This window comes from Excalfactoria chinensis, chromosome 7, assembly GCF_039878825.1.
Source record: "Excalfactoria chinensis isolate bCotChi1 chromosome 7, bCotChi1.hap2, whole genome shotgun sequence".
NCBI lineage: Eukaryota > Metazoa > Chordata > Aves > Galliformes > Phasianidae > Excalfactoria > Excalfactoria chinensis.
Window position 1 is genome coordinate 19,802,852 of NC_092831.1, and position 72,089 is coordinate 19,874,940.

Here is a 72,089-nt window from a genome sequence, read left to right on the forward strand (position 1 = left end):
GCTCATGCCAAAGTCTGTCATTGAATGTGTTTGTTCAGCTGCGTGGCAAAAACATAATACATAGTCATCATTTTTACTTCGTCAACTACTCAATATTTTTCTTCTCTGATTAAATTAACTCATAAATACTGGGCTTTTCATGCCAGAAAAATCTTACTGCATCCTACCAACTAACACACATTTGTACGTTTTAATGTTCTCGAAAATTTTAGGTACTTCAATAATAAGTTCTGAAACAAGAAAAAAAGCCAAATGCTCTAATTTACCTGGGACTCTGGAAACTCTAATCACAACTCAAAAGTAGCGTGTATTCAGGCAAGACTTTCTGCTCAGATAAATTCCATCATTACTCACTATCAGCTACAGAAGGCTGAGTACAAATAAATGAGGAAAATACAAAGATAGTAAAGGAACTGGTAAAAAAAAAAAAAAAAAAAAAAAAAAAGTTTACGACCCATCTGCATCTCAGAGGTGTGAGAATGCCACAGAAATCTGACTGCAGCACAGGTGACAAAGACTAATGTTAGTTTATCATGAGTAAAAACTAAGCAAATCAGTGATGCTGGCTGGAAACTTCAGCCTCTATACCAGTATAGTTTGAATTCAGTGGCTGCCACTACCCATGGAAGGTAAAGCATGGATACTCTCTTGTGCTATAAATATATCTCCTACGTTGGATGGCACAGCAACAACAGCTTTACATGCATTTGACTTTGTCTTTCTGAGAATCAATGGAAAATAAGACACCCCTGGGAGGTCTTTCCCTCCTCTCTGGCCAGGTTTAACTTATGACAGATGTTAAACCCTCTTAAACCCATTCTTAAACACTTCCAGTAATGAAGGCTCAACAACCCCATTAAAAAAAATAATAATAATAATAGAAAAATAAAAATTAAAAAAATAAAAAGCAGCATTTTGCTACCTTAGAGTCAGAAAGCTTTTTCCTAAGGCTGGATTTGAATTTACCAGAGCAAATTTGTTCTATCCACCAGAAGGAATAAATAATTCCTGTAAAAGGCTGTTATAAATAAAATCAAATGCTGCTCTCATAGTCCATCAGTCTTTATTCTAAAGAAAGAAATACAATACGCTTCTAATTTCTCAGATATGTCATACCTGTGACCTGTTCTTCCGCTCTGGACTCACTAATTTATTTGTGTCTTTTGTGTCCCAAAACTTGACGTAGTATGCCAGTTCAGGCGTGTTAATTTCACAGCACAGTTTGGCTGTATTGAGAAGATTGTTCAAAACTGTGTCATACAAACAAAGTATCAGACAGATAGAATATCTATTACCTTACACTCCTATTTATTTGTGCCAGTTACCCTGTTTAAGAGAAATGAAATAGATTCGACATGATAAGCTCTTGAAAAAATCCTATTTGCCAAGTGGATTAATTTCCCAAATTCATATTGACTGTTACTTCTTGGTCATCTGTTTCTAAAAAATTCATTATGAAATGTGGAAAAAATCTTTGGATAATAATGCATGTGGTTGATCAGAATTCATTTGCTCCTCTTTTTCCTTTCTGAAAGAACTGGGATTACATTTGACATTTTACAGTTTTTCTCATTGATGGTTCCTGTTTCCTCCAAAACAGTTACTGGCAAATCTGAGGTGGCCATGATGCACTTCATTCTGGGACAATAAAGAAGTGTGTGGGGGAGGAAAAAAAAATGTATTAAAAGATTTGTGCTGCCCTTAACTTATTTTAAGCCGAGCTTTTACCCTTCTTCTAGCTGGTGTTAATTACACCAGCCAGCTGCTGCAGTTGATGCATTTAGTAGAGTCCACTCCAATAAAAGGTGCAAAATATTTCAGCCAGCACAGCACCCTATTTCCTTTTCTATGGAGCTTACTTTACAATTGCCTACATTCAGAAAAGTTTTTTCTCCCGAAAGAGTATTCTGCTTTTTCTCCTTTTACCTTCCTCTCTTCATCTGCATTGTCAGTTCTGCCACAGTCATATCACTCAAGAGAAGTTGCCCCTGATGCTCTGCAAAGTTCTGCAAAGTGCCATTTGCTCTGTTTCTTTCAATGCCCATGAAAGTCAGGAAACAAGCATTACTTGACTGAGCAGAACAGGACATTACAGATACTCAGCGTCAACTGCCTGCCAGCGAAGTCCATCCTTTGTCTCTCTGAGCCACTGCATCTTTCAAGATTTTAAAAAGTCAAGGCACAGTCACACTGTGACACTGTGCATCCAGCATCACAGAGCATTCATCACAGAGAAGATGAATTCCCTGCTATCTCTGCTGTTCGTTCTTCAAGCAAAGCGCAGATATCATTGGATCACAGAGGATGCTTGGGACCTGCTCAGTAAATACAAAAGCCTCTGAAGCGTACTTTAGGCCAAGGGAAAGCCGGTAAGTGAATATCTGAAGAATCCTCTTAAAAATTAGAAAACAGCCTTCAGGGGAAAAAAAGAATAGAAAAAAAGAAAGAAATGAAGGAAAAAAAAAAAAAAGTCATGTGGAACATTGATTCACTTCAACTCATGTCAACAAAAAATATGCTGCCCAGTGTTCCACAATATTGCTTTCTCAACAGTTGGATAGCTAAATCCCATGGAGTACAGGACCTTAGAAGATTCTGCTACGTATAAGAAACTTTCTTCACTTTATCTTCCAGATTTAAAGCTTTGTAGCAGACCCTAATTGGGAGGTTGCTCATGTCTGTTTCTTCTTCATCATCATGCATATGCTTTGAGTTCCATTTTAGACAGCAGAACGCAGAACATACTTCCTTGCTTTTACCCTGCCTGTCCTTCCTGAACAATCTGTATCCTTTATACTAATATTCCAGCCACATGAATTCCCCCATCAAGTCTCTGTCATGCCAGTTCTTTTATAATCATTATTAATTATTAAAATTTTCAGGTTTTCGTGTTTAGTCATTATACCTTTTCCATTAATATGAATGTTAATATATTCATGAATAACTTATTGTGTTGTTTCACTGCAAACTACAAATAAACACCTTGGCCATTACTTGCAGTTTTTTAATCCTTGTGCAAGCTGATGGTGTTTATTTTTGTGTACTGGGTTTTGCCAGCTCAGTTCCTAACTCTTATGCTAAAACTGCTCTATACAGGTCAGCAAATGACCATTCAAAGATGATTTTTTTTTTCTTTTTCCTTAAGCTCAGTGTTTGTTCAGCAACTCAAAATATCACTAACAGTCGTGGTAAATTAATATCCTATAATGTCAAGAATATAGCAACACATCCATGTTCAGACTCCAGCTTGACTTTCAAATGTGAGGATTCACAGTAGTCCCACTTTAGTTTCTAATCTCTATATCTGCGCCCCCTATCTGCAGATCTTTTCATCTGCCCAGCATTACTTCCAGCAGCATCTTTGTGAGGAAAGAGGATGATGCAATAGAGATCAATGAGGCAGATGAGTTGCAGAAATACCTTAGTAACACATTGACCCAGATTTCTGGGAAGCAGTACGTCTTTAGGGACAGTCAAGAGATGTTAACGCTGCATTGAAAACAATTAGAATTCACTCGCAAGCAGCATTTTCCCTCTTTAGGGAAAAAGGCTGCCTGCCTACCTCACAGGTCTTAACAGATTTTGTCTTTTCCTTCTTTATCACTGAGCATCTCACTTTCACTATGGTGAGTATAAGTAAACTCTCAATGTTAGTATGTAGCTAGCATGGGCCCAGACAGAATCTGCCTATTAAAATGTACTGGACTCGACCTTTCCTCCTTCAGTGCAGTGCAATACCTATGCCAGTTTACCTTGTCTATTTTCTTCAGTGGTGTCTGCATGTATCCTGTCTTACTGTAACAGATGCATCTCTGCCTGACCACTTGCAGCTCTCTTCCCTGCTTCATAAGAGATTTTACTAGCAACCACAATCCAAACCAGATGTCCTTTCCTACCCAGCCTTCTTTGGAAGAGAATGTAGGTCACACTCCCTACAAATCTAATGCAGGACTGGAGCCAAGGCATACAGGATCAGGTCCCCATCTGGGCATAGCATTCAGTTTCCTAATTGCTAGCACAAACCAGGATGTTATATGTATAAAGAATTACATTATTTTCTACACTTCACAAAAGCATAGTAGAAAACCTGTAGTTTCAGGGTGGAAGGGAAAAGGGGGAGGAAGAGCAAGACAGAGGCAGATTTAAACCATTCATGTGCCTCCAGGGGATGCTTCAAGAGTCCAAGTAACTAAGTTATGGCGCACCTTGAGGTGTTAATGGGCTGCCCCAAAGCCAACAGCAACTGAAAATCCACATAATTAGGCAATGGAAACACTCCCTCTAGTCTCAATGTAGCCCTATGCCAGTCAGAAGCATTTTCCTCAGTCAATGAGCTGAAGGAATGTTGCACTGCCTAGACCTATTAAACTTCTACTCAGACTTCTATAGCTGGGGTACAGGAAGCATAGCTCAGGTTAGGATAAGTTGTTTTTTCCCCTCAGAAGACTGACGCTGTCTTTGTAAAAGATCATATAGCCTTTTCTATCACACAGCCATCATCTTGCCATCACATGGTCAAAACACTGGCTGGTGACGTCCCCACCACCTGAGCAGTGCTCATGGCATGTGGCAGCCATGCTTTTGGCCACCTAAGGGAACAAGTTAAGATGAATAGCTTTCTCAGCATTTGGAAGCTGGAAGTGACTACTCAGCTGCCAGAGATAGGGCAGAAAGCTATCAGGGAAAGAACAGGTCCCCCGTACCTTCCACTTTGAAGTTGTATTAACAGCTCAGCTTCCTTCTGAATACTCTGCAGGCTGCACTGAGAGCACTGCATATGAGTGGGCCTCTCTCTGAAGAATGCTAACACACAGGCCCTGAAAAATCTTAGTACATCAGAGCATTCTAGGATCTGCTACATAACCTGAGGCTAGCTTCTGCTAAGTGTTGTGCATTCGGGGAAAGGTAGTTTTTTTTTTAAAGGTTTGACGACTATTGTTTGCCTTGGATTTTGTTTGTTTTCAAAGAGAGGAAAGTAAAATGAATTTAATAACTGGGTTTTGGATTTTTACAAGTTAAGTTGATAGTTTTTGTGCAGCGATTCTCATGTTTTTACATTATAGCATCCATTTTAATTACTGTTAGTCCAGAGTGGTGGAAAACCTGATGAATACATATGGAACCCTTAACTGTCCTCTGCAACTATTTGAAGCATTCAGGAATCCATCGACCAGGAAGGAGAAGCATATTGCAAATACCATCTGGGCATTAAACATGAACTTGTCAAAAGAAGAAAGAATGAACCATTTTTTACATACTTCATGGTTAGTACTTTTTTTTTTTTTTTTTTTTTTTTTTTTTTTTTTTTTTTTTTTTTTTTTTTTTTTTCCCAGTATGTGAATTGTTTCTAACCATGCTTTGTTTTGAAATAATAATTATAAGCCCAGGAAAGATTCAGATTAGTAGAAAACCTCAGTAATGATTACTTAATCTGCTTTCTTGTTGTGTGAAAACACAGTGAGGAAATGTATAAATGCAGTGAATTGTTCCCCACTCTTTCATTCACCTTTCAGCATGTTAGTTCCTTCCCTTGGCATTGATATCATTGGGCATTTGTCAAAGACAGACTGTCACTTTAGAGCTTCTATTATGTGCAAGATTTGGCAGCACATTTTACCTTTGGGATTTCCTTATATCCTTTGCATGTTATTGTACTGCTTTGGCATTCAGTAAATTCAGTACACCCATTTCTTTGATGTTCATTCCAGCCCCTAAATGTGGAAACAATGACTGAAATTTTGGATCAAAGCATCCCATAGATGGATGGCAACATAACCTCATGATAATTCACATGAACAAAAAGAAATCCCAAGGCTAGAATTTAGACCTCTTCTACAATTTATTTACTCTAACATTCAAGAAAAAGGGAAAAAAGGGGGCATTAAGAACAGAGAGGTCCAGCTTAATTTCTTATCGATGTGCAATTTCTTACTACAATTAAAAGAAAACTCTTGTTTCTCATATCAAATGCATGTTCTCATAGAAGCATAAGGATAGAGAGATTAAAGACTGAACTGAACGAGGAAGGACAGGATATGCTCAGAAGTTTTCTAGAACTGAAACCATCTTCCTATCTCCTATTTTTCCTTCAAATACAATACCCAATAGAAATAAAATAACCAAACAAGTTTAATGGAAAATGCTATAAATTACTACAAAAAAAAAAAAAAAAAAAGTTGGGCTTTTTTTTTTTCTTTCTTTCTTTTCTTTTTTTTCTTTTTTTTTTTTTTTTATTTTGTCCTGAGGGAACACAGAAGTGGTAAGACAGCAACTGGGAGGCACTACAATATTAGAATCGCATGCTAACACACAGCTTTTGATGCCTCCTGTCCAGTGGTGTGTGTGCAGCATTACAGTGCTGCTGCTGGCATATTTGGTAATCCCATACTGACAGGTAAACTAAAGTGCCCCAAACCTCATTTTCGGCGTGTGGGCGCTAAGAGGTACGACTTTTACTGTCAGATGCGTGCAACAGTGCCATCCAGTGTCAGCTCAGCCTACTCACACAAATGTATCCCCCGGGATCACAACAAAATTACTGTTTACAATAAAATAAATAAATGCACTTTTTCAGGAATATAGCAATCTGCATTCAGATTAAATGCTAGGTACAGAGCATTGGTTAAACGCAGCTCGAGTTGTTACAGAATTTTCTCACTGTATCCACAGGCAGATTCGACAGCACAAAGCCCCAACCTGCTCTTGTCCGTGTCAGGGCATGCGTGCAGGGGCCGGAGCAGAAACACGCGGAGCTTTTATCAGATTTTCTCTAACGTGCAAAATGAAGCGCCTCTGAAGCAAGACTTTCTGTGATTCAGCTTGGGATCAACTGCAATTTAGGACTGATGACTTAAGACCCTAAAATCCCATCCCTCTTTATCCTGCATGGCACTGACTTTCTTTCAAGTGATAGTAACAGCTGGATTTTTGTGCTAAGATCACACACTCAACTGTCAGATTTAAAACTCTTCTATATATTGCTTATACACAGAAGCACACTCACCTGACCAAAACATGGAACCTGCTCCAAAAGTAATGCCTCCTATTTTTATTATGTTGGCCCACAACACTAGAGGCAGATGTTCATGGTATGGCAGTAGAAATTAAATCTTCCCACACATATTCTGTCCCATTTTGTTGCTATGTGACAGATGGCAGCAGAGGGGCAGTCTAACAGAACAGAGTCTGACGTGGAAATGCAGATGAAGAAAAGATGTGTCATTAAATTCCTCCATGTGGAAAAAATTGCACCCATTGACACACTGACATTCCTCAACACTTTCTGAACGTTCCTGGAGACCAAGCAGTGTACATGCGAACAGTGAGGTGGTGGGTTGTGCATGTCAGCAGTGGTGACAGTGATATAAAAGACAATCTATGTTCTGGACTGATATACATAGCTGTCACACCACAAAATGAAGAGTGTCTTAATCATCTCATCCATGCAAATTTGCAGATTATGACAAAGGAACCATTTACAGAACTGAATATCAGCTTCAATGCATGGGAAACTGTGGTACTGTTGGAACATCACAAGGTTTGTGCTGGATGGTTCCAACAAATGCTTACACAGGAACAGAAAAAAAACAAACTGGATGCCAGTTTGTCAAGACCTATTAAACCAATATGAAACTGAAGGGCTGTTTACTGTATTGCATCATTACTGGTAGTGAGACATGGTGTCACCACCAAAAGCCGGAGTGATGACATGTAAAGCCCCCATTGAAGAAAAAGTTCAAGATCCAGCCCTCAGTGGGTGAAGTGATGTGCAGTGTCATTCAGGATAGGAAAGAGGCGATCCTCGTGGATTTCCTGGAATGCAGATAAATTATCAACTCTGATCACTACATCATCGTGTTTACTCAGCTGAAGACTTCAACTTCCAGAGGCAGGTCAGAGAAGAAGACAACATTACCCTCACAATACAATAACATCAGACTCCATTCCAGTTTGAAGACTGTGGAACATGCTGCCAGTCTTGGCCAGACTGTCCTACCACACCCATCAAGTAGTCCAGATTTGGAGCCTTCTGACTTCTGCTGAACAGACCATTGAAAGATGAACTGCGTGGGCAAATTTCACTAGCAATGTCATCATCACATCAGCTGTAAAACAGCAGGTCACCTCCACCAGTGCACATTTTATTTATTTATTTCCAGTGCAGCATGCAGGTTCATGTTTATCACTGGTGCAAACACATAGCAAATAGTGTTTTGCAGCTAAAAATGTGCTCTATGAGACAGTGTTATTGTGCTCTTTGTATCTGTTTTAATTTTCATGGACGGCATTACTTTAGGAGCAACCTACTTAGATGCATGTATTTTGTACAGGACCATGCAAGATAAAGAGTTGATTTACCTTGGTAAATCATTTGCAAAGAGTATAAAATATTTTTTGTTGCATTACAAAAGGCATATGATGATTCACAACAGAATCAGTTCATCTCTCAGTTCTCAGTCTTTCACAATTTCCTTGTTTTGATACCACTTGCCAAAAGCCTTTAACTATTCAAATACCACATGACAACTCTGAGCAGATGTACCTATTACTTCAATCACTTTGAGGGCAGATAGACTAAAATGCAGAAATTTGAAATGACTTGCCCAACATAATGATGCTAAGCACTGATACAGCCAACAAACAGATACTGCATCTGACCTCTAGTCTCTACCCAAGTTACCAGCCCATGACAGAGGAAGACATGTGGCTTTTTTTAATTCAAACCAAGAAAAAACACTTATTTTAAATGTAAGAGAAATCAGAATGTGTTGTGGGGAAAAAAACCACAAAAACAAATACTGAAGGCTGAGGTATCATCAGCTCAGGGAAATAATTACATAAAACTCCTGTCTGAATTATCTGCCAAGAACAACATAACCCTCTTTCCAAAGACCAGATGCTTTGTACAGCTTGAGCTGATGATTAGCACAGAATGCTTGCTCATTTAGTCTCTAGTCCAGCAAATCTTATTGCAGGTGCGCTGGGTTAGGCTCACAAGCACTGCTTTGGAAGTAGGTAAATAATTATGCCTATGTAATGTTATAACCATATTCAACCATTCTTTTGAAGATTAGCCTAATGATAGATGAATATGAGTATTTTTGGAACCTTCTCAAGAGAGAATAAACTATTCCAGAAACCAGAATCCGGTAATGTGCTCATGGACACCCCAGACCTCCACACAGCATCACATTTCAGCCTCTTCCCTTACAGAGCATGGGAAGGTCCATCCCCAGCACCATGAAGGACTTTTGGCACCCTTTGCTTTCCTCATCTCAGCCTCTCTTCTCTTGCCGGAGTTCAGATACTCCATGTGCGATTGCTGGAGCTGGGTGGAGCCTCATCCACTATCAGCCAGAGATTATGGATTTTGAGGGGCCAGGTTCCCTTCACAGAAGCCTTCCCTAGCACTACTAGGCCCAGGCACTTTAAGAAGCAAGAGACAGACACTAGGAATCAATACTCTTATTTTCCTTACGATATTCCAAAGGCCAGACTTGCTTTGTAAGCTTCTGGTAGGATTTCCAGCATGGTAAATAAAAAGCCAGTCCATAGCAGTCCACATATACATTTGCTAATAACCTTCAGGTAACCATGCATTTTATTATATTGCATAATCTAACACGCTATTACATTTCTTAAATATACCTTACATTTACAAGTAATTGTTTAATGGAATCACACACAGTAAAACTCCTTGACCAAATCAGATTTTAGAATACAGCAGGAAACTGTTTTACGAATGTTCTTCCATTTTTACATGGTCAACTGGTGTTTGTTTTTTTTGTTGTTGTTTGTTTTTTTGTATCTCAGAACATATCAGAATGTCCATAGGAAAATATAAATTCTATGACATGGTAGCAGGGTTTCTGATTTACTGGCAGTTGCTGGCTTGAGTTTTCACAAAAATATTTAGCTATAGGACAGTGTATTAGGCGTATTCTTAAAGGTAAATAACTGCAGCCAATAAAAGTTCAGCCTATAAAGGGTCCCATCTTCTAGGAGTTTTCTGCACAGAGAATTACTACCAGCATAATCATGGCTCCCTGCACACTAATATTTCCTCTGATACAGTATGATCAATGTTGTGGAAAAACATTTATTATATTTCTTCTAGCTACTTAAAGGCATTACTGAATTATGAGCATCGCAAAACGAATCCACTGTGCATTTTTTCTTTATGTGACGTTTTTACAATCTTCATTTTCTGCTTTGCAGCCACTGAGCTATAGTGATCACACTATGTACCCTCTTACAACTGACACAGGGGCCAGGAACTCCTTTCTGCTTTATTACATTTGAAATGCACTTCATATGACAACATTCATTCTCATTCTGCCTCAGACCCTTATTTAAAGAGAGAAGCCATTTTTTACTGGACCTGTACTTACTGGAAGAAATTATGAAAGAAATTAAAATGGGAGAATAGAGTTTAAACAGCTGTTTCAAATATGCCTACTTAACAAATGCAACAAAGTTTTAACTCAAGTTTGAGAAAGACAGGCCAAGAGATATCAGTGTATGGGTTGGCTTTTAAAACGCCAATAATTGCAGAAATGCCAGTTAAGTTTGTTGTATATTACACAGTTCCTCTTCAATGGAATAAGGAATAAGTAAGTAAGGAAGAAATAATTGAAAGCTAAGTCAGAAGTTTCAGCTGCAGCGGTACAAACTTGCAGTGGGCAGTCCACCCACAGACTCTTCACAACCTTGTGGTAAAGAGTCAGTTAAAATAAGATGCAAAGTTTAACAGGTTTATTGGAATTGTATTTTCCTTCAGTAGGAGAAACCAGAATGTCACTCCTCAGAAAATAATCCTAATACGTCACGTGTAAATGTATTCCCTACAAGTATAAAATAATTTGTCACTCTCACTGGCTATCTGCGCAGTGAAAACTTCCATCCAAATCAAGGTATTAATAGAAAGAAAGCATGAGGTAAGAGAGAAATGTATAATCATTTTTTTAGCACTAAGCATCAGTGATTTATGACCTAGAGTTACAGCCAACTTTATTATAAAAATGACTTCACTTATTATAACCCTACCCAGGGCTCTCTGGAGATGGTATGAGGTTGACCAGCATTAGAATACTGAGACTTTCACAAACAGTTCCAGCTCCATTCTAACTTCCATTTGCCCTCTCAACCTTGGTGCATATACATCAGCACCGTGCTCCTCAATATGTAGGAAGATCATGGCTTCACTTTCTCTTCCTGTGGAAACTGGCCTGTCATTTCTCATGAGCTCTGACTGAAAGGTTCCTTTCACATTTGCCTCTCCTCTCCCCTAAAGGACAGCCCAATTCAGTGACCCCTCTGGTAACCCTTGAAACTTGCTAAAAACGATTGGCTCTGCTCTACAATTGATTCTGTTGAACATGTGACCAGAGTCTTCAAAGCTCCACACAACACACCAACTAGCCTTTCATTTTGTGTAACTGTTGCATCAGCAACTGTTTAAATACAAATCCACACATGTTTTATGGCAATTACAGACCCATTTGTATAAATCAAGAATTCCGTTTTTAAGCTATCTAGTGATAATCCTGCATGAGGTAAAGTATGGCCTTAGAAAACGATCACTGTTTCACAGATGCAACCAAAATATAACAGTCTGCAAGAGATAGCTAGGAAAGACAGTTTTTAATTATGGCCTATTAGACAGGAAACTTCAAGTCATCAACAGAGCTGAAATTTTTGCTTGGGTACACAGAGAGAGCAAGTATTGTTCTGAAGATGTTTTTTGTCAGTCATGACAAAGTTTCCTCTGACATGAATGAAAGTAACGCAGAGTGCCCTGCTGTCATTTTGGGGTGATCAGTATTAAGTTTAGGACATGGCCTCTTCAAATATCACAGATTGTTTTCTCTCCAAAATAACAGATCTGAAGTGCTGTTCAGGAGATACAAGATTGGCTATCAGTCATATTTCAAATCATAAATAAGCTAGGATCTCATTTATGTACAATCTTTACAGGCGACAATAATACATATGAGTGACTGCTTTATTTAGGAATGACAGGATGGGCATTATTAATAGCTTAATTGACATTAATGCAATTACCTCTTCCTCATAACACTTTGTAGAATTCCATAGAAAGCAGTGGCTGTGGCCTTATTTTCCCTAGAGCTACCCAAGAATAAGACATTTTCTACCATGCCAAATCTAGTCCTTGACATTAGATACTTAGCTACAGAATCATTTCAGTAAATCATTATAAATGCATTGTAATAAAGATGTTATGAGCTATTGGATATTAACCCTCAGCCCCTGAAGACAGATAAATACACTGTTTGCAAGGTTTCTGCTTTCATTTTGCAATGGAAAAAGGAGGTTGCTTAGAACAAAAGAATTATAAATTGTTATACTGATAAGTTAAAAACCTACTTCACCCTCTCTGGTGGGATCAAAGCTAAACACACTCCAACATAAAAGCTACATTCATAGAATATTAAGAACTAACTTTTTGGTCCGCTCCATTCAAGCTCCTCATTCCATTTTCATTACAGATACAGATTTGTCTGTACGCTATTGGAGACATAGCTATTATCACTGCATATACAGAAGTTTCCATTTCAGCATCTAGTTGCTGTTTCTCATTCTTGGTCTCTCTTCCACATAGAAGTACAAGATCTACCGCTTTCTGATAAAGTAGTACATCAGCTGTAAGTTCCAAGTCCAGGAAGCCAAAATAAACACAAGTTTCAAACTCAGGACTGCCTAATACTAAATTTTCATTAACTTTACAGGAGCCATGGATTAATGCAGTTTCTAGTACAATTTATGACAGCTTGGAGAACTAAGAACTTCATGACCATGCATCAATTAAACCAAAGTAAAATACTGGAGTATTTAGAACTACTGTGCTAAGTAATGTACAGTGAAATGCTCCATTGTTCCCTTCTCAAAGAAGCTACATTGCAATATGGGCGAAGCAAACACAAAGCTGCAGTAAGTTCAGGTCTTCTCTGCTTCATAATACTCAGGTAATGTTTTGTTGTTGTTGTTGTTTTCTTTTAAATATAAAATTCACTGTAACGTATACTAAAATATGTAATTTCTTATGTTTATAAATAGAATTCTTATCTGTATTAGTATGCATACATGTTGGCATGCATATGTGCAGAGGAAAAGTGTGTTCTTTCCCCTTTACTTATTTCCTCCTTCCAGTAAACTGTGGGCACATAGATTATAAACTTTTAAAAGTCATATATTATTGTGGGGCATTCCATTTCTAGCTTGTCTTCTGTGAAAGTGACTGGGAATAAATTCAGCTTGAACTAATGCCTGAAAGATCTGCCTCCAGTATTAGTGACTGCTCAGCTATGGTAGTTTGTCAGTTTTCAGGATTGTCCTGGCTCTGCTCCTGATCACAGCTTAGAATGCCAGTGACAGCAACTCCCATCATAAAGAGCAAATTAATAACAAAGCTTTAGCACCAACTAGGCACTTCTTACCTTGTGAAATCTTAAGTCAGGTATTCCATTATACTCAGCTCTTCTTAAACAAATACACATCAGACATGTGATGAAAACACTTCCTGGGAAGGTTCCTCTATTCTACAGGGAAACTTTAGAGGCAAAGCTACAGGATATAGTTTTAATACAGTTCTGAGTTTGCATCATGCATTACATATTCTCTAGGATATTGCTTAAGTACTTGCCAAATCACAGTGTATTTTTTTTATTTTAAAGCATTTATTTTTGACCAGATGGTGAGTTGTTGAGACTTTTCAGATACAGGGACAAAAAAATCAGCACAATGGTGGATGTCTTGCTTTCTGATTTCTTCAAAACAAAGCTGAAGATCTATCAGAAAGATCCTCTGGTCCAGTAAGAAGCATGAGGCAGTGCCAGGAGAACTGAAACTCCACGTCCTACAGAAATAAACAAATGATCTAATGGCCCTTTTGAGCCTTAAGCTCTGTTTATATAAATAATATGCGCAGCAGGCTTTAGAAGAGAACAGTCTTAGTCTATGTTATTTTCTTCATTATTTAACAACAAAGAGCAGGGAAAGTAAGACAAAAGTACTACTGTAATTAACTGAGTTAAAACACCATCATGAACCTCCATTCTTTAGTCAGACAAGAGAACAGGAGATTCTGCAGCAAGAGAGAGTGCAATAATAGTTTTGCAGCAGTCCACAAGCTGGATGTCAGAATTTTGAATTCTGTCTTAATGCATTTAATTCAAGTCCAGCATTGGAAGATGGCTCTGGTATTAAGGAGGTGTAATGTAGCTCAGAGCACATTGAAACATTTCCTGGCTCTGCTTCAGATTTCCTGTGCAGTGGATAGAGTATGAAACTCTTTTCTATAAGCAACTTGGCTGAAGAGACATGGTTCTTCAGTCTTTGCCCAGATGACCTGTTGGCTTGGCTTCACAGTTCCTTTTGGAATAAGCTGCAGCAGCTAAAGAAATTACTACTCTGTAGAAACAATTGAAACTCCAACCCACCCGCCCCCTGAAGAACACGTAGAGCCCATAAGAGAGGCACAGAGTGGTGGTGTGTAAGCTTCCCAGCTGCTGTAATTTATATAAATAGGTGAGGCCAGGAATTAAGTTTTTAGAAAAGTATTTAAGTGAATATACTCGGCGGTGAACAATGGCAAATGAAGGCTTTGATTCACAGCACTGCTTGGACTTGGCTGCAGCAGTGGAAGAAGTTACTGCCCCTCTCTGGCAGCCACTCAGCCCCTGCAGCCAGAGCCGTGAGAGGTGGCCAGCCTATAATCCACTGCTGGTTTTCAGGCTATAATCTAATGCTGACTTTCAGCCAACAACAGAGTTATCATTACCAAACATCCATATAGTGATTAACCAAATGTTCTGGATAAAAGCAAAAATGACAGATGTAAAAAAGAAAAACTGCAAAATTGGTATATTTTAGTATAAACTTGAAGGCATATTTTATAGGACAGAGAAATGAGATAAATAGTAGCCTTAAATCTTGCCATCTCACCTGAGTATCAGCCGCCAACAGACAAAGACAAGCAAGTCACAGAATAAACATCTGATGGACTTCTTATAACAGCTATACGGACACAGTAAAGCAGATTCACAAGTCTGGGTCAACAGCTAAAAATTATTGGAGGCTACCTCCAGATTTGGCAAAATTTTGTCTAAGAAAGCCAAGCTTTGCTGTTGTAGAAATGATTCTGACAGGCTTTGAAAACACATGCCTGGGAAGGGGCGGAGAAAATTCATTTTCTGCTATGCTATTATTACAGAAATAATGAGCACCCTTCTCCAGCTCCTATGATGCAGCTAAACTCCCTAAGTATTACATTAGAAAACACATTCAGAATTCTGAGGAACATTTGCACTCCCTTCATCATCCCATGGAAATTCCTTGATAGAAGGCTCTATTTTAATACTCGCATTTGCTAATGTTGTGTAGTCTCAGTCCTGACTGAGGCATCTCAGTCTTCAACATTAAAAACACTGGCATAACGTACTGCTTCTTGTACGGCAGAATAAAGTTTACTATGCATTTCCCATAGTTTTGAGAACTTCGTACAAATTAGAAGCATTACCATAATTTACTGAACCAAATCTCCAAATCTTTTTTTTTTTTTTTTTTTTTTTTTTTTTTAATTAAATAGGATAAATGAGGAGTGGTACAGAGAGAACAGGGATACTTCTAGCCACTGCTTTCTGTTGATTACATCAACTCCAGTTTTTCCACTGTTCCCTGTGTTTTGTTTCTTATGCACGTGAAGACATCACTCACATCTATTCCCTTATCAAATAACGCCCTGATGTGCAGCAGGCTTTACTGGCAAACAAAGTGACTTTCATGCAAGCTCTCTTCCAACTTCAAAAGTAAAACATCTTCTGTAGTTATTAATGGTTTATTCTTGTGACTATCCATGAGTGAAGGGCATTTGCCTCACTCACATTTTTAATAGCAAATAATTAATGAGGTGTAGGAAATTAACAACAATTAACAATGCCTGGGAACAACAGCAGAAGGTGTCTGATCCTCTCTAGACAGAGTTGAGAGAATTTGTTTCTCAGGTGAGGGCTTGTGCCTGCTAGGAGGGAGAGACAGAGGAAGATTTCTAATGGGATCCTCCTATTACTTTACCTTGCTGAAAGGCATTGAAGTGACCTGTCAAATTGAAAAGTAAACAGGAAGACCTGAGCCCCTGTGATACAGATTCATAAATTCTAACTTCTTTGGGCACTTTGAACCTTCAGTTCAGAATCCTGAAATCAGAACTAAGTGGGATCACAATCCAGAACTTTTTTTTTTTTTTTTAAGCCTAACCCCTCCACAGCAGTTAAGTCATTTCTTCATAAAACCAAAATGTTCAAATCATACATAAAATGATCTCTGGTTTTCCTTGTTGCAGAATATTTGCATTTATTCAGAAAGAAAAAAATCAGTTACATTCATGGAAGACTTCAACCTATCCCACAAGAAATTCTAGGAAGTATCACGAAATGCTTGATTTGCTTTCCTGGTATCCCTTAGGAACAGCAAGATACTGGGCAAAACACAACTTTAGTCTAATGTAGTACAGACATTATTTCCCATTTATAATACAGACACAGAAATCACATTAATAAACATGCAGAATAGTCATAAGTGCACACAGGAAGAACAGGACTGCTCCTTTCTAAAGGAAAATATCTTCCATCTTCCACAGAAATGAAAAGCTGGAGAAGAAATTCACTTTTGCTTTTCCCTATCTGCTCATAGTCTATTTGGTGCATGGAAAAAAAAGCAAAGGAACTTTAAGACAAGCAGTCATGTCTCCAGTCCAGTAGAATCTCATGGAAAGATTCGCTATAATTGATTGAAAGAACATAACTTTGTGTCTGCTTACTCTCCCCGTATATTTGAACAAACAACTGCAGAAACAGCAAAGAATGATCTCTTTCCATATTGTAGAGAATTACAGAAATCTGTCAGGAACCTAATGAAAATGAGCCAAGTTTCTTAAGCTTCCTAGCTAGGAATAATTAAAAATATATCTCACAAAATAAAAGTAAAGTGTAACCAACAATCAAGAACTACCTACAGCATAGAGTCACAGAATCATAAAATGGCCTTAGCTGGAAGGAACATTAAAGGTTACTCAATCCCACTATCCAGGTTATTGATAAAGATGTTGAACCAAAATGGTCCCAAGATGGAATCCCAGGGGACATCACTCATTACTCCTCCACCTGGACATACAGCTATTACGCACAACGCTGTGGCTGTAACAATCCAATCCACCCTTCAAATACATATCTTTCCAATTTAGAGATAAAAATACGATGTGGGACCATGTCACAGACCTTGCAAAAGTTCAGGCAGATGACATAAGTTGTTCTTCCTTTGTCTAGTGAAGCTGTCAGTCCTTCATAGAAGTCTACTAGATTGGTCAAGCACAATCTGCCCTTGCTGAAGCCATGATGGCTGACAAAGATCATTTCCTCACCTTGCATGCACTTCAGCATAGCTTTCAGGAGGATCTGTTACATGCTCTTCCCAGGCACAGACATGAGGCTCACTGTTCTATAGTTTACCAGATCTTCCTTTCTATCTTTCTTAAAAAATGGAAGTGAATGACAGTGACAAAACAGAAGAAAAACTCTCTTAAATGAAAGAAAGGCACTGACATCGAATCTCTTGACTTAATTGTGAAAGTGAGAATGTCTTATTTCTAAGAATGCAATTACACAGTAGAACTTAAGGATAACAGCACATCACACTCCTCCCCTCACTTTGGCCCAGGTGAATAGAAAATGCTTGGGTAAATACTTCTAGATGTAAAACACCAATGTTCTCCTAACATGTATTCAGTAAATGATCCCAATTTACAAATAATTATCTCTGTATTGTCTACGAATGTCCACAGCCTTAAAAGATGTTATTTCAGTGCTTTTCTACAAACAAGGGGGAGCTTTAGAAAGCACAAGTAGAGATCTCTTTTTGTGAAGATTTAAGGCAACAAGTTTAAGTGCCATAAACTTCCCCCGCCCCCCCACTCACCTTCTGTTCATTATAACACAACCAGAGATGCCAACCTTCTAATTCCATATGCAAGAAACTTAAAAGAATTTCTATTGATTGTTTTTTGGCCTTTGGATTTACACCTTGGAAATAATTGTACCTCTGTGTGGATTTCAGGACCAGCAGAAGTTAGTGTGCACACATATCATTTCTAAGTATTTTTCTTACAACTTGGTATTTAAACCAGGCACTACCAGGTAAGACAGTTTAATACCTGTGTTACTCTGATTTGTGATGGGAAAACCTTAAAGAATTGTAACAATGTAAATACTGTAGTGAGATAAAATGTAAACATAGAACACATCCTAAAATATATTATTTTTCATTCATTTTTAAAAAGGAGAGCGTGTTAGACTCAAGAAAAAGCAGTATAAACCCAAACACAGTTATTTCATCCTTTTCATCCAGAACCACATCATGGGAAAAAACCCACAACATTAAGAAAAGGAAAAGTGTAATGGAATATAAAATTCAGAGAATAGATCTGTAACCACATTGTCTCAGGAGTTTTGTCTGTAAGATCAGGAAAGACTGTAGAAGGTTTACAGAGATAAAGCAGATGCACAGAACTTCAGAGGCTTCCATGTAAGGTTAAGCTTCCACTTTTCAGGTCAACTGCTGTAGACAAATTTGTCATTCAGTGCACTGTGACTAAGTAATGGGAGCTCTATTTCATTTATGCGTACAAGTAGAGGTCAAACACCATCAGCCCAAACCGATAGCAGAGAGCTTCATCTGAGAGAACTAGGTAAAGAAGGAATGCATTTCAACTGTTTTTAACATCCCATTGGCTTTATTTGTACTTCTAGGCATGACAGCATGCATGGTATTTATGGCTTAAAAGAATTTCCGTCCGTAAGTTTATCATGTTGTAAAAAGCAGTAGGAAAACAACTTAAATATACCAAATCCAGCTTACAATGGAGGACATAGGTTTTATTCTCACTTTGTACACCAGAAATCCTATTAGCATGGTGCTATTTAAAGATTTAATTATTAGAGTTCCAGTGCTTCAAAACAACCATAATGCTTCGTTTCAGCAGGTCCAGCTAGTATTTCACTGTCTCCAGGGCAGATGCTTATGGAATAAGAAGAGGACAAGACGATTCCCTCTCATATTCTCCTGCTTCTTGCTGTTTTCAGCTTGGGGACATTCTGAAGCAGAGGTAGCTCTTATATACTTACTAGCTGTTAACACATCTCTCCCCCACAAACCTCCACACCCCCTTTTTTAGCCACAGTAAAATGTAAATGTACAACATGCTCTGGCAACTATTCCCAGAGATCTGATATTTACTGCATAAGTCCTTCAGCTTGCCACAAAGGTTCCTAGTAGCCCAATTTGACGCTGCCATATGTTCTGTTGGAAGACTCAGGACATCTTCAGCAAAACATCTAACCAGAGCCTATGAAATCAAAGTACAGACAAAAAGCATGCTAAAGCCTGTGTAGCAAGATATTTCAGCCACAGGTTGTTGGACAAGATAGACTTAATAGAAATCACCTAAAAAGGTTTATGTTTTAAGAACTACGTGAACATTTTATACAAGAGCATACTATTATTAGTCTATTATCCTACTAATTTTATGGTTTTCCTCATACAAAGCCTGACTGTAGAATCCTCCTTTCTGCAGGATTTTCACTGACTCCATGTATTACAGGATCAGTGTTGTTTACCCAAAACATATCACCAAAATAGTATACTTATCTGACAGCATTTTTTTTTTTTTGTCAGGGTACCAAGCCATATGAATCAATCGGCATAAGCTATATCACTGAGCTGAACTGAGTAGTCGGAAACTACTCCCAATATAAGCTTAGCCTGTGCAATCAACAGATTGCTAGGCTTCAGTTTTTAAATGGAACTCTAAAAAAAAAAAGCATATTCTATTTTTATGATGAAAAGCTACAGTAGCTTTTAAATCACAGTACAGAAATTAATTTTAATTCTTTAAAGGCACATCATGCTAAATTAAAGCTCAGGAGTTTCTTTGAGCTCCTACTTCTTGTCCAAAAAAAGAAGGAAAACACCACCTTATGTCAATGGTAAGTCATCTTCCCAACCATTCCATCTAGTAGAAGGGTCCGTAATAAGTTCACTTACTGAATGTACCAAGAAGTAGTAACAGAAAAGACACTGTAGACACACCACAACATTAATATTTAAACTCCTGGTCATGGTTCCTGTACTAGATCAGTATTATCACTGAACACTATCAGATAAATGAACTGGATTGGATTTTCACTGAAGCTGCTAACATCTTCTAAATACTAGACTTAGAATGTAAGACCCTGTCTAAGGAGCCTTAGTCAATTTTACTCTTAAAAAAGGTGTGACAATAAGGGATCTGGATGACCCTTACAGCACTTTTGCTGGGGTGTTGAATTCTCTTGAATATTCTAGGCAATACACAGGATGTTTTCAAGCGAGTGAGAGCTCCTGCTTATTATCTATTAGTGGGAGTTCTCCACAACTAAGGCACTGACCAAACAACAAACAGAAATAAGCATCCTTGCACTTATCAGACAGAAGTGGCCTAGTGGTCTTTCATTACCTACAGGTAAATCTAATTCTTGCAACTGTAATGTCTTCCCTCCAAGCTCTCTCCATTGCATCCTACATTACGCAACCTGATTAGATATATATTACAGAAAAGTAGGCAACTGGATCTACACTTGAAAAAAAAATAGCCGAGGGAAATGGCATTTTCTAATCCTCTTTTAAATGAAAAAACAAGTCTGCAAAAGAAAAAGAAACAAGTTTCTCTTTTTAGTGTAATAGAAAATATTTTCTTATCACTAATATCAATTATGAATGTTTATTCTAATTTATGGACACTTGGCTGACATCAACAGAACTGACACACCCCTCCAATTACTTCTCACATATGATGGCATATTTATTTCACTCTGATGAGATGAAGCTTTTCTAATTTCCTGTGTAACCACCCCCAGCTCTCTGTGTATCTGCCATTAAATTGTGAACAGGCTTTACACATATTTTCAGATGCTTGAAAATGGCAGGCAGAGCTTTTTGATGTTCAGTCCCAGTGTCTCAATATTGTTTGCTTTCGAACTTTCCAAGCTTATGTCATCCATATGAATGGACTATAGGCTTTTGAAAAAGTTTACCACATAATTAACATCTACATAAAGTGCTGTAGTCAGAGATCTTTCCTTTTAATGTCAATGCCACTTTGAGAACAAGGTTGTAGGATTTCCTCTAATCCTGGAATGTACCTAGAAGTCAATGTCTTATTTTCTATGACTAGACCATAACAACGTCAAACATGAAATTTAAATTAATGAGCACTTCACTTATTGAAATTACTTCAGCACTTTTGCTACTTTCATTGATTTTTATTTACTTCGGCAACCACAAACATGAAGGACATTTCTAGATGCAATTAAATAGGCTAATAATATGCTAACATATTATTATATGCCAGTATAATAATAATATGCTAATATAAGTATACCCAGTGACTGAACTTTAAACTTAACTCCAAATTTATTTAGAAATATCAACATAATGGTAGAAATACACTATTTATGAAGTACTCTGTTTCCTGCAGCGTTGCCTTTATTTTCTTTCCACTCTCTCTATTTTAATGATTGGCCTACACTACTGAAACACAGCAGTAAATACAGTATCAACATTACCTCTATATAGAATCAATTTAAACTAATATTCATCATTCAGTAAATACCATCTCAGCAGCAGACAGAGCTGTAGCTAATCTTCAGAGCATTTAATCCTCCTTACAGAAGCCAATTCGAAGGAATAAGCCGCACTTGATTCATAGGAGCTAAAAAAAATATGAAAAATCCTTCCTTCCCCTCTGCCCTTCTTCACATTAAACAGTCATTTGAGTTATTTGTTATAAGCTTTCAAAACTTGCATTTCTTGCTAGTACCTAATAGAGCACTAATCAGCAAAATAGAGAAAATGATATTTGCTTAGAAGAGGAAAGCCAAGACCATGATTTTCTACCCATAGGTTACAGAGAGGGAGATTGATTTGAGAGAGAAGTGGAAAAACAAATCTTCCTAAAGGCTTCACAGTACATGTGTAGCACAGCAGGCTGCCTTACTGTGCTCACTAGAACTCTCCACACCCTCCTAGGCTTAGCCTCATCCTTCTCAAAAATGGATGTGCACATATACAGCACAGCCAAATCTACAGCTATTAAAGCTACATTCTAATGTCAGGAAAAAAAGTCATTAAGGATGGAATCTGACCTCCAAACAGTAGAATAGTAGCTAAAACAAATCCTCACTCCATGAAATGGTTGTTCTTTGCAAATACAGATTAAAAAAAAAAAAAAAAGACTAATATGGTAAAATAATATTGGGAGAGTTGAACCTTTTCCCTTTTATAGTTTATAGCCAGATTGTGGAGGCCATTAAACTTCCCATAGCAGCTGCAACTACACAGATCCTTGCAAAATCTGTTACACAGTCTCAAAAGTTTTGTCTACTGATATAGAAACTAGATCAGGACCAGTATCTGTAAACTCGAAGACACTTGATCCTGTAGAGCTGCACGTGCAAATCACTAGAAGATGAAAAGTACAGCATCACACATAGCCTAGAAACCTGAGCATGGCAGTCTATTGATTTGCGAATTCTTTCACATACAGAAGACTGTATTACTACAGTTCTACTTGCTCTATTTTAAGTTTGAATATTAATCAATCTATTTAAATTTGGTTTTTCAGCAAAACAAGATAATTTTTTGCAGCTACCACCAAGCTGGAAATAGAATCATGAAAACATGATGCTAATCCACATAAATGCTGTCTCTTTAGATAAAGCGATCTGTTAGTTAGGGAAAGCTCACATTTTGGGCAGTGCTCCAGGATAGAGCAAACAGCAAATCACTGAAAAGGAGACTTCATTGGATGATGCCGACAAAACAACCAAGAGACTGCAGAACATCTTCATAAGAAACTAAGATGGGGATCAGAAAAGCACCAAACTAAGGTTCAAAATGAAAGAGCGAGCAACAAGCCCACAGGCAAGAACAAGGAGCAGATACTGTGACTAAGGAGGGAAGATGCATCCTCAGGGGCATACGTAACGCTAGCCTAAACCTGAGAACATTAGAAAGTGCTGAAAAGTCTCTGTATCAAATAATGGTAAGTTATGATGTTGAATCATTATCTTCTCCTGTTTCTAAAGAATGTTTATTTATTGCCAGTTGTACAAAATCTAAATTGCTCCTATCATGTGGCCCTGAGGATGAGAAGTCATGAGATGGGATGTGTATGCATATACACTAGGAGGAAAAAGGGCAAATAAAACAAGAAGGAAAATTAGTAGGAGCTCAGTCAAATCTAAGAAGCTGTCCTTGAGAAACCTGACCAGTAAATGAGATAGCTGTGGAAATGATAAGGTCCTAATCTTCATCATTTTTGTATTTCAGTCTCTATTTTGTTCTTCATTAATTTTTATCAGTTTAGATCAAACCTTTCATTTTCATAAAGGATCAAATTTGACAGATTTTGTGTTTAAGCTCCCCATAAGTGTTGAACATAAGAACCTGAAATACAGACAGTAGATACCACAACTGTACAAGGTACAAAGGATGACTCGGTATCAAGAGGTATCTGGCCACCATTATTTTTACTTCTTTCATTGTGCTACTTCAAAATACACACGTTGATTGTTGCCATTAAATAACTGTTTCACCCCACACAATGCAGTGTTTTGCATATTTGCTGATGTTTCCCCAAAAGCACCGGGGGAATGAATCATTAGTGAAACAATTTACTTTCAGTTAGTGCATGAATGCCTTCCCATGATGCTTTGATGCTTTGTTTGTCCTCCTATAAAAATTATTTATGACCCAAGTGTGATCTTTTAAATCAGAATACTTACTCAGAAATCAAAGCTCCCGCATGTTAATGCAAGTAGAAGCCCTGACTAATTTTTCAAAGCCACGTTGAATATTCAAGAGCTAGAACTGAAGGAAAGGAGTTAACATTAATTAATATTTGAAGCAGTAAAATAAAAGCAACAGTGAAGCTAATTTTGCAGGACAATTAATCATGAGTCTTGCTAATTACACATGGGATTTTGCAAATGATTTTTTTCTCAGGTAGCAGAGTAAAAATGATAATCCACTACCCATCAAAATCATTGGCTCCTCACCAATGTCCCCAGCAAGAGCAATTAGTGGGAACAGCAGAGCCCTAGTAATTGCATGTCAAGAGAGGAGAATGTTAGAATTTTAATTGCTCCAAATAAATACCACTTGCTCATCCATACACCTGACTGTCCAAAACTCATCTGCAAGCCAGAGCAAGTATGTAACCACTTCCAGGTGTCTGCACAGAAATAATGCCGTGGGAGATGCACTCTTGAAGCAACACATGCAGTTTCTGGAAGAAAATATCAATATGTACTCATATTCTGAACTGCAGTGTCATCACTTGACTATAAGAACCAGGAAAAAAAAAATACATCACCCACTTGGGAAAAGTGTGCATATTCTTTATATTTGCCAAATATTTATCGCTGACATTTTTTGAAGAACTTTAACTATCTTCAGGGTGCCAAGGGCTTCAAATTTACTGAATTTTAGGATCACCAATAAAATGTTTTTAACAAGACATCTCAAGAGGGCATAAAATAAAAAATTACCATATTCATGAGAGCAAGCCTGTAAGATTGCAATGCTATAAACTGGATGTCTATAATGTGCTTGTGGCTTTCTTAATTAAAAAAAAATTCTAGTAATTAGAGACCCCAGTTCCATTTTTGCACTTTATCCCAATCACTGACATGCTACCATTACTTTTTTGTTTAATATACCTACACATGGATGCACACAATTGCAAATAATCAATAATATTTAAGTATGTGTCCAAGATCTAAATGATGATGGATATATTTAAATATTGCTTTTCAGGAAATTACTACTTTACTGGTCATGTAGTAACTTAAAAAATGCACGGTTTAAAAGAGACCATGTTTTTTCCTCTCATCTCTTTGAGATATTTACCACTTACTGTCATTTTTAAACCAAACGAATGCATTGCCTTCCGCTCCTATTGTCTTTTGTTCTTCCACTTCAGCATATACCACAATGAGGTGTTAAGCTGCATACTTCCTGCTGTTAGATTTGTTAAGCGTTAAACCAAGAGCAGTAGCCTTAACTTGTCTAAATATATTCTTTGCATGTTCAAAATCACTGTACATTGTTTATTACAGTGTGACTGCTCGAGAGGAAAAAAAAGCAGGTCATGCAGAGTGCTGCTTCCTTTCCTGAATTACCAGCAGATCACAGGTGTTTATCAGACTCCCGGAGGTGATTCAGGTAATAAACACCAGGATGGCAGTTTAAATGGTTAGGAGCTTTTCCATCAAATACGGTCCTTGCAGTCCTATCGTTTTGCATATATTGCTCACAAATGGCAAATTATTTATGCAGCCTCCTTAAGTGGTTCCTTATGGTTTTTACTTCATTTTTCCAAAGCAGGAACCTTTTGAAGATGTGTGTTCTCATGACAAGGCGAACTATCATTCCATCTGTAAGTCTGACTCATTTCTTAGAGCTCGCTGTAGAGACATTGTGCCAATGACCTTGCTTTGCCCTTCTCCTTAGCTCAAGTATCTTTTCTAAGAGAGCACTAGTTTCACAGCAGAAGTTACTATCCTGCGCTTATACAAAGAGACCAAGAACACGCTGTGTGCAGTAGAAATTCCTCTTTTAAATAGGAAAAGTACTTCAAGAGTTTTTCTTGTGAAAATAAGGTGACAATAGGCATTTACTAGCAACTGCTACTTGAATTGCAGCTTTTAAATGAATTTACTGTAAACTGTACTAGGATGAAGATGAAATTGAGTTTATTCTTGTCTAAATTAAGCAGTGCCAATAATGAACTTATGTGAGTTTATGCTACTGCTGAAAGTTACTGACCTAGGCATACCTCTAGCAATTGCCCATTACCTATAAATAACTGGAATTTGTTTCATGGTGCTGAATCACCAAGCCCATATTTAATGTCAGGGTTGTCACATGAACCTGCTTACTACTACACACATCATCTGCTGCTTCCCTTCTTGACAAACAGCTCTGCAATAATCACTTACAAATTCCTTACATGCAAAATAGATTTCAAGAAAGGATTTATGGATGATCAGCATGATTTAGCACCAGGAAGAAAAAAGGAAAAGCCAGCACAATCTGAAGTTTCTAAGAATCACCAGATCATAATTACTGCACCAGTGGTGACATCTCTGTGGATCTCTTTAAAAATTTTAATCAATTGCGTCTTCAACTTGTGAGATAACACTTGATTCCCACAGAAGTGATACAGAATTGAAAACATTAGGGAACAGTCAGAATGTACAAGATAAGCCTCTGTTATTTTTCAGTTTTTGACAGTAGAACGTCAAGCCATGGGTAAGATTATGGCTGCATTATACCTCCAAGGTAAGTATCGTGATCATTGCAAGAAGTAACAAAGAGAAAACAAGCATTATTTCTGCTTTTCTAAAGCATGAAAATAAGCCACACAGAGCATAAGCAACATGCCCAAACACACACAATAAATCCATAGCAGAACTAAAACGCGAGTCTTCTAGAATTGTACAAACCTCCAAATGCCTTTCCTTTTGTGATTGAATCTTGCAAATAAACATCCTATTTTATAATCAGTAGCCTTTACTGTTTAACAAAAAACAGAATAGCAGATCTAGTTCGGAATGCCAAGCACTGTGTTTTCCAATAGACAGTTCAGGTCGAATATCATTTTTTTCTTATTGTCTTCTAGAGAGCAGGTTTTGAGGCACTGTGTGTACTCTCACTCCATTTCAAACTACCAATTCATCCTTAACTCACAAACTGTGAAAAACTGTAGAGGAGCCCACCAAGCTATAACATGACGGAAATTACAGCAATAAGAGCAGGGTAGCAAAACCTCGGGTTGCAGCAAATGAGAACAAGGCCAAATACAGCAATCACAAATATCAAAACAAAGGAAGAAAATTTACTTATCTTTGGAAGGCCACACATACACAGAAATCTCCACCAAGATACCCTCACTTCTGCTGCCAACCCTAAAATAAGGTCTGGAAAAGGATGGATCCTGGCTGCAGCCCTTCCAGTTACTCAGGGGAACTGCATGCACCTAAGCTCCCCTGGGTTGGCCCTACCTTCCCACCAGGTGCACAATTACTGGTACATACCATGACTCAACATTTCCACTGCAGATCCTTTCCAATGTACGTGAGAATGAATAACCAAAAATGGCAGTAGGTTGAAACTAGCCAAGAAAGAATTTTGACTTTGGTTCCAGAATTCCAGACACCTCAGAGGACAATATTTTCTGGAAAAATGAAAAGTGATTTTACACGCCAACTCTGTTTCAAAGGAATAAAACCATTTCAAAATGAATTCATGTCACAGGAATGTCCTGTGTGCATTAAAGAAGGAAAATTCCAAAACACTGGCCTGCCCAGGGAACTTGTCTTTTCTTATTATCTCAGAAGAAAAGCAAGAAGAGTTCGTTTCACTTCAGTAAGTCACAACCTAATCAAAATCAATGAAGAAATAAGCTAAGAGGTGAAATATATTTTAAGACCAGAAATGTAATTTGGTTCATTGAAACTAGAAATAAATAGAAACTCTCAGGGAAATAATAATAATAATAATAATAATAAATCCAACCCTTATATAATTACAGGCCTTAAGAACCATATGCCAATGTTAGAAGATTTTCTCTATTACATCAACCTTCCATCTCAGATAAAAATATAATATCCCAAAACATTTTAAGGAAAGAAACTTAGGCAAGTAGTAGTGCAGATGTGTTAAGTAGTAGACATCCACAGCACAGCTGGCTTGTATCTGGCAAACAGGTGCTATGTTTTGGATCTGCTGACTAGCCACATTTTTTATGACTTTTCAATGAGAGGTGAAATGGGGACCTGGGGAGCCTTCCAGTCATGCTTGTCTAGCTATTTTGCGTTTGTTTGTTTGCTAAAAAGTTTCAAAAGAACATAATATATGAGGATATCACAACTCCCTTCCTCAGTATTACTCCAAGTAGAAAACTGGCAGTTAATTAGCCAGAAACTAATCTGTTTACATACTGGAGAAAAATACAGCATTTTGATGTGGAAGAGGAAGTTTTAAATACTTCAGAATGAAGCATCAAGGCATGTAAAGTTCTGCACATCTAAGAAAGTACTTTAAATTTCTGACCAGGAGTCTGGTCCCAAATATTCAAATACAAAAGATGTTTTAGCATCAAAGTCATGAGATTCTCTATCTCAGGTTTAGGGGGAATAACAATACATTGCAGTTCCTGCCTCTGCCCACAGGCTTCTCTTGTTCTAATAATTCTAACCTATAAACTCTCCAGCATTTTATGGAGCTGTATTTTTGAAGCATTTCAGGCTGTGAAGGTATGGAGGCTTTCTGCCTGCAGAACAAAATGATTACAAATACCCGTGTGATTATTGTGTGAAGCATGCTTCCTCCCTCCACAGAAGTAAGATAATTGGGTACTATAAAATACACACACGCGCACACATATATATGTATTGCTATTTTTAGCTACAAAACACATATGTAAGAATTGCGGCAAAATTAAAGATTCATTAATATAGACTAAAAATCGATTTTTGGTTTGAACGTCCAGCAGTGAGGAACAATCTGAAATAAAAAGCTGCCAGGAAATACAGAGTTTAGCTATGACCTTCTTCAGGGGATGCGGAGTGTAAAAGTAAGTCCTATCAAAACCAACAGCCAGAAAAGGCTATCACAGTAGCAATCTAAACTGAATTAAACACCTGAACAGATATTACAGAGCAGGATCATTAGCTAAATGATTAGACAAAGCTCTGGGGTATCCTACTTATCCTCTCAGTTATAAAGAATGGTAAAATTATTGCCCTACTGAACACAAAGCAAGAAGACAACACTGTGTTTTAGAACAGGAGAAAGGCTTTGAGAGGAAAAGAAACTTGCCTAAGGTTAATACAGTTGTCCAGTTTCATGTGCTTCACATTCAGTCTCCAATATATCACCACACAATTTTAGAAAATACCATCATGGAAACACAGTAATCCTGACTAGTCATTAATTATGCCATCAGTCACCTCTCTTAAACACACAGCAGCGGAAAATAAACTTCAAAATGCATTTTCTTTTCCTCAGGCCTCTTTACCTTGGCTCTTCATCTGTTTTAAGTTTCCATCCACGTTCCTCCTCTCCTACAGTCTTTGACCTATTTAGCCTGCTTTTTGGCATTCTTTCAAAAACAGAAATCTAAAAAATGTACAGCGCCGGAGAGAGAAGAGAGACGGGGAAATAGCCCCAACCACCAGAATCAACAGGATGTTGATACAAGAGATCCAGAAGTTCCTTTCTACGAGACAGATCAATGAACAAGTATCTGTAAAGCACAGGACTAGGCAGCACGGTACAACACTGCTCAGAATTATTTACTTCTCCTGCAATTAAAAAAAATATATTCTCCCTGCTCTTTGTTGTGTAATGTATGTATGAAGGGGTTTGGAAAGCTGAAAATTCATCAGATGAAGTAGGAAAGGCTAATACAGCAAGACTGCGGTAACACTAATAAGCTGGGAAAGAAATACTGTCCTGTAGATAGAGCACCTGATATGACTATAGCCAAACTGCTCTTTATCATAGCAAATGTTGGAAACAAAGGAATCAGACAGAAGTTCCCTTGGATAAATACCGCTCATGTTTCGCATTTATCCTGTGAGACTAACTGAAGAGGTCAGTTTGTACTCATACTACAAGACACCCACTCACAAAGTATGGATGATTCAGATTTCAACCCTAGTGCCTATCCCAGAAAATTTTGTGGTGTAATCGTCCCACTGTGTCCTCATGCTCTGCAAAGCAAAACTTCCAGCCTCAATTGCCATTTCAAAAGCATTACAGTGGAGACAATATAGATGGTCATATTAAGATAGAGACCTCTGTAAGCAGTGTACCAGCAGCTGGAAGTCTATCTTCAGAGTTGCCATCTGAGCAATGAATGAAAAACATTTCCATTTAGCAACCAATACATGGATTTATGCTTTCAAAAAAACTGTCACACAGCCACAGTTGCTAAGATCTGCTCTACCCAGGTGTCTCAGTACAGCTGCAGGCAGAACCAGCATTAGAATTAGATGATAGTTAAAGCGTAAAAGGAAGCCTACAGCAGTGAATCCAAAGACTTGGGGTAGGAGGATAACATTTGCAGGACCTTGCAGGGAAGCAAGAGGAGCTATGAGCCTCCAGAGCAATTATTTCAAGGAGGCTGTTGGGGAGCCCACCTGAGAGAAAGCCAGATTCCTTTGCCTGTCCTCCTGCCCAGAGAGGACTGCATAAATGCCAAGAAATAGGGTGAGTGTTTCTGGATACCCTGCCTACCCAAGCAAAGAGAAGGGAGATGGCCTCATCCTCAGAGGATACTATACCAAGTAGTTTTGGGGCATCAGCACTGCTGAGAGAATGAAATGGAAAAAATGATGTTTCCTGTTACTGAGACAACCCAACACAAGTTCCTCATGCTTGCTGTACTGGCAAGAAGCACATTTCTGTGTTTGTGCTAAAACACCGACCACCTAAAGCAAGCAACAAAGCAGTGCAGGAAAATGGCATCTGACAGACATTCATCTCCTGGCAGATCCTCAGCCTTCCTCTGCTGAACTTGGAAAACAATGTACACAGATGTCTTTTTGATACACTTTATCCAAGCCATGGGCTGACAGCCCATAGTCGGTAACCAAAGTCTGAACTTCAAGAGCTGAGAGCCTCAGGCCCCTTAGTTTTTATATTACATTTACAGACACAGCTATTTCTACAAGGGCACTGCCAGCTTCCTTCTTAATTGGCAGTGCCCAGATAGAATACAGCCTATGTTTGTACTCCATGTCTTTGTGAGGGTAAGGAAGCCAAGACACTTTTGACTAGAATTGAAAGATTTCCAGATGGCCTCAGCAAGAGACCTCTCTTCTAGCTTCCTGTAAAATATCTGACTCATCTCTATGATCAATCATAAATAGCACTCTGTTTGAGTCAACTTAACTGGACCTGACTCTACACAGAAAGACTGGTTCCCATCTATGAAGTCCCTCTGATATTTTTTTTGTCTGTGCATGAAGCTGTAACTTGGTGTTGTTAGACTGTTGTCTGCATGTTTTTAGAGCATTTGCCTTGCCTCTTTCCATGATGACAGCAAGAGATTTTCTGATATTTGACATATTTATATAAATGAGAAGAATTTTTAAAGGGATTATATCAATTAAAAATGTCTTCTTTATTGACTGCATTCACATTGTAAGTTTCTTAGCTCTACAGTGTCCCCTCGCTCTTTTCCCACACAGAATTAATGTGCTGCAATCTGGGAGGTGTTCCGCATAGTTATTTTCCCAAGAATTACACTTGTTTCTGCTCTGGAGCTACTGTCAATTCACACAAAACCATGAAACTAGACTCCACATCTGGAAACTGGCACCCCCTCTCATCCAGAGGACAAAGCAATCACTCTAACGGGCCAAAGTGATGCAAGGCAGATTGGAGTGACACAACAGAGTTCAAAGGCACCAGCCTCTAACACCTGTGCCATGCACTCAATGTGTTGGAAAGCATTCAACCTGAGCCTGGTACCAGTGCCAGTTGCACAAGTACAGCACCTGCTCTGAATGTCTCTGCCAGGACATTTGACCAGGAGCCAACTCTTTTTTCCAAAAGAGGAGTTAACTCATGGGTTCATAGTCTAAATACCTCCCAGAAACAGCGAATGGATAGAGAAAAACCACATGACTTTAAAAGTAGATCTACCAAGTGGACATAACGTAAATTCTGTTTTCCTTATATAATGTGGAAAAGTCTCTGCCGAACTGCTATGGTTCTGTGTGCATAACTCTCCTAGAAAGTGAGAGAATTTAGTCTTCATCTGTGTAAAGGTGACTGGAGATAATGGAGCAGGTTGTAATAAATTTCTTTAATTAATGCTTCTGAATCTCAGAAAGGGGAGGTCTGCTCTGTAATTAGATGTGTGTTAAGATTTCTCTACATCAGTCAGGCTCTCCACTGTAAAGAATCATATGTCATGGTAGTTTCAGAAAGAACATAGTTTAGTTTTGTAGAAATATACTTGCATCTAATGAATATCATTTATTACAGAGCTGTGATGCTGTCTCAAACATACTCCTGAGCACATAATTTTCTCAAAGCATCAGAAACTAACCTAGTATTGTGGCTGTTCTAGGGCAGTTCATAGCACCAAAACAGACTGACAGTACTGTATTTTAATACCTGGAATGCAGGGCTGTCCAATTTAGTCAAAAATTTGTAACTCTTCCCCTCAAAGTCCATGCATTTATTGAAGAGCTTGAATAATTAAACAGGTTTGAGTTACATCTTAAATTGGTGGGAGTAAATGTACTCAGTGTTCTTAAGTAAGCTAACATACTGCAGATAAAAGGCTATCATGTTCTCAGTAGACTAGCTGAGCAACTGCTTCAACACAGTCACAGAGCTTCCTTCACCTTGATAGGAGATTTTTCTGATACTACTTCCCCACTACTGTCCTTAAGACAGACTTGCTCATTTCACTACTAACTTAAGTTCTCTTAACTGAAATAGTTCACATCCAGTTCTCTAAGCTGAAAATATCTCTATGATAAACCATGGGCAAGGAAACCTGATCTTAACTCAGCCTTCTAGTGCAGATCCTCACATCTACTCTCCTAAGTTCTGACAGTGGCTCTTTACATTCTCCAGTTCGATGACAAATACAAAACCTGTTCCATCCACAATATTTTAGGTTTTTGGAGGTAATTTTTACACTACAGTAACAAGTCAGACATTCTTATCAAAAATCAAGTTCAAAAGGTGATTGCACTCTGCAAATAAAAAGTCCTAACTCCACCACTTGGTAATAAATTGAATTTGTAAGTGCTAAGTATCATTTGCTATTAATAATTTAAATTATTGTGTATTTAACAGCAGCATAAGCTTGGCCAGGAAAGGAGGCAGCATGTCCCACCACTTTCTTAAGTGAACAAGTTCCTTCCTCCGCTAAGTATTCCGGCACAGAGGTACTTTATGTCAGACGAACTGTCCAGCCCATCTCTACTTTTTGCAAGGGAAGGAAGCTTCCAGCTAAAGGAAAGATCAGTCTTAAATATGAGATACACAATGGTAGAGACCATAATGGCATCTGAAAGCATTTCCAGTAACACAGACTATTCTTTATTGCTTTCTGTATGATTATTAATTACACTAATCATGATGAACTTTAATATTATTATCTACTGATAATCTTGCACTGATACCAATGTGGATGCAATGTATAATACTCTAGGAAAAGCATACTTGGCTTCATAAAGAACAAATGGAGGGTGTTTTTTCTGTGTTTTTTGTTGTTCTTTTGTTTTGTTTTGTTTTTTGGTTATCATTTCTCTTTTATTCTTCTCCTGCTACCTGTGTAAAGTCAATCATGTATTGTCATGAAAAGAAATCCATAACTCATGCTGTTCTGAGGTCAGCATTTCCTTTTTTTCGGGGGGGGGGAAGGGAGGGAAAAGCTTCTCTTAAGCATAGTCTTAAGGTTTGTTATATTGCTCTGGTAAATGGGTAGCATAGTCTGAGATTTACACATTTAAAACAGAAAAGAATTAAAAATATTAATAATTTTAACTGCATAGAAGGAATCTGAATGTAAAGTGCAATTTGTAATCCATTGCCAAACAACAATTTCTGCTGGAGAATTGAAGAAGGTTAACTCATTAACTGGCCAGCATCAATAAAAATTTTTAGTACTGCTTTATATAAAAGATTTTCTATTTATCATCAGCAGAGAAGACTGAAAGCTACCCAAAACTAGAATGGCAAGGAAATCCATTGGGTAAAAAGCACTACAGGAGAGAAATGGCATTGACAAAGATGATAAACAAACAAACAAACAAACAAAAAGGACTTCTGTATAACTTTCAAAAAGAGGAACAACTAATTTTGTGATAAGGAACTCAGAAAACAAACAAAATAAAAAATAGGCTATGTTGGCTACTTAGCCACCATCTTTCTGTGTGAATTTAGTACAAGCCAAATCTACATCAAAGCCCCCAGAATGACCTCTCAGTCAGCCAGCCAGCCAATATGAGGAGCACTCATTCATAGTAGCTATGAAATCTTCCTTTTGTAAAAGACCTTGAATGAATATCCACACTCTTTGTTTCTTCCCAGGCAGTGTGATGGAAGGGCTCAAGACATGAGGGTACAGCATGAAGGGACTCTCTGGGACACGGGTGCCAAGTAATGCCCAACGGCTTCAATGTGAAGCAGAGTGGCTGTGAAGCTCAAGACATTATCTCCACTCTGCATGCACCCCTCCTTCTGCAGAGCAGGGATAATGTACTCACTACTTCCCTCATCAGAATGGGCGAGCACACCTAGGGAAGTCAGCACTTGGGATCCTGACACATAAGACACACACGGCTTCACTTCTCTTTAAAGGCACAGACCATGCAGATGGCACAGACCCAAGAATCCTAAAAAAAACCCTTATCTCAGCAATATCCAGGCCTCAAAATTTGCTCTTCCACAAGCATGCACTGTATGGTTAGTATTAATGAACACAACTCTTCCAGAAGACTTCAGCCCTGAAACTGATGCTATAAGTAGGGGTGCAGGTGCTGCAGCCTTGACTGCAGGGTCAGGGTTTCAGCAATGAAAGATTCAGTCATGGAAAAGAGTTCCAGATGCCTTAGCACACATCAACAATTCTTAAGATGGTATTAAAACAGATCGCTGTGCTGAGACAGAGCTTTCTCAGGAAGAATAGAAGCCCTCTGCTTCCTTTCATTCGTTCCCTCAGTGCTCACATGCACACACATGCTGATGCCACAGATGGCTGTGGACTCATATCCACTAGTGACAGCCAGCTGGATGACAATCTTGCACAGCACTGCAGATCTGCATTTCTTAGCATACGTCTATTATACCTTCTAATTCCAAATTATTATGGAAGGAATAAATATTCTTAAGAGTGCCTTCTTTCTGATTCTGAAGAAACTTCTATCTTTTTTTCTGGTCTCGAAACAAGAAACTCTGATATCAAGAGATTTCTACTAGTAACCCATACAAAGAGCTGTCAAACAGCTCTTCCAGTAATTTACAGTGCTATTTCCCTTCTGAAAAATTATTTTGCACTCTCATCCCTTTATTTTCTTTCAAGTTTAGGGTACTGTCGTAAGAGTAACTCTTTCACTTTTCAGTCTCATTATATTTCAGCTGGAGCCCCAGGTAACAGAATTTATCACATAACAAGGGGAATGAGGAAAGGTGGTTTCCTAGTGTTAGGATTACATAATGTGACAACTCAGGTGATCACAGCTGGAAGCACTGCCTCTAGCAAAGCGCTGTGCAGCAAGGAAGGGAAAGGAGTATACAAGAACACTAGCTAGGAGATTTTGAGGTCACAGTCAACCACCAAAACACTAGTATGGTATCTAAACACACTGAAGGTGCTGGGCAAGTCAGACATAAACATGACAGGAAAAGATATACCTGCATCAATTTCTGCATTCTTTGTTTATTTCTAGGGAAACACAAGTAGAGCAAAACACTACTTCTTACTGACCAAAAAAGCCTACCCCATACAGGCAAAATCAACCATGTCAATTAACAACTTCACAGACACATGGCTTACTGCTACCACAGTTTCATGATCTAGAGATCAGGCCTATTCATGCTGCTGAAGCTATTCAAGGAGAAGACTTGCATAAAACACAGCACCAAATCTCATTATAGGTTGTATGTCATCATTGTCTTTAGCCTTCTAAGGGATAAAAAACAGATTTAGTAGGCGTGAAAAACAGAACTGTATCCAGATTTCTAAAAAACAGTCATTTTTTGGGCCACTTTTTGGCAGCATAGGGAAAAACTTATGAAAAAAAAAAATCACAAGAATTAAGTAATCTACATATTTCTGACCAACAGTAGGGAAGAAATGCAATGCTGGTTGCTTCTCAAGGATACAAGCATTTATAGCACATCCTTAAAAGGAGTTTATCTGTCTCTTCTAACCAGTCCTTTTTTCCCCCTCCTTGGACAAAGCCTATAGTGGCTTGTATGGTAATGAAGAATATAACTGTATCTGGCTGCCTTTTGTACAAACAGATCCAAATTGAAATGTAGCAGTAACACTGGGAAGGACAAGGTGCCAGAACTGGAAAGGAAAATTCCACTAAGGACAATAGAGCTGATTCTGCATCTACTTAATAGCAAAGTCGATCAAGAGAATTGACGTTGAATTCAGAGAAGTTGCACAAGGGAAGGAAAAAGAGGAGAGGAACAGCAGCTTTCAAATTTCCAGACCTTAAAGGTATTGAGAGCCAAAAAAGAATTTCTTACTGATTTCCTATTAACATTTGAGAAGCAATTTTATTCCTTTCCATACGACCTTTACATTGCAGAAGATTCTTAAAGACAAAAAACTTGGTCTAGTGTGTTCCATCTGCAGTGGTGACAGAACAGCCAGTAAGAAGCAGTTGCTGCAGTGAGATTCATCCACCACAAGAAAGGCAATAACAAGGAGAGGAAGAATAGATTTTTGTTTTGCTTTGTTTTGTTTTTCATTCTCCTGCTTCTTTTCCAGTATTTCTTCTTTTGTGATAAAGGAGCAAAACTGTTCCAAAATGTAGGTCTCTCTGCTGAACAAAGTTAAGTCTGAGTTCACTTTAATTGAGCTGTGGGAAGTCATTACACAGACCCAGCCCTGAGACTTTTGCTCTCCTCCTCTAAACCTCCATCTCCTGAGAATGCTACCCTCGGTTTCAACCTCTTCAGAGCTCTCCATGAGCATAGCTGTCTGTGGGTCATGGAAAGTTTATATGCAGAGCTGGCCAAAGACTACTAGCAACCTAAAGCTTTCTTCTGAGAGTTTCACACACACATTTGTAGAGCTCATCATTTTTAAGACCTGTCCCTTGGCTACACTGATCTCACAGTTCACAGTCCTGGCCTGCATTAGCATATCTAACGTATAAAATTCTTCTTTCTGTCCCAAACCTTGCAGTTCAGCAGAGAGGCTGTCAGAACTGTGTCTGCATTTCTCTACCAGTGAATCATGAAGGGTACAGGAGGACATCTGTAATGGCAGAAAGCAGAATTGCAATCCTTTTTTATGTGTGGTGCTGCTGTATCTATATGTTCGCCACTCAGCCTACTGCTCAGCATCCCATGCTTGTTACCTGTCCTCACCACTGCGTTGCTCTGACTACACAAAGGGCTGACATTTCAGTTACCAAAATAGTGACATTCTCATGAAGCATTCCTGTTACTTACAGAAGTAGTTCTCTGAGCTCCTTTGTGTCTGCTGCTAATACCATACTGTTTAGAATTCATGCTTTGACCTCATTTTTCAGAATTCTAATATTTACACAGTATTACAAGGTCTAAAGATGAGTTGTCTCAATCTACTCAATTAAAATTTTCATTCAAGTTCTCCTCAAAGCAATTCAGAATTGACCCCAGGTGTTTTTCAGATAGAACTGTCTCATCTGGTTCAGCTAACATCAACAGTTCCAGTGGGACCAAAGCAGAACAAACTCTGCACACCCCAAAACATGAGCTAGACCACAAGCAAGTAAAAGCTGACGTGGCCACCCAGAAATAAAATGAGAACAGAATCACAGACAAAACTTTGTCTGCACAGTCTCTGAATAAATAATAATAATAATAATAAAGTCTGTTCTCCCTTGGGTTCCGGTGGAGAACTTTTTTACATGTATCAACAGTACTATGTTCCTTCCCAGTCATCTGTGTGACAGACTCACAAAAATGATATAACATAAAAGATTGTTCTCTTCACTCCAGAAAAGTGAAGCGGCCTTCCTTAGGAAAAAATAAAAATAAGGAAGGGGAGGGAGGGAAGAAGCCTGTGTTTGAAACTGAAGAAAAGAATGTAGCTTTCTCAGTTCTTCACTGTAAATTAATTTTATTGCACCTAAATCAAAATGTCAGCACATACTTTGTTTTCAGTTACTGCTATATACTGTATATTACACAGCTGTGATTTTATGTTGCATTTCAAAAATACATTCCCACAAAACATATTTTTCAATAGCAGAAAATATCACCTGAAGACACAGGAGGCAACACTCATGGTCCAGTAACTTCCCAAGCCATTCTAGTACACAAACTGCTGTACTGGTGCAGCAGTTCCCTTGGACTTGGTAGCAGTAAGTACTAATAGGAATTTCAGAAAAAGATCCAAAAACCCTGAAAAGTTTCCAAGACTGAATAAAGGGAGTTTCTTCCTTCCTATCAGACAGGTATGTCCTAGAATATGGAAATAACTGTTTTCTAATATGTCCTAACTGTACAAACATTACTTTTAAAAACAGCTCTGTTGCTGTCGATTGTTTTAGGAAGAATTTGGAGAACTCAATCTCTTGTGGCAATGAATTTCCATATGTCAACCACATATTATCATAAACAGGACTATAAACACACGCACATAAACTTTTGTGAAAGAAGTAAGAGTGATGCTATGGGATTTCACCGGCATTGTGTTTAAAAAACCCTTGTATTTCAATCATTTCTTCCCTTCTTAGATGAGGTTTTAAGCCTGCAGAGATATCATAACATTAGAATAAGCTATCATATTAATTTTATATTTTACAGTATAAAACACTAAGACAGTATATGCAGTTGCAAATATATGCATATGGAGGCTAGCTATTTCACTATGAAAATTAGTAGCTTATACACGGACATTTTTATTATTGACGGATCAGAGAATGTTAGTCCATGCGACTGAGTGACAGGTCACTAAATTTATGTTACCTCCACAGAACAGAGCAGGTTTGGGTAATTATGGTATCACATCAGATACCTCTCTATTTAAAAGTACTATAATATATATTTTCATGGCAAGGCCAGCAATTTGCATTTGGAGAGCTTCTAAGTTAGGTATTACTGTGGTTTTGCTTTGAACAGCTCAGGTGCTGCTGGAAATTGTGGGTACTTTACAACCTGATCTCAGCCCTGTGTGGAACTACCAGGCACTGCAGGGCACGGAGATGTTCCAACAGCTCCTGCAGAATCTTTCACAGAACAAAGGCAGATGCAGTGCAGGCATCACTAAAGGAATTAATGCAGTGCCTACTTTAAACCTCATTACAGGAAAGGACATAATATCATAATGTATTTAACCACTTGAATGACTTTATTTTTAAAAGATGCATATAAATAATCCCCTGCTAAATGAAAAAATGTGCCTTAACAATTGAGACAAATTCTGAATCCAGTGCTGCCTGAAGATCAGGGCTACATCTGAAAGCAGAAAAAGGCTCTCCACTCTAAATTCACTCTCCTGCAAAGAATTTTTGGTAACATCTCGGTTCAAAACAGGTAGCTTTAAAGCCCTGCAGTGAGTTTTGAAGATTCCTGCTTTTACCTATGCCAAAGGCAATAGTTGTGGAAGACAGAAGTTGTGACAGAAGAATATTTAATGTCATGTTTATATTATGCAGCAGCTAGATAAAGTTTATTAGAACTACCTCCGTTGCTCCAAAAGAATGCCACTGCATTATGTAGCTACCTTAATGTTCATCCTGTTATATTGCCAGTTGCCATGGCAATATCCTCCTAGGTATTTGTAAGGTCACAAAAAGAAGAGCTAACCCTCTTACTCCCAGAATAACTAATGCAGCTCTGTTACTGGCTTGATGTAAATAGTCTCAGGTGACAGCAAACTGTACATATAGTCAATTACAACTGCTCAAAGGAAATGATTTGTTGTAAGAGCCACTGTTCAACCTCGGTGACATCAATGTTTCTATGGCAACAGTTGCCTCTTGCACTGCTTAGAATTGAGTATTGATCAGATGAGGGCCAGCACTATTTCAGAGACTTGCTACTTTTCTGTGTGGCAATTTACAATAGGAACTCATAACATCACTGTATATTTCAAGCCCCAAGGAACCAATTTAGCAGACAGTTACAGTAGAATATTAGCAGAGGTCAATAATGGAAGTCTGATTATAGTCCTAGGACAATTATTCAATGCTTTTGTTGTCTGCCCTTTCAGCATTCCACCAGCTATTAAAATTTTCAAATAATAATATTCATCCCTGAAGAAAGTGCTGAATTCATTCATCTTCTATTTTAAAGTTTATTTTTCATTGTTATGTTATCTATCAATAAAATTATTCAGCTATATTAGCCAAGCTCTGACCTCTCAGAAGTAAATAACTATTGATCAAGAAGTGGGGCTCTGATGGCATACTACAGAGTTTCCATTAATGGTCTCATTGGTCCAGCAGATAAGGTGATTCTTATAGGAGAGAGTAGACAGCAGAGAAGGAACAAACGGAATGGGGCAATGCCTTGTGATGAGCAATAAGGAGCGCAGCAGCTGAGGCACAGCTGTATGATGGACTCCTCACCCACTTCTGTCAGCAGTGAAACAGAGCTCACTGTAAAGGGTGGATGTTCTGGAAATGGCACCAAGAGCCACTATAAAGCTTTTTCACACAAACCCTGCACCAGGGCCCTCTTATTTCAGAAACACCTAGAACAGTATACCTTATATTCCTAGCTGAAAGCAGATAAGGCATGAGTTTTGTGTGCTAACTGGCAAAAGACTGAGATTGAGAACTCATGAGAAATAGTAGTAAAGAGAATGTCAAGAGAATTCTGTTACTTTGAGAATGTTTCTGTATTTTTGCAAGGGTTGCAGACTGAGGAGACTAATTATAACTGTAAAACCATCACATAGAGTAGCCCACAAGTAATTCCCTTTTATCCTTGATAAGGGAAATAAAACAAAAGAATAATTAAGACTTTTCTTTATTTGACTTATCTGGATAATATCTGGACGCTTATCTGCACTTATTTGGACTTATCTGACATTGGATAAGTCAGTTATTATTTACTGGATAAATTATTCGTTTGCAGAATGAGCAGCAGCTGTTAGCATGATGCATTTTGAAAAACTTGAGGTACTTCAATCTATTTGCAAAATGAGATCTTTATGAGAAGCAAAGTTTGTCTCCTGATCTTTCATCTAATTTAGTAGATCAAACCAGAGATTTTAGTTCAGGCTCTTCCCCATGTAAATTGTACCTCAGATGCACATACATTTTCATTCAAATCGATAGCAGTCAGACATATCAAAGGAAGAAATTATCCCCTTATTGAGTCTTCTATTCCCAAGTAGATTTATATAACTCCTACTCAGAGATAATGCAGTTAATTACATTCATCTTCTAGTACATCATTGGGAAAATAGGATCCAGCCTTCTGGGATGATCAGTAAAATAGACAAATTTACCAAGAGCTGAGAAAATTCTTTTTCCCACTTTCAAAAAGAGAGGATGAAGCTTCCAAATTCTGTAAGACTTAAATGAAAAAGCGAGGGTGTGTGAAGAGAAAATGAGCCGATCATTCAGGTTGATAGTAAGATGATCAGTTTTTCTCCAGTCTCATTTGATATCTTTGTCTCTCCAGAAGAGGCCACAAAATCAGGCTGCGATGTCATCAGGATACCCACTGCAGTTTCCCCCATCTTTTTTTCATTAGATCCAGGCTATGTTGCTTCCTGTCTGTTTCGATGTCTAGCCAAGACTGGGGCCTGGATGACACTGGTTGGCTGACATACAATCCAGAAAAGGAAAACACTGGACTGGAAAAAGCGAGCTGAAAGAAGGCAGAACACATGTAGCTACCTTGTCAACAGAAGATCTGTTTTAGTAATCTAAAAGCTTTTAGGGAATCTTCTATTTTTGTTTATCAAAGAGAAGGGAAAAAAGAAAAAAGAAAAAAAGAAGTCGCAACTGCCTTTCAGGTCTTGACTTGATCTAGGATCCTGGGAACTTCCCAGTGCAGCTGAAGTCATTCATGTTCCTGGTCAGTGGAAAGTCATATGAGTTGTATGAAAGTGTCTAAGAACATCTTAAAAAAAAAATAGTTTATAAAATGCAGAAATTATTTGCCCTTGATCATACTGCAGAAATCATAGTGTAATATCTGTTCTGATGTTTTCTGAAGCAGTACAAACAAAAACTTTGGGTTTTATTTGTAAAAATGGTAGCTCTTCTGTAGTTTGGGATCTTTTTTTTTTTTTTTTTAAATGATGGACTACGGCAGCCAAAAACTTCTTCAGTGATCAAATACATTGGTCATTACATGATGGAAAGAAAATGTATTAAGTAGAAGCAGAATGCTCTTTGGTTAATGCCAGTACATCCAGACTGTTTAGGTCATCATTCCACCGAAGCACAGTCCTTTTGGCACCTTGAGTTAGACTTGAAGCAATCAAGGAAGAAACTGACTTCTGTGAATGCAGGGACAGATTTTTAAAGCAGTTCTGTGTGGATATGATCAATAAGTATATGGTTTATGTTCTTGACTACAGTGTCTTGATTTAGAGAGCTCTCTTGTAGTCTAAGACATAGTATTCCTGCACTGGGATGAGCTATGGTGAAACAACATGGAGACCATGAGGTCATCTGTCTATCATTTTTCACCACAGTCTGCAGGTAAACATGTAACACTTCATACTTCATCTTTCTGTATTTCACAGTATAATCACCAGTACTTTCACTTCATCAAAACCTACTTGATAAAAATTGTAAAAGGTGAAAAAACAGTAAATCTTTCATGTTGCAGAAATAAATTTCACAAGACTTTTAGTAAGCCAGTCATCCAACTGGAAGATACAAACTGTCAGAAATGCTTGAATCAGATTCTTTTTCAATGTTTTTGAATTTCACTGTGAGATGACACTACAAAACACCCACTGACACCAGCTCCAGAAACTACACTGGTTGCACCAAGTGATACCACTTAAATATAAAACACACTGTAGTTTTATATTCTTGGCATTCAGCCTTGTTCACCAACTAGAAACAAATGGCTATGAACTGAAAATGAATTCTGAATTCATATTAGAAAGAAGGAAACCTTAAAAATTCACAGTTAAGGAAAAGTACACTTTCCACTTGAACAGACATGGAAGAAGAGCAGCCAATTCTCTACTGTTTTACAGGAAAGAAGATATTTCAAACTAGTGCAACAGGAATGGAATATAGCTACCCAGCCTACACCATTTCTATTCTTCCCACATCTGACAGGCAGCTTAGAGAACGAGCAGTTAAAAGCCTGAGAAATAAACAAAGATCTAAATAGCATTCTTTATACTTTTGCTTAAGGTAACAGAAAGGCAACACACTCAAAACCATTAAGTCCTCACTCACCAGCAGAATCAGAAGTTACCTTAGAAATACATTCCTAAACTTCAGTTAAAAAAAATCTAATGAGCAGAGTATAACAGATTTTACATACACAACTGTTAAGAAATATCATAGAATTGTTTGAGTTGAAGGGACCTTTAAAAGTCATCTAGTCCAACCCACTGCAATGAACAGGGACACCTACAGCTAGATCAGGTTGCTTAGAGCCCTGTCCATCCTGACCTTGTGTGTATCCAAGTATGGGACATCTACCACCTCTCTGGGCAACTTGAGCCAGCGCCTCGCCACCTTTATTGAAAAAACTTCTTCCTTACATCCAATCTAAAGAGATTACCACAACAGACTCTGCTTAAGACTGTCCACTATTTATAACCCCCCACTAGATACTGAAAGGACATTTTCAGGTTTCCTTTCATCCTTCTCTTCTCCAGGCTGAACAGCCACAACTGACTCACCTGTGGCCTTAGATGCCTTGTTGTCCATGATGGACTTGATATACAATTGTATGTTGAATTTGTGCTCAAAAGTTTTAAAGCTGCAAATTCCATTGCAATTAAATGCTTACCACAATACAAGGAAATACAAAAACTTACGTACTAGATACATAAATATGCTTCAAAATGCCAGTGCATCAAAAATGTATATTAAAAAGCATCTTTTATTATTGCTTCTCAGGAAAAGGGGAGAATCACATGGAAGCCTACCCAAGTAAGCAGTCCAGGATAAGTTCTTTTATCCAAGATCTATTGACAAAAGTGATATAAAATCTCTCCTTTGGAATAATATTAGAGAACTGGTTTAATGGAACAGAGAACTAAGCTTTTCCTTCTACAGCTACAAAAAGTAATAAATTAAAGATGGAAAATTATAGGGATATTCCCTGTGTTTCATTTCAAACATACTGTTTTGTAATATTTTTTTTACAACAAGCCCCACAAAAGTAACTACTACATCTAAGATCAAGCAGGTTCTATAATATAAGGAGTCCATAAAGGTTTGGCAATATGAAGACTTTGAGAAAATACCATAAAGGAAGTAAGAAAAAGTTCCCCATTAAGCAGTTTGTTACTTTTTTTTTTTTTCCTTAACACTGAATTGGGCAAGTGATTAAGTACTGTCAAATAGTTTTTTAGCACTTCCAGACAAGTTGTTTATTTTAAACGGGGTTTTCATTAAAATTAAAATTCTAACAGGTTTTAATATGCCAAATAAAACCCACATTCCTATATTCCTCACTCTGGCACTGCTAACTTAGGTTAACAGCCAACCCACATATTTCAAGGTCAGAAGTGACTACTGCAATCATCTAGTCTGAAATGCTATAAAATACAGACCATAGAATTTCACCCAGCAATTTCAGTGTCTAGCCAAGTAATCTGTGGCTGAACTAGAGCATATCTTTCAAAAAGTTAGCCAGAAAGATCTTAAGCATTTGTGGAACTTCATTTGCCTCAGTACATTTGTTCAGCTCACTTGAATAGATGTAATTGTTTAGGCTTAGAGTGTTCAGGGTCAGAACTTCAAGCAAACAGATTTCAGCTGCCAAAACCCCAGAGTTTTCCATTATTAGTGAGGGAATGCACTGTTTTGATTCACAGAGCTCTGGGTTATTCTTGTAACGTATAAGTTCTCTTGAATTTGATTGGATCTGTAATACTTAGAGCTTTTAAGAACCTACTCCAGAAATGGCAAAAATCCTTTGGCTGACCTCACAGGCAAAGACACACACAGATCATTATTTCCATTGATTTTGGAAAGAGTAAATACTTTCCAGCCCCTAAAAAAAAAAAAAATCATGAAAAAAAAAAAAAAAAAAAAAAAAAAAGAGTACTGAATACTCAACACATGTTTTATCCTTAGATACACACATAGAGCTCCCACACAAATGAAGGGAGATCTCATCTACCTGTTTAAATCATCATCCAACCCATCTGCACAGACTGAAACAGACTTCATTTTATTCTGATTACCAAACTGTCTTTTTAAACTCCTACTGAAGAGGCACGATCAGGCTACAAAATACGTTATGTTTCAAACAAATATAATTTATAGTTTGGGTGCAGTCCCAACTATGCCCATAGTGTAGGTTCTGAGAGCAATGGAGCTTCATTACAGTAAGTCGGGCCCTTGTTTGTGTAGAAGAGTTTTTACAACAAGCATGGCATCTTTTCCTCCAAGGCAAAACAAAGCCAGTTTCTTTATGGAAAGAGTAGAAGCAATTGAAGCATCAGCAGAATAAGTAAGTATCACAGTAAGTTGAAACACAAATAGGTTCTATTTCCAAATCTGTTACCAGTATGGAAATTCTCTTCTGTTTCTCCATGTCCATTTCAAAAGTTTGTTCTGGAAATCTAATTCAAGTCACAAACCAAACTAAAGTAGGAAGCTTTCCAGATCAAAGCCTATACTTCTGTGATTATGTTTGTTTGACAGTGCTAGTGAAAGTATTTTAATGTTTGTTGTTATGTGTTATGGAAGCAAGACAAGAACAAAAGTGCAAGGGAAGGTGATGAAACCTTCTGAACTAAGGTAATTTCAAATACCTGAGGAAACAGAAAACTAAGATGTTAAAAGTAATAGAAAAGGGGAAAGGAGTAAAAGGGGGAAAGTGGGATGATGTTGAAGTAGATAAGACAAATGCTGAGCACAGATTAAAAATAAAAGCAAGAAAAATCAGCTTGAAGTAAAATGCCAGAACTGTATTTCCTGGCAGTGATCACTTGCAGCGTGTTGTGTCATTGTGCCACAGGAGTTCGATGGATATTAATTAAGTTAATCATTGAAGATAATACTTGTCTTGCCAGTATGTAGCCTGCCTTTGCCTTTATCACTGAAGGAGGATGTTTTTATTTGCCTATTGCAATGCATTACATCCATAAATTCCACCCACTCAGCAAGTCAAATTAATGCTAACCTACAAAATACATTAGGTATGGGCTTAAATCAGTCACTTTTTAAGATATAGTGCAACCTTGTTCCTATCCTGGTTTGCAATATATTCACCATTCAAAACACCTTGTGAACACTCTTCAACATGTTATGTTTGTTGAGATGTCTCTCCTTTGCTAGCACCGTAAAGACGTAAAGAATATAGGATCTAATTTGTGTTGCTCCATGATCATTTGGAAAGCAACCAAAACAATCCACTGTCATGGGAAAATGCACCCAGCTGAAACTCATTACATGTGAACTGTAATATGTATAATATGTATAATGTAACAGTTATTAAATATATATATATATTAAAAATATCAAAGTTAACAAAGCAATTCCTGTGGTTGCAGGGCTAGACCTGCTAAAATCATTCTAGACGTGAAGGAGGTGGGAAAGACAAAAAAAAAAAAAAAAAAAGAAAAAGAAAAGGTAGAGAAAATTCAGAATACAGACACTTCCCTAGAGGGAATGGAGGATATAGATATATTTCTACAGCATGTGCCACTCTTTTGTCAATATTTACCCAGCAAGCGGAATGGTAATGTGCAGTCATTATTAAACTCAGCCTTCTAAAAGAATAGATTCTGGCTCTTGGTATGGTTGCTCCGTGTGAATTATGCCAGGGATTATGCTTGGATTGTGCCACTGGCATAATTATTTCAGATCTATGTCTTGTTTCCAGATGGTTCATCTGTTTGTTTCCTTAATATATTCAAGATTCATTGTGTTTGCCAGAAATTTACACATTTTTAATGTTGGTTAGCTAGATAAATCTGATCTTAGACAAGCAGAAAGAACTAACATCTGTAGTTTTTCACACTAATGCTAACTTAAAAATTTCTCTAAACAGTCAAAGCTCAAAAAAGTTTTTGAAAGGTTAGCCAAACATTAGAGATTTTCTTGTTCATCAAATGTCGTACAAAGTAAAACAAATCTGCTCAGCTTTATCAAATGATTTCCTTTAGAGCAGGAAGCCAAGATGTGCATGAAGCTGGTCACAGACCACATTATTCCTGCCAAGTTTAAGACTGGTTCCTAGTGCAGAAACAAACAGTATCCACACAACACAGTAGATTCATATAGTGCTCCCTTTAAAATATTCTGTGACATTTGTGACTACTTTTCCTCAAAAACAGGTACTGGAACGCAGGTTCTCAGAAGTCTCAGCTACAAACTGTGTTTTTCAAGCTTTCATAGTGGAACTCCACAGTGTGTCTCTATTTTCCCCTTCTGTTTTCTACACAGTTTTTGTGAGAATGTTCAGAGCAAACAGAAAAGTATCCACTGTTTCTACAATTTCTTTACATTACTGTTATATAATTCTGGACATGGAAGATTTTAAAGGTATCTACCTTTGTACTGGCTACTGATTACACACAGCTTGTATTCCCAAAGTTCATGGCTACTTAGGCAACTGGAGCAAACAGTTGCCATCATCAATTTACAGGTAAGAAACTGGGCCTAGGAGGGTGACTTGCACTGGTCAAAAAGACTGGGAGACACTCAGATGGAGCTGAAGTCTTTTGTGTTACAGCCCAATGCAGCTTAATATTTTCCAGAATAGATTATACTAGCAAAGGAATGGGAAAAGTATGAAATGTTAATTGCTTTCTCTGATATGCTGGAATATAATCAGGAAAAATGTTTTAAAGGATCAGAGCTCTTGTCTTGAAGACTGTCACACATCACAGTAACTAAAGTAGATTGTCACTGTTTTAAAATTACCTGGTGAATTCACAAAAGCACTATGTCATGGGTTCCTGTTTAACATAAATTTTCCAAGTGATATAAGTGGAGTGTCTACAATTTAATAGAATTGTAACCCTGTAATTGATGTTTGGCCCGCTTAGAACTGCATTACATTAAAAAAAATAATAATAATTAAAAAAAAAAAAAGCCACTTGCTCAGTGGCTTTGGCTTTGGCTTTGAAGTAGCAATTAAATGTATTTGAATTCAGCATACATACTAAAAATGAGTTTTCCTAAGCAAAGAGTTCAGAAATTATTGGCCAGAAAACCTCCAGATTTTAAAATTTTGTAGTAAATATATTGATTTTTTAACCTGGCAATGTTTGTATTTTTAGTATTTATAGAGAAAAAAATATATATATCTAAATGTATAGATATGATAAATACTGAAGCAGCTACAGAATCTAGAGATCTCAGAACTTCAGAAAACACCAAATATCATAAGCTGTCAACACCACGTGAAAATGTGGGATGTGAACACATTGAAAAATATTAAATAAAAAAAAGATTAAATACATCCTCTTGCAGTTAATTATATAGCCAAAGTTTTGGATATAATGGACAGGAAGATGAATGCTTTTATAATGTCATTACTTGGTACAAAAAGAAAAATTGATACAAGACATAAGAAAGAATCATCTTTCCACTTGACCAAGTCTGTTGAGCTAGCCTGTAGTTGACTAGTGTACCCTAATTTTTCCCTTCTGAAGCAAAGATCAGCATATAAGAACCTGTGGCTTTGTTTACCAATGAAGCTCTGTATTCCTAGGCATCTGCAGACACTAAATGATCTTTGACCAGGCTCACAGAAGCCTTCACATGTCATTTGCCAAGCAGTTCTCTTTGTGCAGAAGGTTGTTGAAAATACAGTTAGCAAATTAAAAAAATCAATATATACTCTACATCAGTAACATCCACCACGGATATCTGAATCTAAAGGTTCTGTAGTTCCTACAAGTCAAAACAGATCTTTACTCCACAAAACCCTGCAATATTTTAAAGTTCTCTATTGAAAAAATTTTGCCTCATAATATGCTGAACAATATATTTAGTGGGAAGCCATAGTTTAATAAGTAGTATGTTTCTAAAAGACATCAGATTTTCTTAAGGGATTCTTTGGGGGGAAAAAGAGCCCAGCTCCAACAACATTACAAAATACTTTTTAATAGGAAGCATATTTTTTCCAGAAATAAGTTACTGAAAGAAAATGCTCTGTATGGCTCTACCCAAAACACATTGCTACAGACATAGTTATACTTACAGAAACATAGCATTAGCTCTTCCCAAAGAATCTCCATAACAACCTCTGCTTGCCTCTTTGCTGTCACGGTGAACTGCATGGTATGCTATCTTTCAATGCAGCACATTAACATCCCCAATGAAGCAGCTGAACATTTAGCTACCACCTCTGTGTGTAGGTGTAATAGTCTGTCTCGGTCACAGCATTACAGAGCAAATAATGTTAGAAGAAAGGGGGAAAATATGTAACATTCTCATTCCAAACACGCATAGCAGGTGCTCCCAACTTCCTTGCATTTCTGTTGGGATCAGCGTTCAGCTGTCACTTGAACTGTTAACAGTACTTATAAAAATAAGCATTAATTTCTGTTATGTCTCTGCTTATAGTATTCAAGATTTATTCAAAAGTGGTACTGCAATTAAAAAAAAAAAAAAAAGAGCTGCTTACCTTGGGCTGTATGCATATGTCCCAGTACCCCAGGGTTTAACGCTGCCGAGATCCTGAAAAGTTAAAAAACAAGAATTAAAATAGTACAGCTTACATTTTCAAAAGGTCTCATAGCTAAGTGTCATTATCCCAACCCAAGGTGAATTTTGTTTGGTTTTATGTCATACAACAAAGTACACGTACTGCAAAGCAGGCAGATAAATTTTCATACATAGACAAGTCCAGTAACCCAAGAATACTGGAGTATTTGCTGTGATATTGTGTGCTGGGCAGAAACAACTTACACATAAGTAACCTGAGGCTGCAACACATTTTGTAACATCTGCTGACATACTGCACTGGTCATTGCAGGAGTATCACAGATGCAGCCTCCTTTCCATCTAGCTTATTTCCTACTACTGGAAGCCAAAGCATCATTCTTCACTTCAAGATGTCTTGGGTAGTTATTTATTTAAGTGAAGCAGCACTATAACTTTTAAAATTCACTTTCAGAGAATTTTCTCTGGACAGAAGAACCAATATCCATTGAATACTAAGCTTTATGTCTCACAAAGAAATCTGGTTGTACTACAAAAATCCAAGAAACAAAGCTGCATGGGATAGCTATCCATAGAAAATGCTAAGTTATAACCTCTGATTGTCCAGCCTTGCTCATTTTGTTAGCAGTGTGTAATGGCATTTATTCCCATGCTGTAGCATTCTCACATTTATTTCATCATTGTCTAGCACCAAATGGTGATGATGAAACAGCAGAACCAAAGCTCAGTGTTCTGACCTATCTAACAGAGAGGGTTATACTGCAGCACTGGTACATATTAAGAAAGATCGTTTCAGAATGAAGGTCCTCCCCAACTTCTATGTTTTCCTTGTCAGTTCCAGCGTAGCCACCGTTTATCAAAACAGTGTTTATCAAAACAGTGGCTCAATATTTTAGCAATCTCCATGAAATAAATATTACTTTACAGGATATCTGGTAGTTATTGACTTCTACTACTCAGCTCCCTAGTAGCTTTGACTTCCACTCAGCAGCTCTGATAACGTATTTCCTCCTCTGTGCCCTATTACCCTCACACATCTCACATCTATCTGATAACATTATGGAAGAATGCAAACTATTAGCAAATTATTCTGCTAGATATGTTTTTTCTCATAACTTCTCTAAACTTGTTACTAACTAGTTAGTTCATACCTAATCATCCAACCTCCTGTTTAAAAGCAATTGCTTCTCCTCAGTAACACTACATACCTCCAGTATGTATGTCCAGTAACTCCAAAGGGGAAAATACAGGCTTTTCTCATTACTGGTAGCAAAATTTGAATGCACATGTGTGCTTGGAAGGTCTGGTCAGCTACTGGAGCAATCAAAGAACATGGATGATTGCTCAACTACTATTGCTCAACCCTCCCACATCAGAACATCATGTGGGATAATGGGAGTTAAGGAGACAAGTTCTTTGTTTGTTTGTTTGTTTTGTTTGTTTGTTTTCTTTTCAGTGGACTGCCTTAAATGGGCATGGGGGGGGGGGGGGGGGGGGGGGTACGACGACTGGAGGGAAGGTCGGGAAGGGGACCGGGATTTGCCCGGTTCCCTGCCAGGAGACAGCATGGTTGGAACTTTCCGCCTCCCACAGCCCGTCGTTGAGATTTGCACTTGTTTTTCTCCTTGTTGAAACTGTCTCGTTGTTGTTTAGTGTCATTGGGTTCATTAACTGCCGTTCGTTCTCAGATTTTTTTTTTTTTTTTTTTTTTCAGTTTTCCCTCCTAGATCCATTCACAATCTCCCTTCCCTTCCCCTCTCTCGGAGCGCACGTGGCCACGCCGAGCCGCACCGCGCTGTTAGAGAGGGGAAGTACTTTATTCCTTCCCTCCCCGGATTTGTTCCCGGTGTCACGGAGTGAGCTTTAGAGAGAACTCCGTGACACATAAACAACTTGCTTCAGTTGATCAAGAACTCATAGTTAAGTAACATATTAAGCCAACCAGCTTTTTCTGCAGTTCTACTTTTCCAAGTTATTAAATTTCAACCCTGCTGTTGGAAACACCTTAGAAAATAACTGTGAGCTTCTTGGAACCTCTAACTCGCAAGTCATAACAGTAGTAGCAAATGTTGGACAGGGCTGTTAAAACTTTTTTCATACTCCTATAAAAGCCCTACGTTTAATTGGCAGAGCCACGTCTTTGATCTTTTAATGTGGAGTGGTTCTGGAACTTCACAGTCCTGACAGTTTGGTCAGATACAAAAACGTCAAAAGCCTCAGTCCAGCTGCTGAGCAGTGAAGAGTTACACAACAAAAGACATGCTGTTTGTCAGTACGTTGTTACTAGAAATACTGTAAGCAAGGAAATCATACACTCTGACTTCAGTTACCTAAAATGCTTCAGTCACCCACACTGAAAAAGATAACGCATGTGCAGAATACTTGTGAAATCTCTGCAAACGTCAACTTTATTTTCTTGAGACTAATTATCAGGCCTGTTCTAGCAATAAGAAAATGAGGCAGAAAAATATCTTCAGCCTTCTAAAATTGCTATAAACTCCCAGAGCTTGTTTGTATGTGCGTATTGTTGATGAGAGGCATCATTAAGGGCTGAATGTAAAGTTACATTTGCAATTATTTTTTCAAGTTTTTTTTTTTTCAGTGAATGGGAGGTTAAATCAAGCATTTAGTAAAATAATTCAAGTCACAGACAAATCTGTGGGCTCCAAACAATGAAGCTCTCCCATTTCCCTGTTCTGGACCTCAACTCCAGGAATCTTTGATTTGTACTTGACAGTCCTTTTTTCAAAGCTTAAAAAAAAATGGACAAGAACACATCTGCTACAGAAGCATGCTCACTCTTTTCCAAACAGTATGTTTGAAATTCCTCAGTTAATATTCTTTCACTAGATAATGAGCCATTAACATCATTCACCTACGTGATGAAAATGATATTGCCACTTGCAATTTGGATAAAGAAACAAAAGAAAGGGAGTCCACAAATCGTTTTAAATATCTGTCAGCTCACAGGGGCATGTCACAGCAAGAAGGCTGGACAGACACTCAAAAAAAAAGATTGCGTAATGGGGAGAAATACAGTAAAATTGTTTATGGGGCAGCAGGTTCTTACAGGCAAAGTAAATTACAAACAGACCTCTCAATGACATTTTAAGACTTCATACTGGATTCTTATGTACTGTTCAAAAATCAATTTTGTATGGAATTTATTTGAGTGCACCATTATTAATGAAGCAGCAGTAGGCAACCATGGCTGTACTCTCAGAACAGTAGCACCTGACAGGTAAGTGGATACTGCCACACAGAATCCACTGCTTCAAAGGCCTTAGCTTTATGTTCTTCATACTGTGACTCTGCCTGGGACCAGGTCCTTATTCCACTTGTAATTGAAAGAGTGTCAAAGGCTGGGGAGTAGATGAGTCATCTGTATGCCTCTGCAGGTCTTCACCTGGCTGAAGGTAATTTTGCCTGCATGGGCATTAAGTTCATCCACAAATTTGTACAATTAAATTCAAATTGAATTTTTTGTACAAATCAATGAGAAATTATGTCTGAGAATATTTTTTTAAATGCGCACATAGATACAGAAATGACTATTTCCTATTGTTTATATCACTCAAAGCCTTCCACTTTCTAAATGAACAAGTTGCTTTTGTATCTTAGGCACTCTGGCTGCTGCATCTTTCTGTAAGATTTACATACATGGCATAGCTTTGATTTCATGAGTAACAAACAGAATTGTGATTTCTTCATCCTAATAATGTAACGTAATTCACATTTTGAATTACAATCTTGAATTTGAATTACATTTCCCACTATGCATCAGATGTTCAATGTCTTCTGATGTGCTGAGATTACCGTAGATCATACTCTAACATAAGAAACACTGAACCATGTGTTTCAACTTAAAGCACTCTTAAGTGCTTATGTCAACCTGGAATGATACTTGGAATGAGGCTTTCTATGTAAATATATAAGTGAAATGCATAGGTAGATACGAAACATTGAAGACAAAATTGCTTTAGTAAAGTTAGTGGACAAATACTTAGGAGAGATGTTTTTACCCTCAGAAAAACAACACTGTTCACTCGCCCAAGGTTTTCGGTGATCTGAGTTGTTTTGGCTTTTTAAAAACCCTCTTTCTTACATTCAATAAATTTACCTCTATAAAAAGAAATAACAGTTCCATATTGATCCCGATGTTTACAAATTGATAATGAAAATTTTCTGTTAAAGTGAATTCATATGCTGAAAACTCGTAGCCCAACACTAGTACATAGTGTATTAAATATTAGAGAACTGTGTACCTAACTAGCTAACAGATGAAATCTGAATAGTGCCTAATACAACATAATTCACTGTTCAGAATTTATGAGACTCATCATCATTTAATTAACAATATAAATATTAAAAAAATTCTAATAAAACTTTATAATTGTAATAAGATACTCTGCCATATGAATTATGGAGTATTAATTCACACCCAGTTGTGTTGAAACTGGGCTTGAATGAATAGCTCATAATTCACAACCTGTCACGCCCTAGTGCTGAAAAATAAAAACGCAGACAAAATAAAACAGAATGATGTCTTGCAGAGACAAATTATCTAAAATCTCAAAAAAGTAAAAAATCTTAAAAAAAGTTATTTGTATAATTTATTGTTGTGACTTTTTTAATAACTAGCTTCCCTCTACTAAAGGAGGCTTGATCTTGTAGTCCTTACACATGGAAAATGTCAGCTTCAGCAGACAGTGATGTGATGGTGCTGACTTCAGGGATCTTGCCAGAATCACTTGTAGAGATGCTCTGATTTGCAGCAGCCAAGAATTTGGCTGATTAGCTTAAGGAGCAGTTTCACTAGTAAAAGGACTCCAAAATGAAAGATCTTATCAAGTAATTAGGCTGCGTGACATGTTTTCATAAATTCAAATCATAAACTGATTAAATTCAAATTAATAAATTCAAATCATAAACTGTCAAAACTACTCATTGATGAGAGTCTTTCTTGAACCAGACCGATATTTATGATCAAAAAAAGAGAACAAAAAGAAGAGAAACCTCAAAAGATTTTTATGTTTTCTAACTGAAAAATGTTAATTTGTCTAGGTGTATAGACTACGAAGTTGTGTCATACATGCCAAACTTTTCAAAGGGGAAAGGACATGCAGTTCTTTGCAGGGCCTTGGATCTCACATGTTCCAATCCTTTCTCCATTATGTGATTAAGAAAGTACCTGTCTCAGGAGCCACAAATACATTCTTTCAAATAACAGGAACTACTTGTGCAGCACCCATTGAAAGGCCCAAGCATCTGCACTCATGAGAAATGACTGAACAAATCTCATGGTGGATGACATTTTGACCACATGAGGAAGGCATTTCCTACTCCAGTACAGAGAAGTGCTCTGGGGCCTTTGGGAAACAAGTCAAATTAAAACTCATCTGCCTGTTATAAACTTTCTACATATGTGAAGGATTCCATAAAGGGGAACACACAGTAATTTTTCTGTCCAGTCATGACCCAAAGACTGTGGCAAAAGATACCATGTACTTGGTTTCCCTGAGACATGCTTCTTCTTGCTGGAAAGAAGTGCACATTAGTTCTTCTGTTATTTCTCAGTAATCTCCTCAGAAATAACTGTTACTACTAACAATTGTAGACAACTTGTGGCTACTATGACTGTAAATCTGCATCCATCTCACTCCAGGCAAAGTACTTAATGCAAGCTAGAAAACTCAGATATTGAATTACATTATTTCAGTGATAACCCAGTTGTTACTCAAACTTCTGTGAGGTAAAAGAAGAGAGAACAAGAGGACAGGATGCTATTTCTCAGCACTAGCTCTTTGTATTATCAGGGTGGCTGAACATCAAGGGTGAAATCTTGGCCCTTGCAAAATTAGTGGGAATTTTGCCATTGACATCAATAGAGTCAGGATTTTACCCTGGGTGAGCACAGCTCCCACATGTGCTCCCATAATGAATGTTAGGAATTATTTGTCTGGTAGCATATGGAGTCCATTTATGCATTATGAATAAGATTATTATTTAAAATGGAAGATAAATGTAAGTTAACTACTATATTTATGCTTGCCTTTCACATATCAAAAACTGAAGATAGGAATGATACAATCCATTACATATATATATATATATATATATATATATTAATCTGTACTAGGTAAAAGTTTAAACCATTGGGGGTAGAGACAGGACAAGAGAAAGGTAACATGCAACCTATCAAATTCTTTGCTGCTTTATAATGATAAAAGCCAGCTTGACTGGGTTCTGGATTTTCTGCTGCTTGTCAGTTTAAATGGCTCACTAGCATCACTATAATGCCAGTTTTCTGTTTGTGAATTAATGTTACTATTTAAAGAAATACATTTGAAGGAATAAGAATGGAGAAAAAGCCGAAAAAGGCAATCTAATCCCTCATGGTTCTGTACTGCCTGACCTTTCCCACCAGAAAAATGATTCTGCCTCTTTGGAAATGTGGCTCAGTGCCACCCCTACTACAGACATGGTTTCAAACTGCCTTGGAGTTCTGCCACAGAGAACCTTTGGCTTATTATACAGGACAGATGCCAGACAAACTGGCTGAGATGTGGTTGGTTTTTATAACTTCCAATTTGAAAGTTATGCTATACATAATGTGATTAGATCTGACTGGAATGTTATTTCTTATTTTCTTTTATTGAAGTTTAATTGTTTCCTTATTCTACTGTCATCTCCCCATTTGACTAACACTTGTGCATTACTGGTAAGATGCAATAGTCAGCCTAGCTTTGTCTTCATATACCACTGCTCTGTGGCTCCATTTTATTCCTTAAAGAAAGAGAGAGCCTTTGGACCTTCCCCAAAAGCTGCACTTCCAACATGAGCTGCCATCCCAAGACCAAGATGCAGTACTCCAGATGGGGCCAGAATTAGTCAGAGTAGTGAGACAAACACCACCCTCTCCCTGCTATCTTCTTGCCTCTCATTACCATACGTATAGCCTAAGGTGGAGATGTGAGACAGGAGAGGGATGTTCAAGCAGAGATGGCCAAAATGCCATAAGGAAAAAGTAGGTAAAGAACTGATTTTATTGTTTCTTCATTAGTTAATTGTTCTTAAATGGGTAGTGGAAGTCAGTACGCCAAACACAAAGAGCCACCAGATATAGGAAACATGCCATTGTTGTCAGGAGGGGCAGAAAAGGGCAGTAGCCACGTAACAAGAGTAAGTAGGTACCACGGCAAGAAAGAAAGTTATAGTGCTAGCCAGAAATTGCTTGAAGAAGAGTAGCCTAGTGAGCAAGTTTGTGCTGGGGATGGCAGGTCCTCCCCTGCAGCAGGGCATGTGGCTGCTTCTTTCTTTCTTTCCCTCTGCCTTCCAGGTGGACATGTAGATTCAGATGGAACCAGACCAGAAAAGACACCTGTGCTCAGCACTGCAAACTGATGCCCAATCTCTTCAAAGCAGATAAGTCCAAAATTCTATATAATCATGGTCCTAAAAAACCCTGCAAGCTACCCACCCTGACCCAGGTCCTCCCCAGTATTTATGCCTTTTTTGCTAAGACTTGGATCAACAGCAGCCATTTGCACCAGACCTACCAACTTCAGTAGTCTCATCAGCTGGGGTTGGTGACAAGAGCAGCAGAAGGAAAGCATCAAAACTGTCTGGCTGGCAAGAAATCCAGTAAGAGCCATGCTGGGAGAAGCAGAGAACAGCAGATCAGGTGGCTGCTTCTCTTTCGCTTCCCCTCCGTAATGCAGATGGACATCCAGGCAAAGACGAAACAAGACCAGGAAATCCACTTGTCCTAAGCCTTGAAACTGATGCCAGCACTCTTCAAAAAAAAAAAAAAAAAAGCCTCAAACAATTCCTCCTCCAAGACCCAGTAGATCCCCAACATTTATACCTGATTTAATGTAACTGGGAAAGAGAACAGGTGCTGGCACCAGACCTACCAACTGCAGTGGCCACATCAGCTGGGGTTGGTGACACAGGCAGCCCCAGACAATGACAAAACTTGCTGGCTGATGAGCAACCCAGTTAACACAGCCATGCTAGGGAGGGCAGGGATGGGCAACAGGGCATGGGGCTGCTTCTTGTTTGCTTTTCCTCTTCCTTGCAGATGGACAGTCTCGCATTGATGCAAGAACACCACTGACTCTATCAAGGAAGCAGTGTCTGAACTTGTACAAAAATAGATCTAAGGACAAGCATATCACCCTGTTTGTATCACATCATGATCCTACTTGCCACCTGCTGATCCACACATCACTGATAATAGAATGTCCACATCAACTACCAGCTACATACCCTGATGTGCTGACATGCTGCTTGAAGATGTCCACAGAGATAGGCAGCTGCACACCAGTCATTTTTTCTGTATTTCCAGCTTTTGTAGAATAAATAACCCTCAAGATAAAGTCTCTGATTCGTGAAACTTTTGTCTGTTTCTTCTCTCTTGTGCCAGTCTTAAGTGGGAATCTTTAAATGCATTTTAATTATTGTCCTTTATATATATATATAAATTTATATATATATATATTTTTCCCTATTCCTTATAGTTTCCTTAAATGTATTCTTTAAGTAAACTCATAATTTATAACAAGAAACTAGAAGAAGAAAATAATGAACAAAAAATCATTCTCTCAAAGCACTGCACTTTTATCTAAGTGTTGCTATATGATGAAACAGAATGACAGCTTCCAAAAATATGGCATCTTCATCCAGAGCGCATTTTGAAAACACCATCTGCAGGCAATACAGTGCAGATAAACAGATGTTGCAGGAAGACAAAGCCCAAGGAAGGGAAAATGGTTTGACTATTCTAAAGTTGATGCATCTGAAAATATGTAACATATGTTTCTCTGATTAACAGAGAGACAAGGAAATGTAACAATTGCTAATGTTTATAAATAGCTATTGAATAACTAACACACAGTTAATATTTGCTTTTTTGGATTTTGCCCTCCTTCCCCCCCCCCCCCCCCCCCTTTTTTTTTTTTCCTTCAAGTTTCTTTAAGAACAGTAAGTAGATCAATTAGAAAGGACTACAAGTTCATCATCTTTGTGTGTAGCATTAGCTGTTTATTTTAACTGGAGAAATTCCCTACACTATCTTTAATCTGCTTGTGCTTTTTTTCCCCTTGTCCAAGAATTCCTCACTGAAGTAAATGCTTCTGAAATATGGAACGCTGGCTAGCTTAGTCCCACTTACTAATGGTCCTCAATTGATTCTTAATTAGCTGTAGTTTTGGATAGAATCCCATTAAAATAGCTGAGTGCTTCAATAGGAAGGAAGGAACTGGCAAGTGTGCTGTGAGCTGGAGGGAACTTGCACCCACGATGGGAGCTATGCAAAATACAGTGAGATTCAAATCACGCTCTGTCCTCCTCCTGTGTGAACACAAACCTTCATGTGGTAATTCATCCTCCATCTATATATTATGATGAAGAAAGGCATCACAGTGCTATTAGAAAAATTGCATTCTTCCTATGCTCTTCCAGACTCCTCTTAAGGAAAAGATACTGATTCAGCAGGCTATGGAATCTTTTCAGTAAATCAGTCTTCTGTGTTTTTCATTTTGTTTTGGTTTTTTTTGTGTGTAATTTTGTTTGCTATATAATTTCTAGCCCTCTGATTATATTCTAGAAAGCCCCTAAGAAGCTACAGATTACATTTTCATGCTTTTCTCTCCAAACAACTGAGTAGTTGCTATGAACCAAATCATATATTTGTGAAGGGAGTCAGAGGTCACTGTACAGGGATTGCTTTACAATTTGAGTTTAATTATAGAAAAGTGGGATATCAAGAAAACAAGCTCTTCTAAAGAATTATCTGGAGCAAGTGTCCCTGTTGTTAGGGGACAGTGATGTCACGTGAACAGCTTTTGTATTCAGCAGCAATAATTCACTGCCTGCATGTGGGGATTGATCCCAGCTATGGTATCCCCAGAGGAGCCTCCACTAGGCATGGGCTCACATACTTTGATCTACAGATTAACATGAGCAGGATCACAAGCCTTTGTCTCTTGTAAACATTGTATGTGCCTAAATTTCTACCCAGCAAATGGCTGAGTCCTGTGTTTATTTGGGTAATGAATTGCAGTAATTAATGTATGCATTGATTCCTGTACTGACTCTCCGCTAAAGGCCATTTCCATTTTTAATTTATAGAAAATGCGTACAATTCCTTTAATCAGAGCATAGTCTGGAATCTAAAATAAATATAACACAAAAAATACTAAGTGGACGTTATATTACTTAGTAGAATTAAGGTAGGAATAAAGGTAGACAGAATATGTATTTAACAGTGTGTTAAAAGATAACTAAAGAGCAATGTGTATAGGAATATGCTTTTTGCAATTTTCAGGGCAGATCCAGCCCTATAATCAGAAAAGCACAAATCCTCTTCTTTTAGTGAACAGATTTCCACTTGTTTCAGGGCTCAGTTTGGTCCCTAACATATGAACAAATTTTTGGCACATTTCTATCAAATGGATGTTTAGAAGCATTATTCAGTTTTTTAGACATCTTTTTGCATTAAGAAAGACACTACCATTTACTAACTATTCTTGAGGAGATGATTCAAGGGGCACTGTGTATGAATACTTTTTGTTTGCTAAGTGCTAGAGCTGCAGTAAGCATTGTCCAAGAGGAAAAACACGAACAGCCTTTCCCTCAAAGCCCTTCATCCCTAAAGCAGTTTATGGCATTTCAGTCGTTGCCTGATCTTAAGCTAAATCATTAACAAACGTGGCATCAGAACAAAGCAAAATTCAAGTGCAAATCAAGTAACACATTCTAGAAATAAAAATAAATCATATCACATTTTTTTAAATTCCTGATGTACTTTAAGGAACTTATATATATCTTTACTTGGAAAATGCACATCTTATATCAATACAGTACTATGTATATATAAAATTTCCATATACCTATATATATATGTATGTATATATATATAGAAATATATATACACATGTAAAATACACCCAGGAAACTATGAAAATACAGCATTGTAAATACCCAGCAAGGCTGATGATGCTGTGCTGAGGAATGCAATCTAATATTTTTCTGAAATGTGCAGGTAACATAAATTAGAAAATACCCCACGGTACGTATGCAGCATAAAGGACACAAAAAGAAAGAGTGATTTGGAAGCGCACACAAACTAAAGGAATACCTGATTAACCTTTCACTGACTCCTAAGCCACGTGATGCAAAGCTTGCCTTCCTCCTAGAGTGATGGCTTTAGAAGAAGATGTTAAATTTAACCTCTGGCGCAATGATAAATTGACAATAAAAAATTCAATGGCTTGGTAATTACCAATCACTTTGGACATCGGCAACATTTTTCAGTTCTGTCAGTGCTCATTGGCACAAAAGCTTCAGCTGAAATTCTCTCGATCTACCTCTTTTTAACTTTGTTTTCATGATGCAGATTAAATCTGCCACCCTATTACTGATTCATTTTCCTAATTTTTCATGTCTGCACCATGCCCCAGCTGCACTAGGCTGATAATTGTGGAGCCCAGCCCTGATGATTAACATCAGAAGAATTAATTATGCCTGCCATTAAAATTCCAGGTTGCACATGGTGATCAAGAAAAATTAAGTTTCTCTAGGCCTCTAAATCATTTCACCTTTGAGGAGAATGATAGTGCCTCGACAGCTAAACTGCAGTCTGCGTTCCAGAGAAGGTCTAAACCACACACCCTTTGTGTAATTCACTGAATGCCTTCTGAGTTATTCTTACTGGTTTATTCCACTTGCTAAAAGGATTTACTGCCCTGCAAATAGGGTGAACTAGAATATCTAGCTGACTGCTTGATTCCAATTTAAAACACCTTTTTTTCCTTCCATTCAGAGACTCTTTGAGGGTATCTGTTATATTAATTTATAGGTTAAAAGCATCACACAGATCTGGGCATAGACATGGTTGCTCATAATTGGTAGAGAATTTACTTTTGTCCCAGTTATAAACTGAAGGGAAATTATGACTTTAGTACTAGGAAAAGACAATGATATTTCTCAGAAATTAATTGTAAATGAAACATTCCTAATATCTTTAGGCAAAGTAGTAATGAGAAAGGAAAAGCCTGTTGATTGACTCATTTTGAAAATGATTTTTGCACAGAAAACTCAAAATATACTCAGTCTAGCCTATGGTACAGAATTTACTAGAGCTGTAAAGTGTAAGATGATACACAGTTATCATTTTCTTTTTCTACACTATTGTTTGTTCTCAAATTTTCCTAATCAAGCATATTACTGGCTTGCTTTAGAAGACTGCAAGGAGCCATATTTTAATAAATGGATGTAACTATCTTGTGTCAAATGGTAAATGTCACTCACAAATGTACAAGATTTATGCATAAACTACATATCTTCTTCACTTGTTATGTTTAAGCAGTACTTCTACAGGAAAACTATTTAGATGTGACTATTCTCACTACTTTTGATAGATGACCAATTTCTAGAATAAATTCAACAAAATCAGAACTAAGAGCAGTGCTACAGCAGTTATCTTCCCCTATAAAACATGTTATAAAATGGGAGGTCTCGGTGCACTTAGAGATTAACTTCTGCGGGAAGTCAGGCGTATGATGAAGTAAGAGAAAATCCTCTTAGTTTAAAACTTAAATCCTTGAGTTTAACGTGAACATCACCAGTCTAGCTCAAGGATATTGTATTCTATATAAAATAGGCCATTTAGAACTTGTGAGGACTTTATTGCATTGTCTCTCAAATGACAGCTAGCATAGTATCCATGATTAAATGAACATTTATTGTATTTGTAACAGTATTCCAGGAATGCCATAAAATGAAGCATGAAGTCATCTATTTAAACATTTTAAAACATGTCTTAACTGAAAGCATTGAAAGTATCTCCTTACAAGACTACAAGACTTTCAGCTAAATCCCAAACCTTTTCCTTTCTCCCTCAGGACACAAGTGATAACTCAAAGGTACTAAGATTTTCTGCAAATCACACACATCTCTGGAGATTCAAGAGAACAGTCAAATATATTGCCAACAGCCTACAAAATAAGGTGAGAGAAGTCTGAATATACTTGACTGGTATTGTTTCAGATATCAATATTGAGAGAGCAAATGAAGTCCAAGAAGAAGCACACATAGGAGCAACACAAAGAAAGAGGATTAAGGCATTGGTCACACTTGAGTGCAAGATTATCTCAAATGTTTTCTGAAATATATTACCACTCCAAGATGCAAATTCAGTTTTCTGTGAGTATGGCTACCAGTCAATGTGCTTAGCTGATAAAAGGTTAATCACAGATTTAGTTTTCAAGACTTCAAAAAAATCTAACAGTAACATGATCAAAATGAACAACGCTAATTTTGATACATTTAAAACTATCTGCAAATAAATTTTCTTGCATAAATGCTGTATCAAATTCAAGATCGGCCCTGTATGAACGTTGAGAGAGGATTAGCTTCACTGGTCTTGGGAATGCCAAAAAATAGCAATTCATCTTCCAAGTAGCTTGAAAGGGATCAAGCTTTGGACTGGGGAAGAGGAGAATTAGCATGTTCCATTTCCCCCAAAACAATCTGCAGCTTTTGTTCAGTTTATTCCTACCAGCTCACAAATGAATCTTGCTACATTTGTAAACATTTTATCTACCGATCAACCAGAATACATCAGATGTTAAAGCATACAATAGTACCACAGCACTTGTATTGTCTCAAGTCACAGAGTTAATACCCAGTTCAAATCCTGGCCCTCTCAATTATGGGAACCTGCATATTACGTTTGATTAAATCAATAGCCAGAAAGAAAGCTTCAAATGCAAACTCACATGCAAACTATTTTACCTGTAAGAGATTTTAGTTCTCAGTCGCTTCATTTTGGCTAATGTTGACTTCTACTCAAAACTTCATGTTAGCACAGGGTGAAGGAAAATACTGTATGTTAGGAAGAAAAGGGAAGGGGAATAGAGAAGAAAATCTACTTGCAGAAATAATTTTACAGAAGTACAATAACAGAAATTGCTTTGAACTGCTGGGGAGCAGCTACACAAAGTGACATTGCTTCTAGTTAAAACTGCAATTCACAGCCTCGCTTTGCAAAACACCCATAATGATTTGATGATTAGCTCTAAATAGCAGAATTAAGCCATATCCCATTTCTAGATGATCTCTGGAAAATTTAACTTGGGATTTATTTATCAAAGGTCAGTGGCTCTTTATGAAATATATTAGGTAAAGAAATCTATGAAATGTTAAAGAGATACAGTTCCAGTTTTCAGTTGCACAGTCTTTCTTCTTCTTAGAAATAACTGTCCCATCACTGTTAGGTAAACAGTGTTTTCCATAAAGAAAAACATTTTGCATTGTCATTGATAATAATCTTCTGCCATCCTTTAATCTGATTTACTACCTGTTCATTTCAGTTGCATGATCAGTGAAATATGTTACTATATGACATCAGTAGATTTTGGCCTTTAATCCTTTGATAGTAATTCCTAGCACCACATAGACTGAAAGCATGTGCATCTGTCATCCAAAGTTTCAGTAATGTGGTTTTCTGCAATATCACATTACAAATTTACATTAGACATACAGTGTGCTCACCTCAGACATGGAAATACTACAGCAGCTCTGCCTGAAGTACAATAAAGCCTTCAGCCTAATCTCATCTGCACTTTCTGTGATTTTTTTGGTATGACTACCATTCATTAGTGTGAGTCCACACATTGCTTTTTAACTTACACATATTTTAGCTATTATATATTCACATTAACTTGACTGTGAATTTGGACCCACTGTACTAGACGCAGTAAAACATGGCCATTTCATTCGGTTCACTTTCAAAATGAGATGGTTGACACTGACAGACAAGATGCAACAGTTTCAAACGGATAGATTAAGATTGAACATAATAAGAAATTTTTTAATTAGAGAGTGGTAAGAGACCAGAACAAGTTGCTCAGAGAAGCTGTGGTTGCCCCATCCCTGGAGGTGTTCAAGGCCAGGCTGGATGGGGCCTTGAGCTACATGATCTGGTGGCAATTTCACCCATAGCAAGAGGACATAACCAGATGATCTTTAAGGCAACTTCTAACTCAGAACATCCTGTGATTTTGTAGTGTATTCTTCCTTCTGTGTAATTTGGGTATTTCTCCATCTCCCAAATCTTTATCTAATTATATCCTGATGCCAATGAGAAACTTATATCATCATTCAGTCTTCACAAACAGTGCTGTCAACAGATGAAGAACATAAACATCACAACAACCAGTTAATTTTCAGTTGCATTCTCATGAATGAATGCCTGAAGTTAGACACAGGCTGCCATGCTTCATGGCAGCTGATACTATGCCTACTGGTTAGTCTGGATGAGCCAAAGATGAAAGCATAACTCTTGATCATCATTTGCTTTGTACTGCAACTTTGACTGTTGTTCAAACTGCAAGACACCTCTGGAACAATTGCAACACAGTTAATGAGCTTTCATCCTCACACCATGTCAATCTACTGCACCTCTTCTGCATTAAAATGGAGATCAGCATGTCTAACTTCAGCCTTTTTTCTGGCAGTCTGCCATACTTTCAGAGCTGCATCAACTCACTAAAGAAGATCAGAGAGAACATTTCAATGTCTCGTGAGAAACACAGAGGGGAATAAAAGAAATAATATACTTTTAAGTGTAGCAGGCTTACAGTTATGTAGAAATGTTGCACTGCTGACACAAGATTTATCTGTCATATATGAACTACAAATCATTCAGTAAACACAAGCAAAGGGAGAAATTCCTTTTTCCTTAATCACTGTTGAATGATATGTTAGTTTAAGATATCTTTTCAATATTTTTATCAGTGTAAGATATCATTGGTTACTTGCTGACTCCAAGAAGATAAGTATGTTTCTAAGGATAAGTTGTATGAGCAAAATTTGCAGCACTGGCATCCAAATTCAAGATCTATCACATTATAAACAACTATTTGTGCATAATGGGAGACTCCAAGGAGTATTTTACAGCTTAAAAACACAGGTGATAAAATATTTTCATACTGTAATGGTTTCTTGTGTTGCTGGACTGGGACATCACAACAAACTATTTTGGTTCCTTCTGCCTCTTGACTACTGGCAAAGGCACTGCTGGCCAGCCCTTGTTCTGTCATCTGCTCATTGCCATGCCTAAGCAGATACAGGCAGATACAGATGGTGGTATGTGCGGTACTTTCTCCTTGTATCACTTCTTTCCAAGCAGCCAAGTGCTGGACTACTGCTCTGCAGCTGACACACAAGCAGCAAAACAGCCAAATGCAGTAGACGCAATTGCAATTATTCTGCTTAATGCTATTGCACAGCACAAGTTTTTTTGTTTGTTTTGTTTTTTGTTGTTGTTGTTGTTCTTTGTTTTTGTTTTTGTTTTGTTTTTTTTAAGAAACATAACATTTAAACAATTATTATTTAACTATATTGTTATGGAGAGTCATTTAGCATATGGGAACATGTAATATTTTATGCACATGAATTCTGGACTTATTTGCTCTGCTGATTCCAAGTAAGTCTACTGGTTTTACTAATTACAGACTAGTTCCCATTTAACTCTTACACAAAGAAAACTGGATCACTTATGTATATAGATATAAAGATATCTATGATATCTTTGGTCTTATGCTTATCAGATTTGATCTCAAACTCCATTGTTCTCCGTCACTGTAATTTGACTTTGCCTAAAATATAATACAATGCATCCATATATTTATCTAAAAAAGATGGCAGATGATTTAGAAGGAGAATTCCAAAAGGAGCAGAGGCATACCCACCTACTAACTAGTCTAGTGACAAAGTTCTCATCCTATGCATTACAGCTATTAACCTGTTGAATACAGGTAGGCTTTCAAGACATCTCTTCCCAAATCTGTATTCACAGAAGAAAAATCCAGACTTGGAAACTACATTTTCTTTCATCACTCAAATCTCTATTGGAAAACTTATTAAATTCAACCCTTTTCTCATAGATCTCTTTGTCCTTAAAGAAAAAGAAGTCTTCCTTCGGTCAAGCCATTGTCTCTTTCCTCCAGTTTCACCTGGCACCTCACCTAGCCTACTCAGATGGTAACCAATGTTAGATAGTATTACACCAGTGTTTGCTGAAGTCCAGACAAATGTAATTCCTTGAAAGACAGATGCCCATTTCTGCAAAGCAGGGCAATGTTCACTTCCCAGAGAAAGGTCTTTCCATATGGAGCTAATCTTATATTCCAGATAAACACAGGAGTTGCTAATCACATTTTGTACAATCATACTCAGTTTATGAAATTGCATATAATTGGGCAGAGGCCCGGTCCTGGTGCTGCAGAGTTGACAGTTACAAATTATATTTAAGAATATGATTTTCTTTCCAGCATGAAGTTTTACTAATTTACTGCTACCACCTGCATAAGGGGTTCATTCCAAATATAAAATGTAAAATTGTGCTTATTTAGGCCAGTCCATTTTGTCAGCAAGAGCTACTGGGATGATTCACTCAAAAATTTTCCAAAATATCCTCATGACAGTTTTGGTGTCAGATATCCAGAGAAGATCTTGGAATTAGCAAAAACCAGTTATTTTGTTATTATTTTTTAGCACTAATCAGAATAAATATAACTGAATTATGAAAGAATTAGCAGTCTTGGTGTTTTGTTGTTGTTGTTCTGGTTTTTCGGGGGGTTTTTTTGTTGTTTTTTTTTAACAGAACAATACTTCCTATATTATATTTTGCAATTAATGATATTGCTTAGGAAAAAAAAAATCAAAGAACACACAAGAAGTAGTGATTAATAACATTCCAGTTTGTTACACTTTCATTTGACAAGAACCTAGTAGCTTGGTCAATACTTCATCCCTGGTGACTTCCCTTTCGCATGCTGCTAATCTATGCTCCAGGCTTGGAAAATGGGCCAATAGTTTTAAGCAGTTTCTAATTCCCTACTTTTCATAGCATGAGCTTTGTTTCATTTTTAAATATATTAATGTGGAGAAATCAGTAATTGTTCTCTGTGTGCTGTAAAAATGACAAAATCAGTAAAATTACAGTCATGTAATAATTATCACTTTAACATAGCAGTTTCCAAAATATGGCAACTTAGTTTCAAAATATATTTTTTCTGTTGTGAAGAAAATCTGCTTGAATTCTATAGTATATCCCTAGCTGAAAAAATAAATACAAAGATGATATGTTTTGCCTACATAATATTTTTTCAGGAACAGTAATGCCATTTGGAATGAAAATAAACCTAGAAATTTACAAAATATCCTCACATTTTCTGCAGCAACCAGGCTCAGTTTTTCAACAGATTGAGGGAGAAAGACGACTACTTTCAAATGGCAGCATCCCCTCCTTATCCTATATTAAACATAACCAGTAGCAGTCAAAGGTCAGGGGACAAATGAGAGCTACTCAGCTAAGTGAGGCTCTGAAAGAGACAAAGATAAATTGATATAGATGTGAGATTCTAGACTGAACAGAGAATTAAAAAGTCACTTGTACTGGTTTAGCACTGAAGAGAGGACAGAAAGAAGCTCACTCTACTGTCTATGGGAAAAGTAGTGTGACATCTCTTGAAAATCATAGTCAAGCATTTAGGTTTTCTCAAAGGCTTTACTCTGCTATCAGACATGTAATCTCCAGTTTGTAGGATATATTGAAAGGCGGGTCATTTAACTGAAATATCACATCAGGTTCTCTGTATAAGAAAGGGATCTTTCTATGTAGACATGTTTCAGCAGCCTTTCTGTACTCAAATTCAGCTGAAGAACAAAGGTGAAAATCTCATATAGTCCATCTTTTGATGGGATTCCCAGCATTTAAAGATTTTAATAAGACCAAAAATTCTACAGTTCCTTTGAAAGACAAAGACATAAAGCCTTGCTTGGGAGATGGAGGGGAAAAAAAAAAAAAAAAAAAAAAAAAAAAAAAAAAAAAAAAGGCAAGGTTCAAGGTTTGATTCTGCTTCAATTTGAGTTGCTTTGTTCTTTCCTATCTGGTATCTTGCTGGAACAAAAGTGTTATGCTTCTTTCTATGAACGAATTTGGCTTTAGTAATATGCTGAAGACTCCAAATGATAAATAACCTTCATATTGAACAGAACGGTAGCATTTCATTCACACTGAGCAGGAAAATTTTGCCCCCACGGGCTATGTTACTGGGAACTCCTTAAATCAAAATGTGGAAACTCAATATTGAGGTACATAAACCATAAGCTTTATTGATCACATCTCTTGTGACTGGGCATTCCTACCAAGCTAGAGACATAATTCTGCAAGGAGTTGATTTCCTTCAACTCTGCCTTAAGAGTGCTCAGCAGCTAATAAATAAATAAATAAATAAAATAACAAAATCCTGTTTTCGCACATTTGTGTCTCAGAACAGAATTGAGAGGAATTCTGGAGGGTTTTCTGAAACTTTGATTTCAGAACCATCGAAGAATCCTGAAGGAAATTAATGGATATTGTTTCCAGTGAAGGAGGTTGCTTATTTGCCATAAACTTCAGTAAGAGTATGAAGAGCCTTGAAACAAAAGGCCAGGGTCATTTTATTTGCTGATCCAGCGTAACACTAGTAATCCATTCTTACTTATTTGCATAAGTATGTGCTTTATTTCAATCTGATTGACTATTTACTTGTCATGTATGGTGCAGTGCTAAGTAGGTGCAGAAAAAGACAGCCAGTGGAGGGTTAAGGAAGATGCCAAGGTTAAAAACCAGTGCTTGTATTTACAATCAAGCGTTACTTTCATGAGAAGCTTCTCCACCACAGATATAGATGTAAGTGGAGGTCATCAGAGCTCCCTACCAGGCAAACGCCTTGCCAGCCCATTCCTGTAAATCCTCCTTAGTGGCATATTTTATTGCCCTGGAGACACCACATGATGGCTATTTATTTAATTGGTTGGAAAGCCCAGCCAAAGAAGGGTGTCTCAAGTTTGGCCTGCTAGTTTCCTGCTTACAGATTTACAATTTAGCACCGTGTGAGTTTTCAGAGACTCCTTGTTAAAAGTGTGAGGGGCCCATTTCACCATATGAAGTACAACTGCTTTGTCTGCCTCTGAGCAGCTGAAATCCCCCAAAAGGCACAGAGCAGAAATGCAGCATGCTTGAAAAGTGTGTGCCGCTCCTCCAGCCACTGATTAATATTTGACATATTCTCCAAGCAGAGCTCTATATCAAGTTCAGTGTTTTCTCTGTCCTGTCCTTTCCTTTCCTCCTCCCGCCTAATTTTGTAGACAGACAGCCATAATATGCAATAGAAACATAACTCTTTAAACTGAAAATGTCATCACTTAAAAATACAAGAAAGTGGTATGTGTCATGTATGTCTGCAAAATGCAGTTGCTGTCTGTTACAGTCTGTAGCAACTTTTAAATCTGTCATCACAGCATGAATTTCATATTAAGCTCCTTCCCAGTGCCTTAGCCAGGAAGTAAAGGGGGGAACATACTGTATCATTTATGGGCATGCTGGTGCTGGGTCAACCATGACATCACTCTCCACTCCGCTGAGCTGTAATGAGGTGAAAAGGCAGCTTTAGAACAACATAGCACTTTATTTATTAGGAAAATTTAAGTGTGCATATATTTCAATTCATGATAAAACTGAAAACAAAGGTTACGGACTATAGCTCTCTTAGAGCACAAAGTAAGGGGTGGGGGGGAGGAAGGCATTTTGTAGATGGTGAAAGATTTAATGCACATAAAGCTCAGAAGATTGAAAGTTCTGGGCGGGCTAAAATCCTGTACTGACAGCCCCACCGATTAGAAATGGTGCACAGCACGTTTTGCCACATTTGAATTGTATATATACTTTGATCAGAGGGCGTCACTGAAACAAGAGACTAGCTGGAGCTAGTTAAAATCTTCAAATTTCCACAAATGTGGGCATATAAATTGAGCACAGAAAAAAAAAAAAAATGGTGAGGGTTGGACGCTGTATGAGTCCTTGATCTCAGAAGGTTCCTTAGAAACCTGCAAAGCATTTTTAATAATGTTGGTAAGCTGGGCACTTCATAGCATTTCTCCAAATTAACGCTTAAAGATGAGTGTTTGCATTTTACAGCAAGGATCCTTTTCCCCCAAAGCTGGAGAAAGGTCAAAAGGGACACAAAAAAATACAGTACAAACAGGTCTGATCAAACTTGTAGTTAAGTGCTCTCATTCCTTTTCGCCCCCAACTATTTCTTCAAGTGCTCTGTTTTGTTTTTAAGCTTGGCGTTATTTTTCATTCTTAAGTGAAACAGCAAGGAACATATTTTTATTGCAAGCGTGGTACCAGCAGTTGGCTTTTTTCTGGAATGTATGCAAAAATATTGCTGCTGTTTACTCCCCTACTTTGAATCTTGCCTTGCTTCTAAAGCCATCTCTCTACCAGCTGATTCCTAGCCTGGTAATACTGTACAGCCTGGCATCACAGGAAACACCACAGCCCACAGCACTGAAAAATTGTTCTAAAACACCTCACATAAACGAGAGCCTGTGAGATTTGAATACAATAAGCATGAATTTCTAAGCACTACTTTCAGACAAATACTAAAATGATTTGAATAAATACACTGCTACATACAGCTAGATGCATAGGTGTAAGTAAAAAAACGTAAAGGTTGATAATGAGATCTTTTCCCTGTTACAAGATGCTCCTTTAACAGCTCCGGTCCCAAGAAACATGGGAAATTAATTCTGGGGAGTTCATTTGTTCCAATAAAGGAGAATTTTTTTTTTTATTATTTCATAAGTACATCAGCAAATTAAGATCGTTGCAAAAGTTCAAACTTCCAGAAGGAAAAAGAGAGGAAAGGTGGAGGGATGAAGGACAAAGTAAACCAAAAATATATATACAAAATACACAGTTTTGTGCATGTTCTTTTTTTTCTGCTGTCCACAAGACAGTACCAAATATTTCATAAGTTGCTAGTGCCACATTACCAATTATGCTCCTCATAATTTCCTGATTTAGAGAGGCAAAGTTACTGTCCTCTGTCATCTTTTTCTGCTTTTCCCCACTCTAATTGGGTTTGATCCATCTCTGGATCTCCTTGCATAAGAAACCAGGTTCAAAGAAATGCCAAGAATACAAGTAGTCTACAAGTTGCTTTTCAAATAACTTTGTCTGCCTTCTCAGTACATATGTGAAAAACAATTCTATTAAACCAAGAAAGTCACTGAGTTACAACATTTTCATTTAAATGTGACTTGCAGAATGTATTTTTTCTTCCCCTCATGTGTGTTACATGTTTTGAATACAGCATGAAGCAACAATAAGCATGGTTTTCCATCTCTAGCTGTGATGAAAAGTACCTGGAATACAAAAGGTAGTGGGTGGAATCAAAACCAAGATTATACAGCATGAAACAAATTAATCCTTCATATGTTTCCTCAACTGCTGACCTAAATTGAATTACACTGTGAGTCTGGCTCTCTATCTGCATTTGTTATTAAATTGCTCACTGTTAG